The sequence below is a fragment of the Psittacula echo genome (genome assembly GCF_963264785.1).
Source record: "Psittacula echo genome assembly, chromosome: 22".
Classification (NCBI taxonomy): Eukaryota; Metazoa; Chordata; class Aves; order Psittaciformes; family Psittacidae; genus Psittacula; species Psittacula echo.
Genome location: NC_137758.1, coordinates 2,762,147 through 2,831,674, shown reverse-complemented (window position 1 = coordinate 2,831,674; position 69,528 = coordinate 2,762,147). Strand labels below are relative to the sequence as shown.

General features: G+C 49.7%; 4 protein-coding genes across 4 annotated transcripts in view; 1 reads left to right on the top strand and 3 right to left on the bottom strand.

Moving 5' to 3' along the window:
- The window catches only part of LOC308229100 (11-beta-hydroxysteroid dehydrogenase 1-like), a gene marked incomplete at both ends in the record, with an annotated part of 4,543 nt that extends 2,827 nt beyond the window's left edge, over nt 1-1,716 (bottom strand). The window contains 3 exon segments of the mRNA XM_080632912.1: nt 276-387; nt 931-1,061; nt 1,629-1,716. Of these exon segments, the coding sequence (XP_080489038.1) occupies nt 276-387; nt 931-1,061; nt 1,629-1,716 (331 nt within the window).
- Nucleotides 1,717-8,645: 6,929 nt separating this feature from the next.
- On the bottom strand, nt 8,646-9,500 carry G0S2 (G0/G1 switch 2). Its single transcript, XM_080632958.1, has 2 exons — nt 9,408-9,500; nt 8,646-9,150 (listed from the first exon to the last, which is right to left on the bottom strand). Exon 2 carries the CDS (start codon nt 9,112-9,114, stop codon nt 8,815-8,817), a length of 300 nt encoding a protein of 99 aa, XP_080489084.1. The 5' UTR covers nt 9,115-9,150; nt 9,408-9,500; the 3' UTR covers nt 8,646-8,814.
- An 8,618-nt stretch (nt 9,501-18,118) lies between these two features.
- On the top strand, nt 18,119-41,755 carry LAMB3 (laminin subunit beta 3; the record flags this gene model as incomplete). The annotated part of the gene is made up of 22 exons (XM_080632948.1): nt 18,119-18,167; nt 18,645-18,799; nt 27,105-27,219; nt 27,403-27,476; nt 27,877-28,059; nt 28,632-28,695; nt 28,964-29,139; nt 29,503-29,623; nt 30,288-30,476; nt 30,559-30,714; nt 31,275-31,471; nt 32,286-32,397; nt 32,983-33,355; nt 33,684-33,844; nt 35,047-35,255; nt 36,601-36,801; nt 37,471-37,615; nt 38,838-39,045; nt 40,002-40,143; nt 40,616-40,792; nt 41,225-41,378; nt 41,619-41,755. The coding sequence occupies 22 exons, from the start codon at nt 18,119-18,121 to the stop codon at nt 41,753-41,755; spliced, it is 3,498 nt and encodes a 1,165-aa protein (XP_080489074.1).
- Nucleotides 41,756-44,153: 2,398 nt separating this feature from the next.
- On the bottom strand, nt 44,154-53,821 carry CAMK1G (calcium/calmodulin dependent protein kinase IG; the record flags this gene model as incomplete). Its single annotated transcript, XM_080632882.1, has 11 exons — nt 44,154-44,247; nt 44,703-45,136; nt 46,228-46,315; nt 46,739-46,817; nt 47,760-47,872; nt 48,409-48,484; nt 49,015-49,138; nt 49,266-49,404; nt 50,140-50,214; nt 50,682-50,810; nt 53,730-53,821. 11 exons carry the CDS (start codon nt 53,819-53,821, stop codon nt 44,154-44,156), a joined length of 1,443 nt encoding a protein of 480 aa, XP_080489008.1.
- Between the last annotated feature and the right edge of the window lie 15,707 nt (nt 53,822-69,528).

Genomic DNA, 69,528 nt, shown 5'->3' with positions numbered 1-69,528 from the left:
GCTGCTGTGGGCCTGATGGTTTCAGAACCCAGTGGCTGGGGGTGATGAAATCCAGGGCTGTGGTACTGGAACAGGATGTCACAAGGGCACCGAGCTGAAATTGAGAGCGCAGTTCAGTTGGAGTGATGAAGCCAGGTCTGAAAGGGGCAGAATTAGGGGGAAAAACTCCCTCCTGTCTCACCCCATCTCCATCACGCCCGCTTCTTTTAGCAGGCACATGGCAGAAAGGCACATGTCCAAGGCGAGATGCAGTGTTCCACTGTCACTGAACGTACCCAGTGAGGTCTGTGCCTCCTTCACCACGTGCTCGGCGAAGGCCATGTCCTCCATGGTGCCGCTGATGTACTGTGCTGATGCTGCTCCCAGCTCACGGCACCGCTCCACAACCTGTCACACCAACAGCGTGCATCAGAAACGGCTGCCCTGCCCCAGGGAACCTGGTGTGGTAGCAAAAGAGTCTGTGTTCCCTGGGATGTGATTTGGAGTGTTGGGAGCTTCAAAGGGAGCCTGAAAACAGATTCCTTTGGTGAATGCGTTACCCAAGGCAGTCTGGCTCTATGGGTGGTGGAGTTGCATGTGTGTAGGGTGAGCGGGAGCTTGTATATCACTGCCATGGAATGAGGGTGTGTGTGTGCTGTGGGAGCCTATTTGTATGGGCCTATGTGTACATAACTAAGCAAGTTCAAATATCATAGTATGTGCTATGCAGAGTGCATGTATCTGCAGAAGAGGGACTTCTGTGCAGGCAGGAGCCCCAGGCAGCATCAGGATGTGTAGCCATGAACGTGACTGTGCCTATCTGGCATTTGTGCCATGGCGAGTACATGTGTGTATGTTCATGCGTGTACCTGTGATGCGAGATTGGCCTTCACATGTTAGTGTGTGCACTGCCATGAGCATGCATGTGTGAGTGCTCAGCTTGCCATTTACTTTCTGTAGCTTGGTCTCTGTCCGTGCTGTGATCAGAATGTGGGATCCCATCCGTGCCAGGTGATACGCCATCTCCTCTCCAATTCCAGTGCTCGCTCCAGTGACAATCACCCGCTTCCCTTTCAGCATCTCTGGGGACCAAGGCACAGGGATTTAACTTATCCAAATGCTACTTAGAAAAGATATGCATTAAAACCTCCCCTAACACCTTTCAGAGTAAGCAAACTGGAAGCTCAGTGAGCCTGCGAGTGCAAAGGGTCCAGCACCAGGGCATCTCTTCCATCTGCTGGAAGAAGCAGCTCCTCACTGCCTGCAGTGACATGGGGACAGCGCCTTTTTCCACAAGTCAGGACACAGCTTATCACCACCCTGACTATTTTGTAGGGTGATCACCTTCAGAACTCAAAAGCCAACATTTAAAAGTCATGGTTGTAAATTCTTCTGTTACACAATGGAAAATCGAGTGTTCAGAGCCCTCTTCTCACGCTTGCTGCCTCACCTGCTCCCTCAGGCAGCATTTCTGCATATTCCTTGCTCATCTTGATTTAATATCTCTGTTAAAACAACTTGCCAGTATCAGCCACCACACAAAGGCTCAGACGTGCTTTGGTCCGAGCTCTGTTACAGTTTCTATGCAAAACACTCAAATGTGGCTTTAAACAGTTTTCCTTAAAGACAGATTCACTTTTAATACTTACCCGGTTTGAAAGTCTCCCTTGCAGAATAAAACCAGAAGGCCAAAACCAGTCCCAAAAAGGGAATGAGAATCTTTTGCAACCGACCCATCCCACTGTGGAGCCAGGAAATAAAGCATGAAGAGAAAAGGGAGGGAAAAGTCCCTCTGCTGAGCTGCTGCAGCAGGAAGCAGCGATGCCAATCCTTTAAAACCTGTTAGTGAAGGAACTGCAGCTTCCAAAGCACTGGAAAAACCACGGCTGGCGGGCTGAGTGAAGCAAACCCTTGGGTTTAGGTGGCAGAGCCTCGGCCTACCCGGCGGTGCCGGTTGGGTTCTGCCCCGCTCTTTTCATATTTCCTGTCCTCCGTTAAAATGCCGAATTTTGCACAACACCCTGAAGAGGTGTGTCTTTGCCGAGCAGCATCAAGTTTCACTTGGAGAACATCAGAGGCAGCCCCGGTGCAGGTGGTTAAACAGCGCCTTTTATTCCCGCTGGCATCTCAGCTGGCTGCATGGGAGATGCGGGTCAGGTACTGGGGGCTGCTGTGCTGCGGGGGGACAGCCAGCACCATCTGCAAGGAAGGTCCTGTGCTGTGATCACAGCTTGGTTTGGGTTGGAAAGGTCCTTAACTCATCCAGCTCCAACCCCTGCCACAGGCAGGGACCCCTTCCACTAGAGCGGGGTGCTCGAAGCCCCTGTGTCCAACCTGGCCTTGAACACTGCCAGGGATGGGGCAGCCACAGCTTCTCTGGGCACCCTGTGCCAGCGCCTCAGCACCCTCACAGGGAAGAGCTTCTTTATATCCGACCTAAATCTCCTCTGTTTAAGTTTAAACCCATTCCCCATTATCCTATCACTGCAGTCCCTGATGAAGAGTCCCTTTCCAGCATCCTTGTAGCCCACTTCAGACACTGGAAGCTGCTCTGAGATCTCCACTCACCTTCTCTTCTCCAGGCTGAACAGCCCCAGTGTTCTCATCCCATCTTCATACAGGGGGTGCTCCAGCCCTTGATCATCCTTGTGGCCTCTGGACTTGCTCCAACAGCTCCATGTCGTTATGTTGGAGACACCAGAACAGCATTGCTGTTCTGCACCCTGAAACAGCTGCCTGACACCACGATGCTGAGGAGCAGGGGCCCAGCAGTGTGTACCATTGCCAAACAGCTCCAAAACCACTTTGCTGAGACAGATGAGGGCGAAGGGGCTGAGCTGAGCGCATCACCGGGGATGCAGCCACCCAGGCTCTAAAGGGGCCATTGAGGCACAGGGAGGTTTGGAGTGAAACCCTGGCTACTGATTTCTGCACAGAAATAAGGGTCTTTGCTGCTGTGGTTCCTGCTTTGAGTTTTGTAAGAACTTTGTTCTTGCTTCTAAGTGAATATATTCTGAGGAAACACCACGTAACATCCGTTTGCTCCCTGAGTCTTGGCAGCAGCTCGTTCAGTGCCGTTGATCTTATGCAATAGGTGCACACAGTGTGCAAGCTTTGGTCTGGCACTGGGATCTTCATCCCAGAGTACCAGTACCTGCGATGTGCATGGAATGGGGATGCTGCAGGAGATTTGTGTGTTCCCAGAGCTGTCTTGTGAGAGCCTCTGCTTTCTTGGTTAGGGAAAAGCGTGTTTGTTGGGACCAGAGCCTCATCTGCAGTGTAGGGGCTGTGCTGTGGTCTGATTTATGTAGGCACAATGCTGTGGTTGTCCCTCCTGGACCCCTCTGCCTTAACCAGCCAGGAGGAATTATTTAAAGATATCTTTTTCCCCTACTGCAGCTTTCAAAGCAAGATGAGTTAAATTAGTAGCTTACCTGGTAGGGCAGTGGGGCTCTCTGGCATTGCTTCTGCTTTATAGATTATGATTTCCTTTTCTGCCTTTCAACTTCATTCTCAACTGAGAAGCCCTCATCCCAGCTTGGGCAAATACCACCAGTATGGTCACTCTGCTGCTTCCTGCCTCCCTTTGCTTTGAATTTGGGTTGTGATCATGGGGCAACCATTTCATTCCTTGCCTTGAACAGAAGAATGCACTTAACCTCAGCTGTGATCTTGTCTGCGTTGCCGGCAGGGAGGGAGACTCCTTCCAGGTATTGTTGTTTATTACTGGAGTTGGGATACTGCAGTAAAGCAATAACTGACAACCTTTGTGCACTGTCTGCAAGCGTGTGGGGAAGGTATCATGCTCCTTGCTCTGCATCAGCACGGGGAGATGTGGGCCTGGAGGCAGTCTGCTAGGTACAGAGCCAAATGCTTCTCTTGCCTTGCTGCTGTGTTGCTTAATGAGACTTGTGGGTTTGGGTTTGGTTTTCGTGCAAGACCAAATAGCTGGTAATGACTGAAATACTGAATGTTTTGGACACACACTTTTCATAGCACCAGCTTTGTGTGTGCCATTTAGGGTGTCCCGTGTGGAAATGAAGCGTGGGGATGCTGGTATGGTCCCCATTGGGGCTGGGGGCCGTGCTGCAGGCTCCGGCCGCACTTGGCTGCTGCGTGGGTTTGCTCTTGGCCGCTGTCACCCTTGCAGGGTGCTGCTGCTCCTCACTCCCACTCGCAGCTTTTTCTGGGTTTGTTTTGCTTTCTGCAATGTAAGAGCCTGTTTTTAACTGGTTTTAACCTCCTCCTGGGGGTGGGGAGCGTCGGGAGGGAGAGCGGGGCAGGAAGAGGAGACTATGGAGAAGTGTTTTCCCATCTCAGCTGGTGCTGGCCGTGTGCTGCCAAACCTTAGTGCCTTGGCAGAGAGAGCCCAGTGGCATGTCCGGCTCCAGCCCTGTGAGAGGAGCACTGGGAGCAAGGGGGAGATGCCTTTTGCTTCTGAAACTGCCTTACTCAGGTTATTAAGGATGCATCCCCCCCACTGGAAGTCATTTCTGCATTGCTCGTCTGTTTGAAGCGTGTTTCTCAAGGGGGCGATGCTCGGCTTTGCTCCAACCGCTTTGCACAGGGGAGGTTCTTCATTTAGTGCTGCCTGGAGGAAACGCAGAGATGAAGGGAACCTGTTCTGACAACAAGCTGGCAGAGCACAGGAGGGAGCTGCGGGAGAGCCCCCGCTGTGCCCACAGCCCTGCGCTGCCTGGAGGGAGCACGTTCCAGGGCAGGGCTGCGGCTCCAACAGGCTTCTGCAGGCAGCTCGGGGACTTGGAGCCCTTGGCAGGGGTTGGGACACCACTTCTGTCGTTCTCTTTTGAGTGATACTTGTTTCTTTCAACTCAGTATCAAATCCTTGTTAATGCAGAGGATTCCCCCTCCTCCGCTTGCCTTTAGCATGTAGACATTTAAACATTATTTTGCTTAGCCAGCTCTCCCAGCATACCTTACCATGAACACCATAATCCCTTTCTTTGCTGCGTGGAGACCTCAGAGCAGCCTTCTATCTGAAGGGGGCCCACAAGGGTGCCAGAGAGGGGCTCTTCATCAGGGACTGTAGCGATAGGACAGGAGGGAATGGGTTCAAACTTTAGCAAGAAAGATTTAGGTTGGAGATAAGGCAGAAGTTCTTCCCTGTGAGGGTGCTGAGGCACTGGCACAGGGTGCCCAGAGAAGCTGTGGCTGCCCCATCCCTGGCAGTGTTCAAGGCCAGGTTGGACACAGGGGCTTGGAGCAAGCTGCTCCAGTGGAAGGTGTCCCTGCCCGTGGCAGGGGTTGGAACTGGATGAGCTTTAAGGTCCCTTCAACCCAAACCAGGCTGTGATTCTTTACAGGTAGGAATATCACCGTTATCAAGCGCTGCCCTCGGTTTGACTCACATTAGGCTGATGTGCATGTCAACATAATGCTGTTGAGCCGTGACAGATGTGTGTGTGTTTTGGCACAGCCACGTGCTGCTGTGTCCCTCAGGCGATGCTGACATCCTGCAAGCACCATCGCTGTCACGACTGTGCCGCTCCTGGAAGACACACTCTCAGGTCCTAGGGGTTGATGCTTCTGTGACTGGGTTTGGGTTGACATGACACCGCTTCTTACTGCTGGGGTAGATAAAGTACTGTCATGTTCAAGTCGTTTCTAAGCACTAAATCACTGGGGTTTTCCCACCCAGTATGACCAAATCAGGAACTGCTGCCTTGATGTTTGATTGTTGGTACTGTGGCTGCTTTGGGTCTTGGCCGCTGTCCATGTTTCCCGTCCCCTTGGTGTTGGGTGACAGAGACTGATATACTTATCTGGGCCCCTAAATTTAGCCTGGCACCTCTTGAAATACCCAGGGTGCAAACTGCAAATAGCAGGTGAGAGCTCTCTAAAGATATTTGGCTTATGCCTTTAGAGCAGTTGGCCTGTGGGGGAGGGCTCTCAGGGTGTTGGTTGGCCTTCAGCTTCAGGTGATGAAAGCCAGCCTGGACAGCAGTTCCAAGCTGAAACAGGATCTTTGAAGAGGTGTTGCAGGATGCGTACAAGTACTCAACAGGTTTCGCACCAGCTGCAGTTTCCCTGAGGATTTAATGCACCAGGAAAAGTCACATTTGCAGGATAAACCGGATTCAGACAAGTCTTAAAGAGAACAAACAGAAATCAACCTCATGCAAGCTCAGCAATGAAACTCACACTTTGGGCAACATGGGGCTCTCCTCAAGAGCTAATCCTTCAGGACTTTGGTTTAACTTAGCCTTAAATGCTCCTAATGCTCTATGTAGCTTGCCTGAGGCGTCCTTACTAGTACTGACTGTTCACCTTACTCCATCTGGTTGCTCTCTGGTATATCCCAGTCCTTAAAATCTGTCTTTGTAATTCACACAGGGACTTTTGGAATGACTTTGCCGTGCTCTGTTGTGTGTGGATGCCGTTTGCTGGCTGCATTTGTGCCAGTTGTACTGACCAGGATTTGGTGGGGGAATAGAGCTGTGAGGGAGGGTTTGAGCTGGGAACAGGCTGGTTTGGAAAGCTGTGCCATGGTTTAAAGGCAGGGAAGTTTGCTGAAGCCTTTTAATCTAACCCATCTGGCAGGTCTGTCATTCATCACGGCTGAAGCGGTGTTGAATGGATTACTAAGCCTCCATGCACACTGAATTTATCGTTGCGGCCGAAAGATGCTCATTGTGGTAAAATCAGCCATGAATACATGTCTAAATCACCACTCTGCAGAGAGCCAGACCTGTCTTACATTAACACAGTCCTCTGTGGAAATGGTAACGCATAGGCTTGACCCCTTGGGCTCCCCTTTCAGGGTAATATGTGGGCAGTAACAACCTCTGAACTCGTAGTACGTCAGGAGGCAGGAGATCGTCTTCTGCAGGACACGACTTCACCAAGGTGGCTCCAGAACTGCCGGTGCGGTGCGGTGATTTAGCTGTCTAATCCCATTAGCTGTCTTAGGAGGAGCTATTTTGATTGCTCCACAAACCTCTTTGCTTTAAGCTCCTAAACCCTGCGACTGGATCGCTGTGAAGGGGGAGTGTGGGCAGCAGGGCACAAGTGTGATGAGAGGAGGCCATGTGTGTGCTGGGAAGCTTCATAGAATCACCACCTGGTTTGGGCTGGAAGGGACCTGAAAGCTCCTCCAGCTCCAACCCCCTGCCACGGGCAGGGGCACCTTCCACTGGAGCAGCTTGCTCCAAGCCCCATCTGACCTTGCCATGAACACTGCCAGGGATGGGGCAGCCACAGCTTCCCTGCTCCATCTCCTCATCATTTAAATTTCCCTATCCCATAAGGCAGGATGAGACACCTGGAACTGGTACAGAAGTGCTAATCTTGGGAACCAATGTGTGATGAACAGAGTCTGCAGCTACCTTAGGCAAAGATGTGATTCTCATCTCTGTTTAATCCATTTGTGAGCCATTTAGTTCAAGTGTGCCGCTGGGAATTGCAGGTCAGCCTTCCCTGTCCCTGAGGCTGTGCCGCAAACATATAACATGTGGAATTGTGGGGGGAGGATGGTGGAGCCTCGTCAGTTTATGGCTTTCTTCAGGCCTGAGTTCTTCAATGTCCTCCCATGAAATTTCCATTGGTATCAATGAGGCATTGGATTGTTCAGCCTTGCCAGAGACCTAAGGCTTGCTTATGGACTGAAAAGTACTTCTCAAAGGCCATTTTTAAGTGGACTCTGCTCTTTTTCGCATGAAGAAAAGGTGCTTTACACTTGATTGAAGGCTTGAACAGGGTTTTTGTGCACACTCGGTGGGATTCCTCCTCCAGTCTTCTGTCCCACTGGCCACTGAGCACATAAAGAGGGATTTTCTGTCACAGCTATGATTGGCAGGGCTGTTTCCCTTCCTTCTGTAGCACAGTCAGACTCTTTCAGCTCTGGCTCTCTGGGCTAACATTCCATAGTCCCCAATGCCACAGATTCCTATTAAGCCCAGGAAAGGGTTTTAAATAGTTGCAAGTGCTCTCATGAGGCTGGCAGTGCCCTCAAGCTTGGATCTCTGTTTCCACAGCCTCCAGCCTGGCTCTGCCATTGTGTCTCTCCATGCTTCAGTTTTTCCATCTGTGACACCTCTCTAACAGTGGAAGCTAATATTCCTCTGCACAGTGAGGTGGCTGTGGTGGCTTTGTGAGGGATCCTGGGGATGAATGTTAGATGGATTTTAAGGTTTTAAGCTGTGCGGCAGCCGTAGCCTGTTAGTGGATTGCTGGGGGACGGACAGGGGTGGGTTCAAACAGTTCTGGGCCATGGCAGAGACAAATGTGTGCCATTCAACCCACATAACCCCATGAAGTACAAGCTTGCCTCCAACTTGGGGCATGTCTATCTCCTAAGGCAAAGGCCACCCTCTCCCAGCCCCTGAGTTGGACTTTTGGAAGGGGAGCAGCTGCTGGAGGTACAGAAATGCTACCCCATCAGCCCCAGCACAGACTCAGGAGTGGGATTTATTGTGAGGGTGCAGTCACCACCCTCAGCTACCCCAGGAGAAGAGCCAGAGGTGCCAGTGACACCTATTTGCACATCAGAGATGGCTTTGAGAATAAACACAGCTCGAGAGCATTGGTACCGTATAAAATATTTATTGATCTTGCAAAATGTTGTAAAATGCATCTGTAATAAAAATAAGAAACCATGCTGTGCATCTTGCACATGTTTATACCAACAAAAGGTATTGTTTCCCCACTGCTGCACAGCAGCAAATATAACCATTCACTTCTTCCAAGTCTTGCACTTGCGGTCTCCTCCTTCAGCCAACACTTCTCTCTTCTTGCTGGAACCATCACCAGGTACAACGGGACAGCAGAGTCTCTTGTGCTTGGTTGCTCAGCGGGCACCCCTCCGGTGCAGGGCTCTTAGGAGGCGTGCTGCCTGGTCACCAGGGCCCTCTGCATCTCTCCCGGCTTCTTGCTCTTTCCCAAGATCACATCCTCCTGTTTGTGGGGAAGCGTTTGCTCTCGCCTCGGGGCAGGTCTCTTCTCCTCCTCTAGCCTCCCTTCAGAGGTGAAAGGACTGCACACCATCTCCACCAGACCAATGACCACCCCAAAGAAAGCCAACACACTGCCCAGCATGTACAGCTTGACCATCTTCCTGTTGGGCTTCTGGCTGAGCATTTCTTTGGCAAAGGGAATCAGCTCATGCATGGTTTCCATTTTTCTTTATTGCAGTGGATCTGGAAGATGTCAGGTCTACAAAAGAAGAGAGGGACATCAGTTAAATCCAGCTGCTTTTTCCCTGTAGTGCTCAGAGCCCTCCCAGCAATGCAAGCTTTCCCCAGCTCTGTTTTAAGTTCGAATTTGGGGTTTTTCCTAGAGGCTCACTCCAGGAAAACACATCCACCCACGGCCCCCATGCTGGGCACACCCTTCCCATCCAGCCAGAACCCCTCGGTTCTTCGCACAGCATCCCCTGGTACCCCACATCTCATCCCACCGCATCTCCTTACCCAGCGGCGGCAGCTGCGGGGCGGGGAAGGCTGCGGACTGGCGGGGCGGGGCTCGGCTCGGCCCCGCTCGGCTCCGCTCGGCTCCGCTTCGCTTCGCTCGGCTCGGCCCGGCTCGGCTCGGCAGCTGCTGCCTGCCGCTCGCCGGCGCTGCCTTATATCGCCGCCGGGGCGGGCGGGACCAAGGCGGGGCCCCGGAGGGGGTGGGAGGCGGGGGTGCCCCGAGCACGCGGCGTGCACGAGCCGCTTCCCGCCCCCCATCGACTTGTCAGCTCCTGCCCTTAATCCCGCCAGGCTAAAAAAACCTCTTCTGTCTTTTTTTTCCTTTAAATTTTCCGTTTTACAAAGCTCCCTGGTGCTCTTCCCCCCCCCCCCCCAAGTGTCTGATTCCAGAGCCGGGGATCTTATGGACGCTTTTCCACGCTGCTCCTGTAAGAAACGCTTAATGTATGATCGGAGCTTGCAAAGCTGGTACTCAGGGGTGAGAGTCTGTGACCACAGCATGTAAAATATGCGAGTGCCTGGGTCTAGGGCTTGGATTTGCTCATGGTCTGGTTTAAGGTTTGGGTTTGTGCACAGTCTGCCCCAGCACAGCAAGGGAGTAAAAACGTGCCCTAGTGAAGCATAACAGAGGTATTGCCCAGTGAAGTACCCGAGTGATTACCCTAGAGAAGGCATGAACAGAGGCATTGCCCGGGACAAGGTGCAAAGACGTTTGTCAAAGGTTTCTATGGGTTCATGGCAAGGGGAACCGTTAGAAATGGGTAGGCACCATGTGTGATAGCACCTTGATGTCTCAGAAATAAGAGAGTAGCTGGGAATTCATAGAAGCATAGACTGGTTTGTGTTGGAAGGGGCCTTAAAGCTCACCCAGTTCCAACCCCCTGCCATGGGCAGGGACACCTTCCACTAGAGCAGCTTGCTCCAAGCCCCATCCAGCCTGGCCTTGCGCACTGCCAGGGATGGGACATCCAATTCCTAAGCTAGTGAAAGTTACAGGCAATCTATTAAAAGCCCACTTTTCACTTTTCCTGCATTTGATGGGGAAACTCTGTAACCCCCCGCTGTGTCACTCCTTGTGATTCATCTAAAGGATGGAGTATTTCCATTTTGGGGAAAAACCAAAGGCTGCACTATCACATTTCTTCCCTGGCATGCTGCCGGAGATCATTGCATCACGAACACACTGCAGGTTGCATCATCTGCTCCCACCCATGGCTCCATCCATGCACATACACTGCTCTGGCTGGAAGAACCAGAATGCATATGGAAGTTGCTAAAGCCACAAAGAAGTTGCTGAGATTTACAGCTTCTGTTTTTGCAGGGCAGATGATGGCATCTGGAAAGATTTCTTATCTGATCTGTGTGGTTGAGGTGATGGGAATTACTCTGCCAGGGCACTATAGAGTATATAGTGTTGAGCTGGTGCAGTATCAGCACTTTAAAGAGTGGTGGGTATATAACAGAATCATGGAGTGGTTTGTGTTTGAAGGGACCTTAAAGCTCATCCAGTTCCAACCCCCTGCCACGGGCAGGGACACCTTCCACCAGAGCAGCTTGATCCGAGCCCCATCCAACCTGGCTCTGTGTGGAAAGAGGTGAAGCTCAGTGGGAGCCTTCCCACTGTAAGGGAGGCTGCTGGTGGCTCCTCAGGCTGGATCTCCTGGAGGGGCATCCAGGGGTGTTTGTAACCCCTGATGTGGCGCAGCCTGAAGTAAGCTGGAACTGAAGGGAAAGGAGCAGAAGAGGGCTCTGAGGAACTGCCACATCCCTTTTTTCTTGTGCTGGAGGATCTGCACACTTTTCCTTTCTGAAGAACTGCCCTGCGGGGTTGATCCTACCCAAGTTCTGCCCTAAAACACTCAGAAGGGTTGAACTAGATGATCTTTAAGGCCCCTTCCAACCCACAATGTTCTCTGTAATTAAGCGATTGTGGGATGAGTCACCCCTCACTCCTCACATCCCGCACGTCTGTCCCTCTTCCCCTCCTGCAGCGCGTGTGCTGGGCGGGAGATCATTGCAGAGCAGGCAGAGAGAGGCTGCTGCTGAAAACTCGGGCTTCTGAATGTGCTTAGGAAACTGATTGCAAGAGTGGCTGTAAAAGTTGCTAAAGACTCGTCTGTCCCTCCTCAGCGTCTGGGTTTGGGGTTTTTCTACTTTAAATGAAAGGTCCTTATCTTCTCTGCCAACTTGGCAGCAGAGGTTGCAGCTGATTCCTGCATTCAAACTGTGTTTTCTCTTCTGCAACGCTCTGAAGCGACCATTGCAGAACAGCTAGCTGGAGCAGACAGCAATTAGGCAGGGGGAGTTCAGGGTCACCATCCCTGCAGGCAGGGCTGGCTGCATGGCCAGGCTACCAGCAATTTGTGGTGTTAAGATGGGCTGTCTCCTCGCAGCGATGAGCGGTGCTGAGCTGTTGGGGCCCTGCACAAACAGCAGAGAGCAGAGCACAGCCCCAGAAACAAAGGTCAGTGGGAAGTGTTGGAATCGTGACGTTTTGCCTAAAAAAAGGTTGTTGATGGTGGTTTTTCTGGGTTGTTTTTTTGGGGTTTTGTCTTGCCTTTTATAACCCTCCTAAACCTTATATTTGGAAGTCTTTTTTCCAACCTGAAGTTGCTCATTAAGTACCAATGGAGATGCCCATGCAAACCCCAAGTGCAAAGAGGTGGAGCCATGGGATGAGCACAGAGATGATGCTGAGGGTCAGCCAAGTGGCTGATAATCATCTATGGCAAACACCTCTTACAGCAGCACTCAGATTGTGGCGATTTAATTAAATAACGTTTAATTTTGTTTCAAATTCGAGTAACAAAGTCTGTGCAAGTTCCTTGTGTGGACATTTAAATTGGATTAAGAGTGGATAAAAGGATTAATGATTAACACTAAATTAGACTAATTTTAGCTGTTCCTAATCTTATTTAGGGGAGTCTGCACAAGGAGGTTGTCAGGTTTAATTGCAACTTTGATTAAACCCGGCTTTATAGCTGGGAGAGCTGCTGCAGTTGAACGTCATCTGGAAGAAGAGCTCTGCCTGAATTTGCCAAGCAGCTTAAGCACCTCGGGCTTAACCTAAATATCACGGGCCTGGGGAAGGCCGGGATGCGTGTCTGCTTGGAGCGGCTCAGGGAGATGATGCTCTGCATCCCGACTCCGGCTTCACATGTTGCTTTGGAGGCTGCAGGTGAAGCCAGGCTGCAGCTCTGCCCATAGGAACCCACATTTAACTCTCCTGCTGGGGTAGATCATCTTGCACAGGGATAACCTTGGAATGGGAGCACCGGGAGCTCTGCCCTTTGCAGAGAGCGTTTCCAGTGCTGCAGAAGGGCTGGGCTCTGATTTCAGCTGTGTCCCTTGGCAGGGGCATAGCTGTGCGATGGCAGATGCCTGTCCTGGGCAGGCGCTGGGCACGCGGCGGGTGCATGATGGAAGCTCCAGGGGAGAGCTGATGGGAGGCAGCCATGGTGTGAGGATGACACTTGAGTAGGCCCCACTTGGAGCGCTGTGTGCAGTTCTGGTGTCCCAGCATAAGAACATGGAGCTGTTGGAGCAAGTCCAGAGGAGGCCACAGGGGTGATCAGGGGCTGGAGCACCTCCCATACAAAGACAGGCTGAGGACACTGGGGCTGTTCAGGCTGGAGAAGAGAAGCTGAGCGGAGACCTCATGGATCTGTAAGGCTTTTGTACAGAGTTGTGAGTCTGGGGGCCCATCCTACCCTAGCTGGGAGGCTGCTGCATGCCAAGTGGCAGCTTGGCCTCGGTGGCCGTTGGAGATCCCGTTCCATTAGCCCAGGCTGTGGCTTTGGGTTTTGCAGGGTTGTGGAGAGGAGCTTGAGCCAAAAGACTGAGCTGACCTCTGCCTCTTGGTGACAGCTCCCAAAATGTGGCACAGCATCACCTCGGTGCTCAGGTGTAAAGATGTGTTGCCTCATCTTCCACACCCGTGTGTGGACAAGGGTCAGGGCCTCCTGGACTTTGTCCGTGACAAGCATGAGCTCTGTGATGTGGTCTGGGATGAGGGGCTGTGCTCCCTGCTCCGGCCTGGGGACGGGAGCCAAGATGGGGCAAACCACTTGTACTTTGCCCCGGCAGGATCAAACCACATGCGCTGCCAGCCCTGTGTTTTAATTCTAGCAGGTAGGCAGAGGAGCAGCCTGCATCCAGGAGCAGAAAGCAGTGTGACTTCCATTGCACTTGTGGTGTTAAGGAGGATACGTGGCTTAAAGGAAGCTCCTAAGTACCCAGGAGGACAAATAATGCAGGTCCTGTGCTGGGGAGGGCCAGTCACCCCTGGGGCCTCTGTGTGTAGGGTTTTCAGGATGAGAGCTGGAATTTCATTTGGAATTCCTGAAATGGCAATTAGCAAACCCAGTATTTTAAGTCATGGGCTGGAGGGGGGAGGTGGTTTTGCTGGTCAGGTTTTATTTAAAATGGGAAATTAAAAGATTGGGTGGAAGGAACCATGGTTTCATTCCTGAAATCTGAAATGAAAGTTACAACATGGGACAGCACGTCTTACCACTGACTTCCTCCCATGCAGCTGAAGTGCTTCCAGCTCCAGGTCTTGTACCACCTTTCTGGTTTTTGCCCCTTACGTTTCTATGACAAGGTGCACATAGGCTGTCCCTGGCCTAAGGATGGAGAGCGTTGGGGTGTCATCCCAGCTATACAATTGTACTCATTTAGCATCCTTTTTCCTTAATGGAGGTTTTGTGTTTCAGGAGATTAAGTGTTCTTGCACTCAGTGCTCAGCCCCTGATTTCCACTTCGCTTTGTGTTCCTCTGAGCTCTGGAGTGAGAAGTTAAAAGCTGATTGAACAGGATCACTGCAGCCTGGTCAGTGCTGATTAACTGGTGTCACACCTCAACAGCTACATGGAAAGCTGCTGCATGAGGAAGGTGTCCTTGGAAAGGGGTAAAGTGCTCCTGAGCCTTTAATCCAAACAGAAAGCAAATGTCAGATCAGAGGGAGTAAAACAAAGCCACTCACACAGGAGTCACATCCTGTTCAACTCTGGCTGCTCTCACTGGAGCAGGGTTGTTTCCCAGTTCATGTCCCAGTTCCCACTGGGAGCTGGCCGAGGCTGATGGACTCTTGGTGCTTCCTCCACCACATGCATCCCGCTCCATCAGAAACCCAGAGCCTAGGAAGAGTGCAGGGAACCTGACCTCACGTGGCAGCAGGACTCCAGCAGCCTTCCTGGAGAAGGAGCCTGGTTATAAAAGCAGAGGCTTGGCAGGTATTAGTGTTGCAGAGTGTGAGCTTGTGACACACGTGCCCCAGCTGGCAGGGATGCTCTGTGCCCTCCCTTGTTTTTAGGGAGAGATAAGCTTTTAAACAACTTGAACTCTTCTGATGCCAGCCCATTGCTCTGGGTCCAGGAACTCATGATGTGGAGCTTTTCTGCCTCTGAAGAGCACCTCTGGGACAGAGAAGCTGCTGAGCAGATCCCTTGCATGCACCACAGAGCATGAGCTCAAATGATGCTGCCCACATGAACGTCACTGGGTGTGAGGATGCGGTGGTGTAGCGTAGAGCAGGAGCAGGTTGTGCATCTCATCCTGGAGAAGGTGCTTCCAGCAGAGTCCTGTCCCCTAACACATTGCTAGGGCAGGGTCTGTCCCAGGACTCAGAGCACCATTTCCTGCAGGAGCTGGTTTGATTTGTTTTCCAAGGAATGTCTTACCCAGGGCTCTGCCCCAGCTCAGCACAAGTTGGTGTAGTTTAGCTTCTGGCTAAACTGGAAAGGCACTGGAAGTCCTGAGAGCATCTTCCTCGTCCCTGACCCTGATCACAGGAGGTTGCTCCAGCAGTTTTTGTAGTGCTTTTTTACCAGTCTGTCAGCTCTGTATGTAGCCAGCCCTGCTGCCTCGATGTGCCTCCATCTGTAACACAGCCTCGCTCCCTGGAGCCCAGGACCACACTGTACATGGTGAAACGGGTGGAGTACAGCCCGGAGCAGCATCTGAGCTACCCCATCCTATTGGGACACAGAACTGTGCCTGGGATCCCCTGTCCCTCAGCACCCAGCTGATCACAGATGCTTTTTGCCTTCACGCTGTGTTGATTTGCAGTAGATACTCTGTAAATGTGACTGTTCCTTGCTTTGGTCTTGTTTGAACTTGCAGAGCCTGAAATCCCGGGTGATGTTTTACCTGCTTTGGCAGGTCCCAGGGGCCAGGCTGGAGGAGGAAAGGATGAATTGAGTTATTTTGGATAATTCACTGGAGCAGCTTGTGTTTGAGGGAGGATTTTCCGGTCCTGTTTGTGTGACAGAGTTGCTTTACAGTAATTCAGGGTGGAGCATCACTGTTTCAGAGCATTAATGCTCAGCATTGCTGGCTCTGGCAGGAGCTGGTTGTGCATCAATAGGTGGCATTTACAGTCTTTCCAAGAGGACATTCAACCTATTGGTTTGACTACCAGTGTTTTAGGGCCGCTCACCACCAGCCTGCAGGAATGGTGTTGGCCCCCCACAGCCCACCTTATGTCACCATTTCTCTGTAAAACGTCCCAGTGTTTCTCCCTGCTTCTTTTCCTGCTGCCAGCTAAGACGGGGAGGAGACGTCCTGGCTGCAGCAGGAATGTGGCGTTACCGCATTGCTGAGCAGTAACGGGTGAGGGCAGGCGCACCCGGCGCTGGGGCACACCTCGGTGGAAGCCAAGCCCATGTTTCATGTCCTGTAGCCTGAGGGACTGTTTCTCCCCCTGCTCTGTGCGTATCCTTTCCCTGAGCTCCTCATCCTCAGCGTGTGTCGCTCAATGTGAGGACGGGCAGGTAGGTAACACACACCAGCAAGGCAACAGGAGCAAAGATCCGGAGTCACCTGATGTGATTTTTGGGGTCATTTCAGTAAAGTGAACGGAACGGGCTTGTTCTGAAGAGAAAAAGCTGTTTTCTAGCTGAAACAGAGCCATGAGCAGTGCCTGGGAGTGCTGGGAGAGGGGGAACACTCCATGTATGAGCTGCAGAGCTGCACTGACTGAGCAGTCATCAGTTTGAACAGTCTTGTTAAAGTTTTACCTTGATGGCACTGTAAAAGCAAGTAAACTGATGATACTGTTTCTATTAATACTCACGTAAAGCAACAGTGAGCACTGAAATGTGTCAAGTGGACAAGAGCTCTGAATTAGGTCCAAACTAGGGGGTATGGGCTCCTCTTCAGCGAGGTGCCCAAACAAGAGCTGTGTTTATTAATAAATGTGACTTTTTAACTCTTTTCGCAGCAGGTGAGGTCACAGGATTGTGCTTTGTAGGTAACGCTCAAGCTCATCTTGAGTCATTTTGTGTCTTGAGAAGTTCCAGCGCTGCAGACAGGACAGGAGCTGCGTGGCAGGGTCCATGCCTGAGGTCGCCTTCAGGCTGAAGTCTGTGCGAATAGACAGTGAGATTATAACTCACATGGACATCCCAAGTGAGGCTTTAAATGCTCAAATTGAGATGCTGATGGCAGCACTGCTGTTGCCATCGTGATGCTGAGCACGACATGAAAACCTGTCTGAAAGGGTGGGTGCACGTTTGGGTGCATCACTCAGTGCCAAGCTGTGCAGCAGCTCTGGAGGGAGCTGTTCTCAAGCTGACTTGGTGATGTCCCAGTGGTGGGAGATCACACGAGCCCCGGGTGGCTTGGCTACAGATGGGCTTTCACTTGCTGGTTGCCTGCTGCCGTCATCCTCATGCACAGTGATTTATGTCTGCGGCCGTGCGCCCTGTCTGGGAGCTGTCAGGAGTTATACGGTAACTGGGTGTGTGTGTCTGAGGAGCCCTGAATCACTCCCTTTATCATCACTGCGCCCACAGGCACCTTCTCTCCCAGGTGAGGCAGCTGCTGATTAAAAGCCAGCAGAGGAGCCAGTGCTCAGAGGGCTGCTGTGGTTGCAAGAAGGGGAGAGAGCCCTCGCCGTTAGCCAAGGACACCGTGGGGACCGGCACTGGTGCTGCTGCTCACGCAGGGAGGAGGGCAGGTGAGGTTTCTGGCTCCAGGGGTGTGCTGGAGCTGTTCCTCCTCCGGGCTCTCCTGCAGGAGACACTTTGCAATGGTTTTTATGGGTTTCTTCTTTCTGTACAACGAGCCTTTGGGCCATGGCGTGCGCTGGCAGGTTTTGATCTGGAATCGATTCTCTGGAAGTGAATAGATTCTGGAAGCGCAGAGCAAAGAGTGGGATCAGAGAACAGAAAATGTGGTGTGCCTGGGAAGAAGGGGTTATATGGGAGGGGGATGTGTATGCTGGTGTGTGCATGCTCCTTAGGGCACCATTTCTAGCCATACATTGAGACCTGGCACCAGCGCCGGCTCCCTGCCCATGCGGATCGTGGTGCTGGGGTTGTGGCTTTTCGATGTCCCTGGGGAGCTGGGCAGTCAGCAATTACAGCTCTGTTGAGAGCTGGTACCTGTGGTTCACCTCAGCAATAACATAAAGATCCAAAGATAGTGTTTGGGGAAGAGGAAAATCTCTTCTAGACTTTAGGAGAATCTTGTGCATGGTTCCTGAGTCAGATGATAAGCTGGGATTCTTTGTGCATCAGAAGGTACAATCTGAGCATCTGATTTTCCTCTTTGTTGTTAATTTTTCACCCATGTTATTCTCTTGTGGATCAATTAATATTATTTCGCGGTAAACTGAGAAGGAACGTGAAGGACCTGGACTGAGATTGGCATTTTCTGCTCATTTTTGCTCATGTTGCACATTCTTCCCTAGGTGTGTCCTTTGTGGAATGGAATCTCGCTGCCAGCTTTGGCCATGGGCATTATTTGTCCTCCTGGGTAAGGCTTACCAGGTAGTGCTTCTAGAAGGATATGGGGAAAGCTGACTAAATAGAAACACTGCTAATGTAAGCTTTGTGTTAGTAGGAGTATTGTGGCAGCAGCTGGGAAACTGGTGTTTGCTAATAGTGCTGGTAAAAAGCTGCTTTCTGTCTATAGGGCTGGCTATATAGGGAAACAAGGGACACCAGCCAGGACTGTTCAATGTGATGGGCAGGGAACTGAGCATCCTGGCAACACTGGGGCATGGCAAAGAAGTGCTCAGAAGTAACTGTTAATATAAAGCACTTTAAAGAGTGCCTTTTTCATATTAAAAATAAAGGTAGTTCAGGGGCAAAATACCTTTGTCCTTTCTGCATTTTGTAGCTTTGTGCCAGGCATGACCTGGTGGTTGGTGTGTTGTAGAACCAGCGGACGTGCTGGTTGGTGTCTGTGCCGCCTTGACTCACCCTGTGTCCTGTTTTCCTGCTGCTGCAGCGGCCCCACTGGTGCTGGGAGCGCAGGGAGCCTGCTCCCATGGTGCCTGCTACCCCCCTGCCGGAGACCTCCTCCTGGGACGAGCCCACCTCCTGAGAGCATCCTCCACATGCGGCCTCTCCAAGCCTGAGACGTACTGCACACCCCATGGAGAGGTACGTTCACCTCCTCCCTCCACGCTCCTCAACCTCGCATGGGGATGCTAATGCCTTTACCCATCCTGTCCTTCCTACTCTTCTATAGAGGTGCATTTAACCCATTTCAGGTATTTATCCCCCTTCCAACTGTGTTGGGTCATTGCAGCACCTGCCCAGAGAAGCTGTGGCTGCCCCATCCCTGGCAGTGTTCAAGGCCAGGTTGAACACACAGGGGCTTGGAGCAAGCTGCTCTAGTGGAAGGTGTCCCTGCCCATGGCAGGAGATTGGGACTGGATGAGCTTTAAGGTTCCTTCCAACCCAAACCATTCTATGAACACAGTGGTAGGGAAAGGGCAGCAAAGCTCCAGTGTGAAGCATAGGAGTCAAAGTAGAGGCTCTTGCATCCAATATATTCCAAGCCTTCCTATCCCCAGACATTTTAGTTATAAACTAACCTCATATTTTGCTTGTTGAAAATGAGACCATTTCAGGTCTTTCACGAAGACTTGGAAAAGCTCCTGAACTGAGCAACTGTTTTCAGTTATTCTGGCTGTGCGGGGGCAGATCCTGCTCCGGAGGATAACGTTTCAGCCAGCTGCAGATTCCCAGGCTCCAAAGCTGCCACCAAATCACAGTAAGAGTTTAAGGATAAATCTGCCTGAGCAGAGAACTGAAAAGGTGCAGGAGTGATGTCCCCTATGGGAGCCCTTCCTAAAGCCTTTCTCTGTCGGTCTGGCAACGTTAACCCTGTAATTGCCATGGAAGGAGTTTGAAAGGGAGCAGGTTCAATGCAGGACAGGCAAAAAGGGTCTTTGGAGAGATGCTGGAGAGGTAAGGAGATGGCAGACCTCCGGGGAGGCTGTGTTTGCTACAGTGAAATCCAGCTCCAGTGAGTCAGCCACCTCCTGGTTTTAATTCCCCTTCAAGTTGAAGGCCAAGATGTGCCAGTAAGTGAATTTATTGTGAAGCTGGTGGTGTTCTGCTGGGCTGGAGAGATCTTCACTCCTCTGTGGGCTCAGGGATGGCTGGAGCTGGTGGTTGATGTGAAGCTGGGGCAGCTCCGTGGCCCTAAAGGGTGTGAGCATCACATCCTCCCACATGCTGGGCTGTCTGCAGCATCTGTCCTTTGTCAGGCCCTTTCCCAGGCTGACAGTTGCAGCCAGGCTTTTCCTGCAGTCAGGCTCCCATTTGCTTTCTTTGGAGCCACTTTGCTGCTCCAGGGAGCAGAGCTGTTTGCTTGCCTCCCCAGCAAATCCCTGCTGCTTCTCACGGGTGCTGCGGCCCACGGATAGGAAGAATAGCCAGCAATTATTTCTGCTTTGACTTCTTTTTCCTTCTCAATTTCTGTTTATACTTGAGGAGAACTGTACATAAATACAGCTCTGAAATCTTCACTTAGCATTGACTTTTGACAGTGACTTTTACTTGAAGAGGGGTTTATACTGTGGGAAGCAAATGTCTGCAAAAGCTTGATTAAGCTGGTTGTCCTAATGCCAGCTGGAGTGGACTAGTTATTCCCTTTGTCTGGTCTTGAGAGATCATTCAGAAGGGCCTTCAGTTGTGATAATCTGCATCATTTGTAATCTCTGCAGTGGAGACTGAGCATCTCTTTGATGGCTGTTCTATACTTTGAGCAGAAATGATCTGTTTGATGCAGAGTTGGTGAGTGGGGTCCTATGGTGGTACTGTGGAGGAAGCATCATTGCAGCAGTCGCTTCTAGTCTCTTTTCATATTCCTTATACCCTGCCTTACAAGTACCAGGGTTAAAAGAGATGTGGAACAATTAACACTGATAGTTTCAGCTGGATTCTCCAATCAAGCTTTGGCAATGGGGTCTTTGCTTCCTTACACATTCTTTCCTTTGCTAAAATGAGAGATGCATCATTACCGCTAGTAAAGTCCTCCAAGATCCTTGTTTCTGTTCTGCAGTTGTAAAGACTAATGGGAGTTTTGTGTAGAGCAGCTCCTTGCTTTGCAGGAGAAATCTTCATGCTCTGAGCATTTCCTGATTTTCCCCTCCCTCTTTCTACTTCCTAATTTAAGCAAAAAATTAATCCCCTGAACTCAATTCTCCCAGTCCCATCCCGTAAAAAGTAATCACATTTCATGTTTTAACTCTCATGTCTTCTTTTTCTTTTCCTGGTTACAAGGCTTGCTCTCATTTTGTTGCCAAATAGATACAAATTTAGAGTGGGTTTTGCCATCTCAGCAGAGGGCATGGGATGAGGGGTTGCTGTCCCCTGTGCCAGCTGGCACGTCCACACTGTCTGGCCCCACCACCAGCCCATGGGTCGTCTTTTGCAATTCTGGTGGGTCACTTGCTGTGGGCATCGATTTCAGCCTCTGCTCCATTGTCAGCTCTGGCTCCAAGTCCCTCTAACCTTTATACTTTGCACTGCTAATTGCTCCATTCCTTGGCTGTAGGCTCAGTTGAGTGAAATCCAGGAGGGACACAGCACTGCCATTTATAGCATGGGGGAATGCAGCAATGGAAAGAGAAGTGATGGGGGGTGGAAGCCAGGCAGGCCAATGGTCTGGGTTGGAAATCACTTAGTGCTTGGGAAATGGTGGCTTGAGTCAGCATAAAAGGTAAAAGCAAGAGGGGAAACTGAACATAAAATAGAAGAATAAAGTGAGCCTGGATTTGGAGCTGTAAAGGCACTGATGTGTGTGGAAAGAATCTCATTGACCGAGGTGTGATTCAAGGCCCTGTTAATTTGTCTCACTATTTAAATGCGAAGTCTGGTGCTTTGACAGGAATATGGAGCAGCTCACACTGCCCAGCTCCAGCCAGGGGAAGGCATGGTGTGGCTTCCATGTGGATTAGCAGGTCCCATTCCCCTCACTTGGCCTGGCCCTTCCAAACAACAGCATGAGGGCTGTGCAGCCTTTGCTTCACTGCTGCAGACAGCAGTACCCTGCTGTGGTGTGTTCGCCCCCAGCTAGATTGATGCTTCTCTGGAGAGAGATTGTTGCTTTCCTCCAGGATTGTGCAATGCTTTCAGCTTAAAGACATATCCAGAACTACAGACTTTTCCCATCGTTTGATTAATTTAGCAGAGTACCACAAACACCCTGCACATCGCTGAAACCTTTTGCTGAAGAAGGCGGTAGTGAAGCTGGGTGTGCTTCCGCTTCTGCTGCTCTGTTTCCTACATCCTATAATGTGCCAGTGCCTCAGCACCCTCATAGGGAAGAACTTCTATCTAAAACCTCATCTCGGTCTCCCTCGTGTCAGGTAAAAGCCATTCCCCCTTGTCCTGTCCCTACAGGTCCTTGTCCAGAGCCCTCTCCAGGTTTCTTGTCAGCGCCGTTAAGTATTGAAGGCTGATATCCCATTTTAATACTTCGGGTATTAAAACGTTGTTTGGATAAGGTCAAGAACCAGTATTTTTTTTTGCCTTCTCTCACCTGCTTTTCATGGGGGCTTGGTGAACAAAAGGTGGGAAGTTACCTTTATCACCCTTGTGCCATGATGGCATGGGGTCATCCAGGTAGAAGCTGAGGTGAGAGGTATCGAAGGACCCTGAAGGAGTCAGTGTGCAGGAGAGCAGAGCTCCTGGCTGGCAGAGCTTCCTCCTGCTGATGGCTGGTCACAGCTGCCTGGCAGGGGCTGGGCTGTAGATCTCTCCCTGCGGTGTTTCAGCACCGAGTCATCTTTGCTTCCAAAAATACAGGCCGATGACTGCAAAAGAGGCTATGGGCAAGAGCTATGCTTCTGTCTGCCTTATTGCTGCTGTCTGATGGGTACATCTGCTTGCCCACCTGCATGAGTCAGGGAGGGAGCTCAGGACTGATTCAACACATGCTGCCTGCAGGGTGCTCGGGCAGGCCCTTGGCATGTTGGAACAGGGGAGAGCACACTCGGAAGCCTCTGTGCCTCCCAGCCCCTTTGCATTGCGGTGTCACCAGTCAGGGGTTTCAACACAAATGCAGCCACAAAACAGCTGTAGTCAGTGGGACCACAGGAGGTCCAAGCCCCTGCTCAAAGCAGGGCTTCTAGTTTTGGGTATTGCTTCACCGTGTCAGGGGTTTGCAGTGAACAATTTATATCCCCAACCTGTTGAAGATAATACAGCAGCTACTTGGTGCTTACCTTATTCTGGCATTCAGACACACCCTGCTCTTTGCTGCAGGGATATGTCCCTACCTGCAACGAATGTGCGAAGGTAAAAACCCCTATTTCCCACTGGTTTTTCCTCCTCCTCCTTTCTCTGTATCCCTTTTTTTTTTGCCACACAACTGCAAATCAACACATATGCTGGGAGACATCACGTCATTCCCTTGCAGACAAGCTGCGGAGGCGACAGGACCCCGGCGATGCGTGCGGGGTGTGGGGATGAGCTGGTGCAATAGGGGGTTTGCAGACTGTCATCCTGGCAGATTCTAAATGAAGTTTTGCTGAGGGGAGATGGAAAGTGAGAACAGACTGGGTGAGGAAAACAAGCACCCACGTGCTTGCTTTTAAGCAAGAGAAATGAACTTCGTTTCCTTAAACCCCATCCCTAGGATGTTTGTTTCCAGCTTGTGTCTTCTCCCGCATCTCTGCTGTTGCCTCTGAAGTAGGGGGTCACAGGTAAAACCAAGCTGAGGGTCAGAGCCCCTCTATTTGTGTGTTGAGTGAAGCCTTGGGGCTCCTTTTCCAGTGTCATTTATGACCAGCCAAGCAAGGTTGTGACATTAGATATGAGCGCTGAGGGTGATATCTATGCTACAAAATCGAAGCACAGTCTGGTTTATCAAATACCAATTGCTCACTGAGATGTTTAACCAGGATAACATAACCATGGGTAACTTCTGCCTTTTCCTGCTCTGTCCGCTTGGCATGTCCTGCAGCTGTGTTATCAGGGAATGAAAATGGGCTGGAATAGAGAACGGCATAGCTTGGCTTTCCAGGTGCCTTTGTTCCCAAGGTAACTTATCCTTGCTGCCCACCCTATTTATTAATAACCCAGTCTCTCTGTGGATGAGTAAATTCCTGCTGCTTTTCAGATTGTCCCCAGATAAACTCGGAGCAGTAATTACTGTCCCTATAGAATATTAATTGTGCAAGACCAAGCAAGGCTCCTGTATGGGAGGCTGCGTGCCAGGAGCCCGACTGACACAGTGCCTCTCAACTACCATGCAGCTGGGTTAAACCGGGACCCCCGAGGTCCCTGCAGCTATGAAAGGTCTTCATTTCATGACTGGAGAGAAGCAGCTTCCCATTTTTGCTGATGAATAACTTCGGTTTATTTTGGGTTTGTGCTCCTGTGCCAGGAGGTTTTATTTCAAGGGCTCTCAACTCACATTAAAATGGCAGCTCGAGCTACTTAAAATACTTTGGTCAGAGTCCATCAGCTTAAAACAGTTTGAGGTTTTCTGTCCCGGCATGAGCAGGAGGCATGGGATGCTGCTCAGCCCTGGCTCACAAGGTCAGAGCAGGGGGAGAGCAGCAGAAACGGGCAGCAGAGGGGGCACAAGGGCACTTTGCACTGTGTCCCCGCACACAGAAGTGTTCAGGTACATGATGGAATGTATGGGCAGTTTTACAATAGCTGGTTCTTCTTCTGCATGGATATTTTGGTTTTCCCCTCCACAATTCCCAAGATGTGAATCTGTTTGTTAGAGGGAAATGCTCGCTTTCCCTGTAAAACAGCCATCTCCTGAATCGCCTTTCAAAAGGCTGGAATTAGTTTCCCCTAATCTCTGAACCTCCATAACCTGTATTTTCAGTGACTCTTACAAGTAGCTTGGAGGCACAGAGAGCAATTAGTGTTTCCCATGCAGACCTACAACTTCTTTTACCTCCATATAGGCTGTTTCAGCCCCACATCCCCTACCCACTTGTCACACACCACTTCTCCTTTGCTGATGTGCTGCAGAGCCAGGGCTGCCCCTGATCAGTGACCCAGCTTAGACTGTGACCTCTTCATCTCATTTGTCGCATAGTCCTGGTCTGTTCCTGGCAAGCCCAGCTCCAAGGGATCTACTGAGCCTTTTGCTGTGCTGGTAAAAAAGGAAGGGGAGATGTGGGGAAAGGTGTGCATGTTGTAAATCTCTGCTCAGCCTGGTGCAGGGCTGTCATTTTTGGTGATTGCCTCTGTCCCAAGGAACTTTGAGACACATAGTCACACAGTCACAGCCAGGAATAGCAAATCCTCCCTTGTGCAATGGCTTTCACAATTTGCTCCAAGGATGTGAAATGAATTTTGCTTCCAGGGCTAATCTAAACCTAAACTGGGGTGGGGAGCAGAAGATTCCAGGGCTACCTGAGGATGGTCCATCTCACAGGCTTCATTTTCACTTTCACATTTCATTTTAAGTGTAGTTGCAGCTTCAGTGCCAACGCGGGGTGGTTGCTACTAGAAGGTACTTGTGTCTCTGGCTGTGTGAATGGTCTAATAAGTATGCGTGAATCACTCCTAATGAATAATTCAGCTCAGATTAACCTTTCCCCCGAAAAAAGTCTTTGTGAAGTTTAATCATTGTTGGGAATTTTTCTTTCTGTGGCTTCCTGACAATGTGGTGCTAGTAGCCAGTATCCAAAATGACTTCTTCTGCCTGGACCTGATTACATTACTTCTGATTCTTACTGGCAGAGGCAGGAGGAGTTGGTAGAGCCAGGGAAATGGCATGATTATATATTTTGAATTCTCTGTTTGCTTGCTCTGCAATATTGTTATAAATATTGCAGTTAGCCAACTCCTGTTCTGCAGTATTTATAGACAGAGAACATAAAGACTCTGGAAAGTATTATGGAAACAGATCAGTATAAAGGGAGGATTTCTCCTCTATATCGGTCCAACTGCAAAAGGTTCCCAGGTCTGGGACTGAGTAGAATCAGGCCTGGGCTTTGTTAGGAACCAAAACCAGCCCATGGTCTGAGCTCACATCTCGTTGCTGCCCGATCGCCTTTCTGGTCAAGGCCAACCTACTCCTTGTGTGGTTTTGTGTGAGACTGAGCAAAAAGGTAGCTCTGGACAAAATTCTCCATGATTTTTTGTTTTTCTATTAAAAAAAAGGTAGTTTTGGTGAAGCCAAGTCCATTTTTGTAGAAATGAGACTTGCTTCGTTTAGGTGAGCCTGTATCAGGAGTAAGGCAATATGTGTAACCCGTAATTCATCTTTTACAGGGGAAACCAAAGATCTTTGTGCCACTGTGGATCTCTGGCCAAGCGGCCTCTCCCAAGGACATTTCCTCCTACCCCAGCATGTGTGTGTGGTTGTGTTTAGGGTTTGGGTTGGAATTGGCTCTTTTGTTCTAAGTATCAAATGGGGAGATTTTAGCACGGAGCGGGGTATAAAGTGCTTTTTGTCACCGGATGTCTCTGCTTGGCCACTGAAAGCTGATCTCGTCACTGGGGTCTCAAACGTGTCCTGTTCCTCTGGTGTCTCCTTATGCCACCACAGCAGTTGGGGGTGTCTCTTTGCCTTCCCAGTATCAGATGTGCCTTGTACCAGATGCACGTCTCTCCTCCAAACCCACTTTCCTCCCAGGACAACTTTCGGAGCCATCCTGCTCCTCTGGCAGACACTATTCCTGATCATTCCCAATTTCTCAGGCTTTGGGACGTGTTGATGTGAAGCTCATGTACCACTGCTCCTTGTCTCTTGCTCAATCTCCTTCCTGTTGCTTTCTAAACATCTCTGAGCCTGCCCATGTGCCGCACGCACCCGGCAGCCCCATGTTAGTGGCCGCACGGAGCGTTGCTTGGTTAGTAAAATGTGGGTATTTGTTTGCTCCTCAGGGACTCGGGCTTTTCTCCCATCCCCGTGCTGCATCTCTGTTTGCTCCTTGAATTACTTGCTCAAGTGAAGGGCTGAACTTTGAGCCACTCAACTTCCCACCCACTGACTTATCACCCACTGAGCTGTTTGCTCCCACTGTGCTCCCCGGGGAGAGCGCAGGAGGCTGAGCATCACCCTGAGAGTGGCCTTTTCAGTTCACCCAGACAGGCCCCTTGGCTGTGTGGAAAAGGCAAACTGGCCCTGGAAAGCTGCAAAGAGCTTTCTATCAAGTGGTGTCATCGTGGAAAATGGGGTTTGCTTAAAAAAACCCTCGTTTTAGTGGTTTGCCACAAATGGGTTTTAGTTGAAAGCATTTTGGTTTTAGTTGTTAGACCATCAAACCAGGATTTGTTTTCTAACAGGGCTTGCTTGGGACCACTTGAGTTCTGGGTATCATTAGTCTGACTGATTGCGGTTCTTCAGCTTTAGGGATGCTGTTTGTTCCTCAGGAGCCCAAGCTGCACTTGGGCCCCTCACCCCCGAGGACAGCAGCAGGGTCTCTCCCTTTGGCCACACCAGGATGGTCGCTTCCACTCTTCCTTTCTCTTCCAGTGGAGCATGAGGTGCTGCCGGTGCGACTCGCGGCTACCGCACGCCTACAATGGCCACCGTGTGGAGAATGTCCTGTCCTCGGCCGGGCACTCGCGCTGGTGGCAGTCCCAGAATGGTGAGTACCACAGGACAGCACAGCTCCAAGGCCCCAGTGATAAATGGCATGAGGGGAGGAGGTGCTGGATTCAGTAGATGGGAAGGAAAGAAGGAAGTAAGTGGTTTGGCTCAGGCAGTGAAGCGGTTTCTGTTCCTCAAGTCCACAGTCTGCACCTCTGAAGCTGCCTCTCTGTGCCCGCAGGCATCGAGCGTGTCTCGTTGCAGCTGGACCTGGAGCAGACATTCCAGCTCGGCAGCATCCTGCTTCACTTCAGGGTTTGTGGCTCTCTGCGAGATGTGGGGATCTCCATGCACAGCTCCCTTTGGGCTCCTGATAGGAAGCACAGCAGGGTCCCCATCCCTCCTTTTTCCTGTCCATTCCTCTGGGTGTTTGGGAGCAGCAGAGTGGGGTGGTGGGTCCCCATCTCTTGAATGTCTGCCAAAAGACTGCTTTGGGGCTGATGTGTACTTTGTGGGTGCAGCAGGGCTGGCCAAGGGGAGCGGGGGGAACCCAGAAGTTGTGGGGAACCTGCAGGGGAGGGGATTGCTCCAGCAGCCTGCAGAGACATGAGCCTGGAGAGAGGAGAAGGAAGAGCAGAGGCATCCCCAGGCCCCATGGTGGGAGCCGGCTGGGGTGTTGCCACATTACAGATGTGCTGCTTCCCTCTCTCCGCAGTCACCTCTGCCCACTGCGATGCTGATCGAGCGCTCCACTGACTTTGGCCGGACCTGGGACGTGTACCAGTACCTGGCCTCCGACTGTGCCACCGCCTTCCCCCATGTCCCCCGGGGCTCCCCTGAGAGGTGGCAGGACACTCGGTGCCAGGTGCTGCAGAGGCACCCTGTGCACGGGGGCAAGGTAGGATCCGTGGGGGCTTGGGCAGGGACTCCCACCCGCGCCTGTTCCCACCGCTGTGACACTGGGTTTGGGGTGGGTGGCCTTGTGCAGCGCTGCTGAAACACGTGGTGTTACACGTGTTACACCTAGTGAGGGATGGAGCCTGTGGACATCCAGCAGTGCTGAGGGGAGTCCTCCGGAGGATTCCTGATCCTCTGGGAGGGCTTTGGGACAAGTGAGGTGTTATCTTGGTTTTCCTGCAAAATCATAGAATTATAGAATAGTTTGGGTGGGAAGGGACCTTAAAGCTCCTCCAGCTCCAACCCCTGCCACGGGCAGCGACACCTTCCACTAGATCAGCTTGCTCCAAGCCCCTGTGTCCAACCTGGCCTTGAACACTGCCAGGGATGGGGCAGCCACAGCTTCTCTGGGCACCTTGTGCCAGTGTCCAGCAAAATTCTCTGCAACTCTTGAGGCTTTTCCCTGTGTAGGTGATGTTCTGCAGGTGCAGATCCAGAGCGCACACTTCCCAGAGCATGAGAAGAAAGCCCCTTGTGTTTCCTGCTTTTTAAATATACTTTTTCCCCCCTAAGGTGAAATTCAGTGTCCAAGACCTGGCATCTACCATCACTACCTCTAACAGCCAGACCATCGAGAGTAAGTGACCAGCCTTTTTCATGTCTGAGAAAGGGAGGGGAGGATGATGCACCTCATGGTTCTTCCTACACGTGATGGAGAGCACAGAGCCAGGGTAACCCCATGGAGGAGCAGGTCCTGTGCAAGCAAGGCCTTGAGTGGTGCCTCCAAGGTCTTTGCTGATGCCTCCATCTCTTGCTCTGCATCCTCTGTGTGAATTGCAGCCCACTTCTGCTGCTGGTGCCTGGGTGTCTGCTGCCCCCTCACACCTCTCCTTGGTCTCCAACAGAGCTGGGGCAGTTCACAAACCTGCGCATCAACCTCACCGGGCTTCCCCACATCCCACGCCAGGGCTACCACTCGCCCAGCACCTTCTATGCCTTGACTGAGGTGCAGGTGCTGGGGAGCTGCTTCTGCCATGGACACGCCGACCGCTGTGCCCCTCCAGGAGACCCACACACCACGGTGAGCACTGGGCTCAGAAGCTGTGGGGGTCATTCTCGGGGGGACATGCAGAAGGCTTCAGGAGGCTCCTTCATGCCCAGGAGGATTTGCCAGTGCAGGCTGTTAGCTGTTGTAGGATTTTCTTGTCCCTAATTTATGCTCGTCCACTTTGCCTTGAGCGTAGTTGTCCTTGGATAGGTGGTAGAGGTGGTGGGACCTGCCCAGCCTGTCCCTGGTGCTGCAGCAGCCCTGTTTGGGGACTGGAGCTTCATTGCTCCCATGCAGGGAATGGGGCCAGGCACATGCTGGAAGGGCATCGGGAGGATGAAACTCTAAACCCAGCCGCCACCAGGCAGGAGGGGTAATGTGTTGTCTTTGCAGCAGGTCCACGGGCACTGTGTGTGTCAGCACAACACTGATGGTCCCAGCTGTGATCGCTGCGCTGCGCTCTACAATGACCGGCCGTGGGCACCCGCTGAGGACAATGATCCCCATGAGTGCCAAAGTATGGCGAGAACCTTTCTCTCTCCTCTTCTCCCTTATAACAGCTTTTCAATCCTTAGAGCAGCTCCCAGTGCTTAAAGGGGCTGCAAGAAACCGGGAAAGGGGCTTTGGACAAGGGTCTGTAGGGACAGGCGAAGGGGAATGGCTTTAACCTGCCAGAGGGGAGACTGAGATGAGCTCTTAGGCAGAAGCTCTTCCCTGTGAGGGTGCTGAGGCGCTGGCCCAGGGTGCCCAGAGAAGCTGTGGCTGCCCCATCCCTGGCAGTGTTCAAGGCCAGGTTGGACACAGGGGCTTGGAGCAAGCTGCTCTAGTGGAAGGTGTCGCTGCCCGTGGCAGGGGTTGGAGCTGGAGGAGCTTTAAGGTCCCTTCCAACCCAAACCATTCTGTGATTCTTCCTCAGGCCTTTCCTAAACCCTCCCCAGCCATGAGTGACAGGAGTGAGCCCTGAGACCTTCTGCTGGGACACTTTGTGGGGTGAATGTTAACACCCGACTCATTTGTGCACTGGCTTTGCCCATGGCCACACTGTCAGATGGGTGCCAGTGTCACCCTGGGCTGTCAGCGGGAGTCCCCGAGTCACGCAGGGCCTTGGGCACCCTCTAGTGCCGGAGCTGCCGCTGCCGGGGGTTGCAGCACTGCAGGGACCGTTTTGGTTGGATTTTTAGGGTGCAACTGCAATGGGCACTCGACTTCGTGCCACTTCGACCCCGAGCTGTACCGCGCCAGCGGCGGGGCGAGCGGCGGCGTCTGTGACAGCTGCCAGCACAACACTGAGGGCAACAACTGTGAGCGCTGCACACCCCACTATTTCCGCAACCAGCGGCAGGATCTCGCCCATCCTGAAGCCTGTCTGCGTGAGTGCCTGGAGCCCCCCCTAGCACCTTCCCTGGGCCCCTCGTCCTCCCCTCAGCACTGCTATTTCCTGTGTGTTTCCAGCCTGCGAGTGCGACCCGGATGGCACCGTGCCGGGCTCCGTCTGCGACCCGCTCACAGGGCACTGTGTCTGCAAGGAGAACGTGCAGGGCGACCGCTGCCACCTCTGCAAGCCAGGGTTCTCTCAGCTGTCCAATGCCAACCCCATGGGGTGCCGCAGTGAGTACAACCCCTGAGACATCCCCAGCTCTGTGCTCAGCATCCACGGTTGTTCTGAAGGGGACCTGTTTTCCAGCTTTGATTTGGGGGTTCCAAGCTAAAGGCCTGATTTGCAGAAGCTTATAAATGCTTCCCCAGGTTGTGGCCTGTCTCAGGTATATACTTGTCAAAAAGCCCAAGGAAAGCGGAGTCTGGGACATGTGTAGGGCTGTATCTCCTTCCCAGGAAGCCACAGGGGATGCAGGAGGTGATGCCTTGCAGGCCAGCAGGGCTGTGCATGGGAGAGGGCAGCTGTGGATGGGTTCAGCATTGTGCATGTGGCTGGGCTGGAGGGATGCTGAGGCCCCTTGAGCTGCTGAGTCCTTCTGCATGGCTGGAGGAGGCAGTGTAGTGTTAGGGCAGGGGTGTGGGTCCCTTGCGCCGAGCTCAAGTGTGAAGGCGAGAGCCAAGAGAGCTCACCTTTGGGTGGCTGCAAGGTCATCCTGTGGACCTGGCTCTGTGGGAAGCTAGGCTGGTGCTCGGCACCCATTTTTAACATGACAAACCCCTCCCTGTTTCAGGATGCACCTGCAATGTGCTGGGAACACGGCAGGACATGCCCTGCGATGACGAGACGGGGAGGTGCTTCTGCCTGCCCAACGTGGTGGGGAGCGACTGTGACCAGTGTGCGGGCGAGCACTGGGACATGGGCAGTGGCCACGGCTGCCAGCCCTGTGACTGCCACCCGCACGGCTCCCGCAGCCCCCGCTGCAACCAGGTACCACCAGCCCGCCCCAGGCATCCTCAGGGCACATGCAGCATATCCCAGCAGTGTTTCATTTCATTTCCCTGCCTTCTTTCGTGCACACACCTGCAAACTTGCTCTTCTTTTTCCTTTGCTGGGGATCACTCAGAGCATCAAAGGCATCTCTTGGGTGGCTCCATTGTCCCATCCCATCTGTAGGAGCCTCCACAAAAAGGGCTGTGCATTCCCTAGCATGTTTTGTTCTTATTTTCCTTTTCCCATGTCCTAGAAAACACCGTGACAGACTACCCAGGAAAATAGAAGAAGGTGGTAATTATCGAGGCAGGATTAAGCCATTTGAAAAGGCCTGGTATTTAGTAAGGAAGTCCTAATAAGAGATCTTCATACAGGCGAGGCAAGCTAATTATCCTCATTTGTCAATGAAAAACGTGTGTGTCACTTCAGGCCTAAGAGACAACTGGGAAAATTAAAGTTAGATGTAACAAATAAAAAACTATGACAAATTCAAAGAGCCAAAGATAGGTCCCAAACGGCCTCAGCGCAGGGAGGAGACCTGAGATCACAAAGCAGCTGCTTGTGGGCGATCGCTTTGTCTTTGAAATAAAGCTGAAAACTCTGCTGTGGCATGCATGGGCTCTTTGGAGACTGTTTGCTTCCCCATGGTTGAGCCTGCAGCCTGACACAGCAGCATGGACATGTTCTGGGGGCAGGCTGAGCAGGGAAGATTGTCCATGTGCTGGTTTTAGTGCTCAAGAGCAGCTGAGGAAGGGCTTTCCTAGGAAAGAGCCCAGAGCTGGGTCTCCCTGATGGGTTTCTCTTTCCTCAGTTCACAGGACAGTGTCCGTGCAGGGAAGGCTTCACAGGACGGACATGCTCTGCTGTGCAGGAACAGGTGTGCCCTGACAGGCACTACGGAGACATCCGGATGGGGTGCACAGGTAGGGAGCATCCCTTTCATTGTGGCTTGGTGTTTCTTAGCACTGTGAAATCACGGGTTACCTGGGGAAGAGCACTTGGCCCGTGTCTTGACATCAATATTTCTTGTGCTGTTTTGTAAGAGAAATTTTCTCGCTGCAGCAGCTTCCCAGTTCATCCCCATCTCCAGGTATCCCCCAGTCCCCTTCCAGCAGCCCTGGGTGAGCCCCATGCAGTCTGGCCCTGCTGAGTCAGGGGCTGGGCAAGCAGCTGGGCCTGGGGGCTCTTCCCGTTCCTCTGCCCAGAGAAGCTGTGGCTGCCCCATCCCTGCAGTGTTCAAGGCCAGGTTGGACACAGGGGCTTGGAGCAAGCTGCTCTAGTGAAAGGTGTCCCTGCCAGTGACAGGGGGTTGGAACTGGGTGAGCTTTAAGGTCCCTTCCAACCTAAACCATTCCATGACTCTGTGATTTCCTGGATTGTGCAGGGGTTGGATTTCAGGTTGTGTTGGCATCCCATTAACAGGGTCTGATTATATACAGATACAAATCTATATTTTCCCCATTTCTGTGGGCTTCACCTCTATATCTCTCTCCCTTTCCATCACCCAGAGTGCAACTGCGACTTCCAAGGCACAGAGGACATGGGCTGCGACAAGACCACAGGCCAATGCCTGTGCCGCCCGGGTGTCACGGGCTCCCGCTGCGACCAGTGCCAGCGCGGCCACTGCAGCACCTACCCTGGGTGCGAGCTGTGCCACCCTTGCTTCCACACCTACGATGGGGACATCCAGCGCCTGCGCCTGCGCCAGGCCGGCTTCAGCAACAGCACCTCACGGCTGCCACCTGGGAGTGGGGGGTCCCACCTGGGCCCCCGCCTCTCAGAGGCAGAGGACAACGTGCAGCAGGCTCAGGGCATCCTCAGCCGCTCTGCTGCGACAGAGCAGGGCCTGGCCCAGGTGGGCAACGCGCTCACTGCCATCAGGTGAGGGACGGGTGCTGCTATGGGGCACATCCCTTAGATGGGGGATGTTGCAAAGGCAGGAGGATACAATCATAGAATGGTTTGGGTTGGAAGGGAACTTAAAGCTCATCCAGTTCCAAATGGATGCCTGGGTGTGGGAGAGCTGCAGCCCAGCCCTAGTCCTTGCTGCCTCCACAAACCTGTGCGGGGCATGGTGTGTTTCTGGTCTCAGCTCTCCAGGTTCAGAAGTGCCTCCTCACTGGCTGCTGTCAGTGTCAGAGCCCTGCGCTCTGTCTACAGGTGCTTTGCTTTCTCCTTGAATTCATATTTTCTGCCTTTTCTCTCCCAGAGAGCAGGTCCAAGGCATAAATCCTGACCTTCATTTTCTGGATGACACTGTCTCTCTATCGAGGGACCTTGAAGCACTGAACAGCAGCTTGCTTATCGCCAACACCCAGTATCAGAGCAAGAAGACCCAGTTTGAAACCAGCCGCAGCAGGGATTTGTCAGGTACAGTGCTACTGCTGTAATCTCTCTTAATTTGCAGCTGTTAATTTACCTCAATGTGCCTGTGCCTGGTTATTTCCCACTGGTTGGGTGGATGAGATGGAGCTTTTAACCTGCTCTCAGTTTAGGAACAGCAAATAGATTTTCCCTCCTCAGCAAGAGGGATGCTTTATACCAGCCTCTGGTCCATGGCAGGATTCACACTCTTGGGTTATTTGCTCCTGTGTTTTGGGGCTGGGCAGCTCGCTCCACGGGCACCACATTCCTGTCCCCAGCACAAGCCCCACTGCAGGGGAGCAGTGGGAAGGGGACAGACCTGCTATGAACACGTCACCAAAGCTGGAAGGAAGCTGAGGTAATGAAGGTTGTGCACAGATGGAAGGGATGGAGAGGTGGGGAAGAGAGCCAGGCGGCTGTCAGGCACTGAGAAGAGCTAATTAAGCCCTGTGATGATGCTGGTGGTAGGCTGCCATTATATCCCTAATTCTCTCCAAGTGTCTCGGTGCTGCCTCCCCCTCTCTTCTGTAGCACAGGGCTCAGCTGGCTGGGGACGTAAAAGCTGCAGCAAGTGGCTGCTGCCTGGGCAGGTTGGCTCTGCACCTCACCATCTGAGCAGGGCTTAGAGGTGCGTGTCCTGACCGCTCTCCTTCCACGCTGTGCTGCAAGGGAATGGTGGGACCTGCTTGGGAACAAGGGAGAGGGCTCCAAAGGCCCTGTCCTGCTCTGCCAAAGCCATTCTGGGCTGCACAGAGCAAAGTCCAGGATCAGCATGTGCGTGTCACAGAATCATAGGCTAATTTGGGTTGGAAGGGACCTTAAAGCTCCTCTAGTTCTAGCATTCTGCCACAGGCAGGTACATCTTCCAGTAGAGCAGGTTGCTCCAAGCCCTGTCCAACCTGGCTTTGAACACATCCAGAAGTGTTCAAATTGTCTTGCTTTAGTTTTCTTTCAATCTTTTAACCCCAACCCCCGCGTTCAGGCCTTCAGGAGAGCTCTGTAGCTCACTGGAGGAATGGCTGAAAGGCATTTGGTAATAAGAGGAGATTTTTTTGTTATGCCATAGTGACTAATCCCTGTGGCTGTGCCCTGCTCCTCTCTGTGCACACATCCATCGCAGGGTATAGTCGATGCCTTCATTTGTGTAGCTATGCTGCATTTATGAGTCACGGAGGTATTTGTGTCACTTATGGGTTTTATTCCTGCAGGAGCCTTCAAGACGATCAGATCTGCTTACCAGACATCCACCAATGCCAGCAGCCTCGTCGCTGGTGTCTCTGGGCTGCTGGCTGAGTCCCGGGAGAGCCGCCGGAGCGCTGCGGGGCTGGAGGGGGGCCTGGCAGAGACCACCGCCAAGCTGCTGAGCCTGAAGGGCGAGATAGCCTCATCTCCCAACCTGACCCCTGTCATAAACAAGGTGAACACACAGAGTGGTTTGCTGACTTCCCTGCTGCATGTATCTTGTTTTCAAGGGGGCTCTGTAGTGCTCAGGAGGCAGAATGCTCATCCTGCAGTCATGCATCTTGCCCCAGACAGTCCAGCAAGGCAGGACAAAGTCTCTGTCCAGAGACTCATAAATGACATCCGAGCAACTTGCTGTTTTGGGACATCAATGGAGAATTTAGGGAAGATTTAAAGGGGATTGAGATGAGCTCTTAGGCAGAAGCTCTTCCCTGTGAGGGTGCTGAGGCGCTGGCCCAGGGTGCCCAGAGAAGCTGTGGCTGCCCCATCCCTGGCAGTGTTCAAGGCCAGGTTGGACACAGGGGCTTGGAGCAAGCTGCTCTAGTGGAAGGTGTCCCTGCCTGTGGCAGGGGTTGGAGCTGGAGGAGCTTTAAGGTCCCTTCCAACCCAAACCAGTCTGGGAATCTATAAGTTGTCTGAGCATCCCTTGGTTGGGGATCACTGATACCAAAGCGTTGCCCACCACCCCATCCCAGGCACGCACTGCTTCCTCCAAGGACTCTCTCACGTGTCAGTTCTTGCATCTCAAAGTCCCGCTTAATTTCTGGATGAGATTTCTTTTATTTCTTCTTCGCTGCTTTGTTATTGCCATGGAGATCCATTTTGGTGTCTCCTAATGCACGGTTGCTGTGGAGACCACCAACCTCCCCTCTCTGCTTTTCAGGGCACCAACACGTTCCCAAGCGACCAGCCTGTACTAGTGCTTGCACTGGCTTGGGGTTTGCATGTGCCCCTTCTGCAGTGCACCCTTTGGTGGGTGGTAGCTTTAGAAGATGCTGTGCAATTAAAACCACTGATGTCCAGGCAGGAGGACAAGGTTGTCTCATCCCATTGTCTCTCCCAAAGCAAACTGCACAGGTTGGATGGGGCTTTCCTACCATGAGGGGAAGAGTTGCTCTCCTGCAGTAAATGTTTGTTCCATGTTGATGTGCTCTTACTCTTCATGAGCCACTGGGGTTCAGCTCCTGCTTTATGCTCCAGCTTGGGGTGATGAGGAGATGCTGATCTTGGTGGGCATTCGGCACTGCTGTACATGTGCATAGCTGTGGCTGCCCTTCTCTGACACAGTCATAGGTTCCGTTCATTTGGGCTGTGCCTGTTTGGGATAGCCATGACCCCACTGGGAAGGGCTGGCTCCATCCTTGTTCCCATGCAGAGCTCCTGCAGCCCAAGCACAGCAAGCTCCCCAGCTCCCATGGGGAGGGGATGCTGTGACGTGCTGGTTTGCCTCCCTGTGGGTCCCAAGGTCTCCCCAGCGAGGTGAATGTCCTCACTTGCCCCATCGCTCTCTTCCTCTGCAGATCTGTGGTGGCTTCCGAGTGGAGACCTGCACTCCCGCCCGGTGTGAGGGGCTGCTGTGCCCGCGGGACAACAGCAGTGCCTGCGGGGCCGGCCCCTGCCATGGCATCTTCCCACTGTCCAGGGGGGCCCTGGCCACCGCTGGGGAAGCTGCCAGGGAATTCCGCAGCGTGAGCGCCCGGCTCCGGGAAACGGCACAGTTGGTGAGTGTGAGCCCATGGCCAAGCCCCGCGATCCATCCCTTGGTGCCAAAGCAGAGGCTGGGGGAGCAGTGGAGGATGAGCTGTGATCCATTCCCCATCTCAGTCTCTGTTTGAGACTTGGGTGTTTGGGCAGCTTCAGAAATTCAGGAATTTCTGAGTGGGAGCCTCCCTGCTGTGTGCGTGGATCCTGCCTCCTTCTCCCAGCACAGGAGCCATGGAGTTAAAGGCATGTGAGCGGCTCTGGATATGTCACCAGGAAGCCTGTTCTCCTGCTTCGGGATTCATATGGCAGAAGGGCTGGAGATATGGAAACCTCTCTGTTTCCTCAGGTGTATCAGCACTAACATTTGATGCAGGATGCTAAAGTACGTGTGTTAGTGCTGTCGCAGAGTCTTTTTATGGCCTCTTGGGTGCTTGCAAAGATAAAGTGAGTTTTCAGAGTAATTCAAAATCCATTTCAAATGTGTTTTACCGTCCCTCTTTGAGAGCTTCCTTTGCAAATCCAACCCTCAGTCTTCACCATTTACAATCCTTTAAAGCAGTGGCATATTAAGAACGAGCAATAGCATCATTCCAAAGTGCCTTGTCCTGCTCACTCAGAGTTGAAGTAGGGCTACTGGGATTCCAGATCAAGAAGAAATGGCTCCATCAGGATATTGTTGTTTGCAGATTAAAACGACAGAGACATCTGCAAAGCAGATTCAAAGCAACACTCGGAGGCTCGTGGACCAGATGAGTGTAACACGGACTCAGATCGAAGGAGACGTGCGGCGCATCCAGCAGTTCATCCAGCAAGTTCGAAACTTCTTGTCAGGTAGCACTGTGCAAGCTGTGAAGGATGTGCATGCAGGTCTGTGCAGGGAAAACTCTACTTACAGCTCACCCCAGTTAAGCTGTCTGATATCCACTTCATCTGCACTTGGGTATATACATAGCGAAGGCAATGCGCATCCTCTGAGGGCAAGGGAGGGCAGGAAAACAGAGGAGGAATTTCAGCAGTACCCAAGTCTGTTTGTCACTGGTTGCAGTGTGCCCAGCTGACTTGCACAGGTTTAACCGAGCTGTCCAGGTTGACCCAAATGAATCCCGGCTGTTCCAGCTGTGTCAAATTCCCTGGGATGTCACCAGGACAAACATCCTTGCAGACACTTGGAGGCCATCTGTGAGGGATGTCAGCAGGAGGTAGCACACGGCCTTGACTTGCTGCATGTGGAGCTTCAGGGAGGGTCTCCAACGTTCCCCAAGGAACTGCTCTTGAATGCAACTCAATCAACAGAAGTGGAAAGCTGTGCAGGAAGCAGTCTTTTGTCTTAGCATGGACACCAGCTTGCTCGATGTCCTGCTCTTGGCTGCAGCACCTTGTGCCATCCCTGGGGGCTTGAAGACAAACCCATCCCCATGGCTGGTTGTCTCTGTGGATCTGCAGTTGGCATTGACCCCATGCAGACCATTGACCCAGTGTTTTCTGGCCACACTCACTGACCAGAGATAAACAGAAGCTTTTCTCTGGAGCAGACTATTAATCAGTCTTGTAATCCAAGGGGATGACTTATTGTTCACAGACAGATTGTAATAACATAATGAGCCTCATGAGCATTACCCAAATAAGAAAATCAGGTCATTTGGTGCTGCCTGGTGTTAATGATGAGAGAAGATGTTTCTGAGCTAATCGCTGGGCTAATGTCCCTTGGGCTCTGCCTGCTTCTGATTCCTCAGATTTATTAACTGCTGTTTGTGAGATCAAAAAAGGTTTGTCTTGAAACACAACCTCATCTGCTCAGTGAGGTCCGTGCTGGGCTTAGCCGTAGTGTTCTTATTGCCAAATTAAAGGTATCATTTCAGTCCTTTCCTGAAAGTTTTGCTGATGTGAATGGGAGGTGCACTGGAGAGATCAAGGAAATTAATTCAGGAGGATCCTGGGAACTGTCTGAAATGAAGAGACTGTGTGCATGAGAGCACGCGTGACTGATCCTCCCTTGCATCTGCACTCCCACCTTTCCCCTCTCCCATTCCTGACGCTGTCCGTTGCTCTGCAGACAGGGACACGGACCCTGCCACTGTCCAGGAAATCAGTGAGTCTGTGCTCTCCCTGCGTCTCCCCACGGATGCTGCCGCAGTCCTGAGGAAAATGACTGAGATCCAAAAGCTGGCGACTGAGCTGCAGTGCCCAGAGAGCATCCTCGCCGAGACAGCTGGGGACATCGCAAGGGCCAAGCAGCTTCAGCAGGAGGCAGAACAAGCCAGGTCGGTTGGGGTTCAACGGCTTTTTGGCAGCCGAGGTCACTCAGCTGGAGTGAACGTGGTGGTTCTGAGTTGGGTTGAAACTCAGCTCAGCTGGAGCTGAGGCCAGGATCTTCCATGTCCATACAGTACCTAAGAGAATGAATCTGCAATCTCTACAAACACCCAATGCAAACAAAAACTCTGCCTGCCAAGAATAGATCCTATTATAGATATAGAACAAGAAGATCTTTACCAAAAACAGTGGAGGCTTTTCTCTATCTCTTGAGTCCCTGTGACGGGAGATGACAGGGTTGCCCTGGTATTACTTGATATTGGTGACCTACATCCTAATTGCTCAAGAGAGCATGAGGAGATTAAATGGGCTATTTGTTTTCTGGGTGAAAGTTGGGAGGATTATCCTGTGCTCCCTTAAAAAGTAATTACAGCGTGTCCTTGTAAATTTGGAGCATCTACTTTGTCACATGTTGACTTGCAGCAATATCCCAGCGAGAAGGTTAGTGAGATAAGTATGTAAGCTCCTTGATAGTGTCAGACACCTGCTTAACCTGCAGGAAGTGATGAGACAAGCTCCATCACCTGGCCTGAATAGTCCCACTGCAAGCAGGAAAGTATTCACTGGAACTGGTTCAGTGGTTATTGCTTTCCCTTGGATACTTTTTCCTGCACCACTTACAAAATAAAGCTTTCTAACTCATTTGAAGGAAGGTGTTTTGCTCCCCTTCTCAGTTTGTCTCCTCTTCTTTTGAGGGCATGAAATGGAACTAGCACTTCTCTCCAGACAGAGTGCAGTGTCCCCAGATGTGTGGGTTTGTGGCTCTTGGGGTAGGGAGGATGCAGTCTTCTCGGTAACAATCCTGTCTTGCTTCTCAAGCTCTCTCATTTTGCCTCTGCAACCTTGACTTCCAGTCCATGCAATTGTCTGCACTCACTCCTGGCTGTTTCCCACATTTCCCCAGGAACCGGGCGAATGCCGTGGAGGGCAACGTGGAAGAGGTGGTTGGGAATCTGCAGCGAGCAAACACGGTGCTTCTGGAGGCCCAGGGTGCTATCAGGGGCTCTGGCTCTTCCCTTCAGTTCATCCAGGAGCGTGTTAATGAGGTAAGTGATGCACGGTGCTTCCCAGTAAGGATATTGTGCCCTGCTCACTGCTCCATTGAAACTTCCCTGCTTGGTAGAGTCCTGCAGCAGCGCAGCTGGGAAGTGGGATCTGGTGAAGGTTTTGCTGTAAAAGTCTCTTCTTTCTGATGTGTCTCACTTGTGTGCTGCTCCAGGTTCCAGTCATGGTCCCTGCTGAGATGAGCCCTGTGCTCAGCTGCACAGGGAGCAGTCCCCACTCTGCCAAAACCCCACTTAGAACAGTAGAAACCCAGACTGGTTTGGGTTGGAAGGGACTTTAAAGCTCACCCAGTTCCAACCCCTTGCCATGGGCAGGATCACCCTCCACTAGAACATGTTGCTTAACTTCTGTGATGCATCCGTTGGGAAGCGTAGCTGCACAGAGGGGGAAAAGACATCAGGAGTGGGTTTTTGGATGCGATTTCCTTCCTGATGTGGAGCTCTCTGCTTTTAGATCAAGGCTGTTCTGGGTCCAGCCGAGAAGCACGTGAAGGCGGTGGCGGGGCAGCTGGATGGGCTGATGCAGAGGCTGTCACAGCTGCAGAGCGGCGCGGACCAGAACCGCCTGAGGGCCACGGATGCGCGGCACACGGCCACGGAGGCGGGCGAGCAGGCCAGGACCGCGCAGCAGGTACCGTGCTCAAGCAGGGTGGGCACAGATGCGCTCCTATCCCCCCGCTGTCATCAGACAGCAAAGCCAGCTGTGTCCTGGCAGGTTGTTAGATAAGGCGAAGGCTTCCCTGTTCAAGCCGTGGCTTGCATGTTGTTGTGTCACTTCGAATGAATCTGATGCAGTATCCCACTGCTGCACGTGTCCAGGACCTTTCTCAATCCTAATGGCCTTTGCTGGAAACTTATTCCTGCTGTATCTCCTGCCTGAGGCAGAGTAGCCTAGTCAGCATCTTTGCGAGGGCGTCACAAACTTATGCATTTGCATATGGTAATGACAAAGCTGTAGCACAGCATCCATTTAATATTTAAAATGGATTCAGCATTAGAAAATCCCCTTCCCCCAAGGCTATTTGCTTGATCCTACCTGTGCTGCTTATTTCCTTTTCCACAGGCTTTTGAACAAGTGAAACAAATGTACACTGAGCTGAAGGGAAGGATGGAGCAGAGCCCAGCTCTGGGAGAGCAGGGCAGCAGGGTGCAAAGCATAGACCTGGAGGCGCAGGCTCTGTTTGAGGAAACGATGGCCATGATGCTCAGGATGGAAAGTAAGACTCTTTATGAGCTCTGTATACCAATCTCATGCACTGGGGAAGGGCTTTTGACTGATGAATGTTTGGAGCAGTCATGTTGGTCTGGGGAGCAAGGGGAAGGCAGGATGTTCGTTTTTCTCACCCCACCAGAGCTATGCAGGAGGGAGGAGGAGGCTCAACCCAGCCTGACGTGAAGGGCAATGGCCGTGGTGCCTTCCTCCTGTCCATCACCACCTTCCTGCCCTCTCTCTGCAGCTTTAGAGATGGAAATTCAGGAAAGCAACAAGGCTTTGATGTCCAAGTCGGCCAGGCTGTCGGGCCTGGAGGAGCGGGTCGGAAGGATCCGGGATGCCATCAACAAGCGAGTTGCCTACTATGAGAGCTGCTCCTGAGTGAGCTGCCTCCCTCCTCTGCAGACACTGACTGGTGTATTTATTCCCATTTTCCAGCTGGAGTTCTCATGTTCTCCCAGCATCTCTATTTTTAGCAAACTGAGTTTCTGGACCCTTGGAAAATAGCTGCACTGAGCCAAAGGAGCAACCCCATGAAGAGGGTTAACCTTGGCTGGACTGGCTGGAGCTGCCTGGTGGTTGGAGGAGAAGGGGGAAAGGCATTGATCTTCTGTGGCAAATAAAACATCCCCAAAGTTGTTATTTCCAGGGGGGTTTATAAACCAAGAAGTTCTTGTTGCTGTTTCTTGTTTTAGCCAATTCAAACTCTTTCAGCTGAACTCAATTGCTCCAATTAAAACCCTCATGTGGGGTCTTTGGAAACTTCTCCTCTATGCTGCAGTTAATCCCTAAATCTTGCGGTTGCTTCAGTACTTCCTTCCTAGGTCTTCCTTCAAATAATTCCATCACAGAAATGGGGCATTTTATCTCCAGCATAATTACAACATACCTGTATGTATACAGGTAAGAGAAAAGCAATCTCCTTCTCAAATGTGAAGGCAAATGTCTTGTTTGACTTTCTGCCACAATCTGCTTAGTTGCCACATAATGCTGTGCCAGAAAAGTACCAGAGGGAGCAGGTCTGCAGATGCACAGGGAATGCTTTAGAAGGGACTTAATCGACCGTTGCCACATCAAATTCCTATGAATAACCAAGAGGCACTTTACAAAACAAAACTCAGCTTTATTAAGCAAGTATTTATTGTGCAATTACAGACTTGGAAGCAGGGAACTTAAACCTTTCTGTGATTATTATCAGACATATGGAGATTGCTAGCAGGTTGTAGCTCTCCTTTTGTAGCTGAAGTGGGAACTGTGCAGCCCGGGCAGCTGGTGGATGCCGAGCTTCTGAGTGCCAAAGCCTGGGGCTATCCAAAATCCAAGACGTGGATAGGGTGAAGATTGTAAAAATGACCTGCCACTGAGTGAAACTCTGCATGGCTTCAGTTTATAGGATTTACATTGTGCGGGGCACTTATTATGCATTGGACAACTAAACAGTATACCGAAACCAAAAGCTTATAGCACTGAGCAATGTTGTATGGATAATGTACACTGAATATGCTAGCAGTAGCCTCAGACTTTCCCTTGCCTTCTCCCAGCTTTAATGATCCATAAACACCCCGAGGTCACTGCACTGATGGATTCCTGGGACTAATGTGCTGCTTGTCACCAGTCGGTCGCTGCTCTGAGATGCTGCTTCCTGGTGGGACACAGCCTCCTTTCTTGCTTGCACTGTTGATGTCTGGCTTTGAAGTGCAGAAAAGAGTAAAACAGCCCTTCTGTTTCTGCAAGAGAGAGGATTTCAGTTGAGGATTGCGCTTTGTTTCACTAGGCTGCTGCCTTCAAAATGTGCTCTGTTAATAAGCAGTAGCATGGGGGCTAGGAACAGCTTAGATCCCTTTGTGTGCCTTAGTTATAAAGGGGAATTAGATGACTGATCTTAGGAATGGACCTTTCTGGAGCCTGTAGTAGATCTTCCTTGCATTTGTCTCTTCTATTAATCCTTTGTATATTACAGTCCTGTTCATACAATCTCATCAGCAGAGAGTGTTATAAAAGATGACAGGAGGTAGCTCACTTTATGTAGCTTTGCAGAGCACTATGCTAGCGTATGCTCCCCTTTGAGGAACATTCTTTATTGCAGGATCTAACAGCAGTACTTCTTACTGCTCATATACAATGTGGTACCAGTCATAACAATTTAGCTAGCCCAGAATTAAGCCAAGTTGTGGTCAAACAGGATGACATTTTCATGGTTGTACTCAGCTACAAAAAACATCTCCATGCTCCGCTCTCTGGTAACAAAGCAACTTAAACTGACCTGCCTGGACCAAACTGGGAAAGGGAATGGCCCTTCAGGCTGCAGGAATGCCCTGCCTATGCCCAGCCATGGATCAGCAGCCTGTTGTCAGCCCTTTGCTCATGGTCACAACTGAGACCCAGCTGAAAAGCCTTTATCTGAGCTGATGAAGCTGTTTAGTTCCAGTGTGATTCCCACTGAGTAGCTTTGTGTAATTGTAGTGTTTGATATGACAGGTCTATGCCTGGCTTCTTTGCACATGTTCCTTGGGCAACCCTGTTGTGACGTAAAAGTTGCATTCAGAGTCACTGGATTGGCCTTAAAGGAAGCTGAAAGATGATTTCTTCCATGAAAGATGGTTTGGTTAAGGCTTTTCTGTTGCAAAACCCCTTCGAGTCGATGTATTTAATGTACACTCACTTGGCTATTTGTGCCTTTCCCTTTTCTACGCCATAATGGGATTAATGAAAGCAGAAGGTGGTTGGATGCTGTGCACTTACCGCTGGTGATATGGGGAGCTCGGTGCCTGCCTCCTCATCACATGATCAGACAAACTCCAGTTTGCCCAGTGCCACAGTGAGAAGAGTGTTTACTGGTTTTCATTGGAACGAGGACTTCTGATCTGAAATGACTGGTTGGGAATGGAAGAGTTGGAAGAGAAAGAAGGAAAAAACAGAAACAGCAATATTTAAGATCATTCTGCAGGTGAACGGAAATTGTGGCTTTAATGTAAGGACATCAGCTGCTGGAAGCCAAGCCTGTCACTCAGCACCAGCTGAGTAATTGGCATCAGCAGCTTTATGCACAGGCAATCCTCATTTCTGGAAAGCAAATGTGCTCCAGCCAGTGGAGTGTGGAGCAGAGCCCTGGTGCCTCAGCTCATTGCAGGCCCTGGCACTTCCTACAAGCACATAAACACTTGGCTGGGTACTGCTATGCAGCCATCGAAGCGTGTGCTTCTGTCCCTATTTCTCCCTCCTTTCTGTCTCCACCTGGGCTGGCAACTTATATGCCAGGCAACTGCTTCCAGAGATGGTTATTCCTGTGTACTTTGTTGGAAGTTATGGCCAGTGCCTTGATACCTACTGGGATTTTGCAGACTTTTTGAGCAGCACTGTCTCGGAGCAGAAAGAGGTCTTCGTTTTCTCGTGCCCCATGCAGGCGGGACCGCAGCCACAAGAAGTTCTGCTCGGTGGGCTGTGGTTATCGGGCAGGGCCAGGCTGCTGCCAGTGGGCTGGATGGCGGGTCCCTTCTCCGAGGGGCTTTGGGGCTTCTCCTCTCTCATTCTTGTATCTTGCTCCAGCTGAGTGGGAGGGTTTGGACAACCCTGAGTGGGGACCGGAGGCACTGACGTGTCCTTGTCTTCATCTGGTGTTGCTGGCCGGGTGGCTGCCATGGGTGTGCTGGGTCTGGAGGCCTCTGAGGCTTGTGAATTGGGAAGGGGGCTTTCGGCCGCGGCGTGAACGTTCATGTGGAGCTTCCTCATGTGGTGCACAACGGCTGCGGCGTTGAAGGCTTGCTGGGGGAGAAGACAGAACCCCATGGTGAGCACCTGGTGAGAGGGGTGGCCATGAGGGGACATCTTGAGGGGGGGATGAGGGGTGGCCGTGAGGGGTAAGGGTGGCAGCTATATAGTGTGGGGCTGTGACTGGAGATCATTGGGAGCAGCCATGAGGGGAGATCAGTTTGCCCTTAGTGGCATGGTTTAGTGGTGGGCTTGACAGATGAGTAATGGTTGGGCTCGATGATCTTAAAGGGCTTTTCCAACCTGGTTGATTCTATGATTCCATGCCAGGCTGGGTGAGTGCTGCAGGACAAAGGGAACGTCCCCCTGAGATGACTGCACAGTGCATGGAAAGTGGGAAGTGCTCGTTCCTGCCATAAACACTGTGGTTTCCACTGAGTGTAAACTGCTGATGTTGCTGGTGATGACAACCACTTCTACATGAGGAAATCATGGAGAAAAATAGAGAGTTCATGTAGAAATCATGTAGGAAATTGGCAGTGTTCAAGGCCAGGTTGGATGGAGCTTGGAGGAAGCTGCTCTAGTGGAAGGTGTCCCTGCCCATGGCAGAGGCTTGGAACTGGAACTGGGTGAGCTTAAGGTCCTTTCCGACCCAAATCATTCTATGAAATCAGGGGTAAATTAACCACACTATGAACCAGAGGCTGGCACTGAATTCTGAATGCACTTAAAATGCTGTCACACACATGGTTCCTTTGGCATTCCTTTCTCCACCTAAAGTCTTAACTAAATCTTGATATAAATGAAGCACCAATTTATCTTCAAGGCTGAAAGGAGGAAAAGCTGAATTAAGCTCCCCAAAAGATCTGCTGATGGAGCACCCGTTTCACTCCCTTTCCCCCTTGCCTGTGAGGCCACTGTAGTGCAGTGTTTGTGGTGAACCTACCAGTGCACATTGCAGGAGGGAATCTCAGTCCCAACATACTATAAACAGTGGGTGCATCCAGTTTTCAGGCAGCCTTTGCAGGATCTCAGCTTTTGGGTGCTTCCCCACACAGCTGAAGCCCGGCTTGTTGCTAGATGGCAGCAACTGGCATTTATTTGTTGGTGAAATGGCTCTAGGCTTCCACCAGTGAATGACTTACCCTCCATTTGCTCTTTGCAAAGTTTTTCTGGATCTGAGCACTGACAGATGGGTATATGTCACGGTGGAGGGCTGTATTTCCATTAATCCTGCAGATGGGGAGAGAAGAAAATGGGCTCGTAGGCAGATGGCATTTGTAAGGCATTCCACATTCTGGAGGCAACTAACTGCTTTGTACGTTCAATCAGCAATAATTAAACCCCAAGGAAAAACAGCAACAAAATGTAACGCAAACACACACTTCAAAGCTTGGGAAAGCTCAGGGTGGGATTTCTTCGTTGCCTCTGTTTATGGAGGCAAATATGCACAAATTGCATCTTTAATTATTCATCACTTTCTTTCTAAGCACACAAGAAAGAAACACCCAGGGCCATGCGGAGGCAGGCGGTGACGTTAATAACGGGGGCTGAGGAGACACCCCTGTTCCCAGCTAGCACTGAGCACGTGGAGCCAGAGGCAGAGGCTGGTAAATCCCTGTGCACCAGCTACTGCCGGGGCCCTGGTGCTCTCACCATGGGTGCCGCAGGGCTTCCTCACAGGTAAACCTCGTGCTTGGGTTCTTCTCCAGTAAATGTCTGATGAAGTCCTTGGCTGGGTGGGAGGGGAGGAGAAAGAAGCACAGAGAAAAAGGTTATTTTCTGCTTGTTCCAAGATACGAGCCTAACAGGGCATGGCCAAGGCTAGTGGGTAAACATCACAAAGGTCAGCCTCAAGAAGGTGGTGTACTGCTTCATTATGCCAAGAAAGGGAGACATTTGTACTGAAAGGCTCCAGATGAAAAAATGTTAACTGGGGATGTACCAAACTTCACACTTCTCTACATTAATCTGAGTTGAATTATTCACCTAAAAAATAACTCGAAAAACCATAAGAAAGTGCAAACTGAGCAGATTTAGAAGTTGCCTTACAGAGCCCTTACATCCCTCCCTTATTTTTATTCCCTTATTTTGCGGAGAGGATTGCAGTGGTTGTTATTAAGTCCTGACAAACCTCCTGCTACTTTTGTTGTATATATCAAAGATTGATGTTGAAACCACGCTGCTAAAATGCTGGTTTCAGTAAACTCTGTGCAGGTGAGTTACATGAGCAGGTTCGTCTGGTGGAAGGGTGCAGCAGTGGCTGACGTGGCTCACTGCGTTGCTGTAAGGAAGTGTGACTTGATGGGCTGAAAAGGAAAGGGGAAAAGAAGAGAAAACCCAAACAAACAGAAAAACAAGGTGAAAAACCTGAGTTCCCTTATTTCCAAGGGAAACCTAAGCCCACTGTGAGCTCACTAGCCATCTGTGAAAATCAGGGCTACATTAACAGAGGCTTTAGCCTCTGCATTGCAGGAAGGATTCAAAGCATCCCAAACTCTGCCAGTGCAGCCTGGCTTTGCTGTCATCACTCCTCTACTGTGGTGGTAGGAGCCTCTGCAATCGCTTCCCGCATCTGGGGGTTTGCTGCTGTGTGAGTGAATCAGTTCAAAGCTTCATCCTTTCCTATCCCTGCTGGGGAAGTCAAAGATCACAGGGCTCTGGATTGCAGCTTTACCTGATGCGGAGATATCATCCCAAAACGGAGACTCAAACTCATAGTAGCCTTCCTTAATCTTTTCAAACAGTTTGGATTCAGTCTCTTCATAGAAAGGAGGATACCCACAGAGCCTGGAACAGAGCAGAAAGCCAGTGGTCCTTCAGTGCTGGCATCCACAGCAGCCCGGCAGACAACACAAGTGAGTAACAGAGGAGGCTGCTCTATCCATCCATCTGTCCCTCACATCTAACTGCATTGGTAAAGCTGCAGAAAAGAGTTAAAAACTTAACTGCAGCAGCAAAAGGACAAGGCCACAGCTGGTACATAGCTGCATGGTGTGGGAGGAAATGAAACAAAAAGTACCAGGGAAGATTGAATGATATTTGTAGGCAACTGGAAAAAAAAAAAAACCCAACAAAGCATGAGGCACATAATAGAGGAAATGTGATTCCTTTCATCTCCACTGCAGTACTTGATTCCCCACATCCCTTTAATTTCTATGCTCTAGTGAATCTGTGCAAAGGAAGAACACGATGCTGCTGAATTCCCGCAGCAAAATGGGAGGTCCAGTATCGCCTCCGCTGGCACTGCTGCTCTGCAGAGGTGTCTGAAGCGATGGAGGAGTGGGGAAACAAGTGGGAAACAAGAGCTGTTTGCTCTTACTCACAGGATATAGGTAATGACTCCGATGGACCAGCAGTCTACGGCTTTGCTGTATGGCTTCTGGGCAAGGACTTCAGGGGCTGCAGAACAGCAAAACCAAATGACAATTCTAAGCAATAATAAATTATCCAATACAGGGAAAATCTTGTTTCTTGTACACTTGGCCTCTGAGGTACCAGAGAATGGGCCGGGAACAGCCCCATTCCCCAGCTGGATTTTGTCATTGAATAGAAGAACCACAGGCAATTTCTGCCTGCATCCTGAGGTTTCAGCCAGTAAGCCGTGGACCCAATCTGGTGGACACTACACAAAATCCCGTCGTGTTAAAATGATTTTTGTATTTTTGCACTAAATACATGATTCATGCTGAAATGCATTGCTCTGAAAATTATCCTTCTCTTTGCACTTTTGAACAATTTGAGCTTTTTTCAGTCTCTACACTCATTTGTAACCCAGTCTTTACGTGGTCCACGCACTGCATCTGTGAATAACACGCTGTTGTTAATAATTACATGGTTTTTTCCTTTCTGCTAGGCAATGCACTGCACATGCACAACGCTTTCTTCCAGACCGTCCACCAGCACAAGCCCATTCCTGATCCCTGGCTTACCAACGTATCCCGGAGTCCCACAGGCAGTGGACATGATGCCGTTCTGTTCCATTTTAGACAAGCCAAAGTCTGTGATCATGATTTTGGAGTTCTCTTCGGGAGTAAGGTAAAGAAGGTTTTCAGGCTGTGAACACAGAGTGGTTAGAGGTTGAAATGTGTGGTAGAAAATGGGAAAGCAAGGAGCAGAAGTAGTGCAGCTCCAGTGACGTCAGCTCCCTGGGGTGCTGCTGTTGCTGAGGGACAGGTCTCACCTTCAGGTCCCGGTGAACTATCCCGTTTTCATGGAGGTACTTCACGGCTGTCAGGACCTGGTGGATCACCACACTTGCATCTTTCTCGGTGTAAACTCCTCGCTCCAAAATGCGGTCAAACAGCTCTCCCCCAGATACCCTGTGGGAGTGGGAGTTCAGAAAGAAAAAGACAGAAAAGATAATAAAACGGAGCTAATCATGCTTTTGTGTTGGGCAAGCCAACTTTCTGGTCCTTTTACAACTCTACCTACAGCAGAACCAGTCCTTGAGCAGCAGTTTTTTGTGAGGCTGACGGATGCTCTTGAATGCAGTTTCAGGGTACCAGTAAGCATTAGTGGGAAGCCCAGGGAATTTGGGTGATTTACAAGGCAAATCCCAGCAGGTCTGAGCTGCAGGCATTCAGCAGAGTCTCCAGGCTCTGCTACACAAGGAGAGATGTGGGGCTTTTTTGTGTGATTGCTTCCTTTAGCTATATTTGCAAGTTAGCATAGCAGCCTGGTGCTTGGAGCTGATGCCCACAGCGAGCTGCTTTCTCTGCAGCTGACATGTTGCCCATTTTCATTTCTAGAAACCCTGCATGGCACAGCTTTAATTAGAAATGCTTCTGTCTCTGCCCTGCTAAACTGTGCTGAATTAATTTGCATAAATAGATCCTAATCTTGGTTTAGAAACTTGCTGCTAAAACCAGCATGGGCTGAGGTCCTGGTTAGTTCAACCCATGCGGCTCCCGCCTCCTCAGTGAGGGGTGTTTGGGCATGCAGCTTTTACATGGGAGGGACTCCAGTGTGTAGGTGGTGAAACAGGGTACATCATCCTCGTCCTACCACTCTTCTTCCTCTGTGGCCCTCAAAGAAATGGCTCTGCTGATACTTACAGCTGCATGACCAGGTAGAAGTGGGTTGTGCTTTCATAAATATCTTCTAAAGTCACGATGTTTTCATGCTTTATTCTGCAAAGATAAATCACAGAATCACAGAACAGTTTGGGTTGGAAGGGACCTTAAAGCTCATCCAGCTCCAACCCCTACCATGGGCAGGGACCCCTTCCACTGGAGCAGCTTGCTCCAAGCCCCTGTGTCCAACCTGGCCTTGAACACTGCCAGGGATGGAGCAGCCACAGCTTCTCTGGGCACCCTGGGCCAGCGCCTCAGCACCCTCACAGGGAAGAGCTTCTGCCTAAGAGCTCATCTCAGTCTCCCCTCTTTCAGGTTAAAGCCATTCCCCTTGTTCTGTCCCTATGGGGACGTATGGCTCTGTTGGGGTTACCCAGCCAAGGAATGAAAGCAGAAACTTTGGTAATCTGCTAATTCACAGTAACATTTGTACACCCTTTAAAAAGATCTATTATTACTGTAGAGCCAAACACCTTAGGAAAGGATATTTGTCCCACTTTACATTACAATGTCTATATACTCACTTTTTCAGCACTGCTATTTCATTCTCCAGGCTGCTGTCCCTTGTGAGAGGAGACTTCTTGATGCATTTCAGAGCAAAAAGCTTGCCAGTGCTTCTTTTCTTCACTAGGAAAACTTCTGAAAAGGCACCTCTGCAGAGGGGAAAAGAAGCTGGGTTTCAGCAGCGGCTGCAGCTGTGAACTGGGAGAATACTCACAGAGAGAAAGAGGAAACAGGAAGAAAAAACAATATGGTTGTGTTTTAACTCTAAGTGGATGCTGACCATAGACTTAGAACTACATTCAAGGTCAGGTTGGATGGGGCTTGGAGCAAGCTGCTCTTAGTGGAAGGTCTCCCTGCCCATGGCAGGGGGTTGGAACTGGATGAACTTTAAGGTCCCTTCCAACGCAAACTATTCTGTGATTCTGTGATCTCCAGCAGCCCCAAACTTTAGGATATTCAATGCAAGATTATGCAATATTTAGACAACCCCTTTTCCCCCAATTTTCTCTGTTCATAGAGAAAAGCTTTATTTTACATTGTCCATCGCAAAGCTGTATTGAGGTACCGGACAAAAAGGACCCCTGCAATGAAATGAAGTCACATTCTTCAGCTCCATCTGTGAAGACAGTCAAGTGAGTGTGCCAGGCTGTGTGTGAACTTCAGCTGTGCTGGGGCTGGAGCACACCTCTGGGGAAGCAGAGGGCAAACGGGGTTTGAGCCCACGCCTTGAGTGGGTGCAGGGGGAGGCACCATCCATGGTCTCTTATTTACTGCCTTTCAGGGCACTGCTGCTCTTCAGCCTGTTGGGACTGGGGGAATTTTCCCAGGCCAAGTGAGGGGCTGTATCAGTAACCACATCACTAACGGGTGTCTGCAGCTTGGATGCTTGTTGGGGTAAACATCCCCCATGGAAAGATCCCAACAGCCTCCACTCTAACTGAAATTCCTGCTTAATACAAACTATATTTCCTCCAAGCCACCATGGTCTTAAAGCAGTCCTTCCCTTTCCTTGGTCAGCATTGTCCCAAGGGCTGAGGTAGCTGGATTGCATGAGAGAGCCCAGTCAGGTTGCAATTTGGGTATATCAACCAATGTTCTGTGTATCTAAAGTGCAAAATAACCAGGTAACATCAGTTAATATTTTCATTCAGCATTCTTATTTCTGCTGATACCTGTGTCCCCTTAGTGACAATGTGACAATGAGTGTCTGGTATGTTCCTGATAAAGGTGCTGCCCAGTGAGCAATGAGCAGGTATTTATAACATGCCTAAAGCTCATAATCCTGTTAAAGCTTTGTCTTAGGCAGCTGAACACACGTGTCAGGACAGTGACAATGCATACTTTGCCAGGTCGGTCCTCAGTAATCCTCATCAAATGAGCAACAGATTAATTGATGGCAGTTAAATGGAACTTGCCACTGAGTCTGCAAAGCCAGGCAGGGAGCTGGAGGGCAGAGTAAGGAAGGTGAGTGCAGCGAAAGCACCTTCTTGGATGGGTTGGGCTGCTATTGCGGCAAACCCGGCAAACAAGGGCAGTACCTCCTGTAATCTACCAAGCAAAGTACCCAGTGTGCTGTGCAGACAGGCTGGAACATGGAGCTGTTCCCATCTGGAACACGGTGCTTTGCTCATGTGTCTTTGTTAGCGAGTGGCAGCCGGTGATGCTGCTGGTGATGGGGAACAGGAGCCTAAGGCAGCTCCTCACTTGGCTCTGCTTTCCTCCTCCTCCTCCTCCAGTGGGGCCCTAGGTGCTGCCGAAATGATGTGCAAGACCATTGGGGTTGTGAGGAATTGGCTGTGGCAGAACTGGTTCCTAGCAAGGAAAAAACCAACCGAACTCCCAAAATCCAAACCCAAACACCCCAAAACTCATAGATTTTCTGATGAATTTAAACCTTTGCTTCACTCAGTCAATGATATGGAATAGTATTCTCTCTTCTGACCCAAAGTGTTGAGACCTTTTCCTTGTTTCTCCTTTTAAACTCTGAAGGCTGTTTTATGGAAATGCCTTTCAAGTTCCTCAGGGCTCGCAGGGAATAGGCAAGGTCGCTAATCCAGCAGTGGTGGATGCTGGGGGAAGCTGATAGCAAGTTTCCAGGTAGTTTTAGGTCCTGGATCTTCATTTATATTCTTCAGCCAGCTCAAGTGGTACATGTGGGAAAAAAATCCCAATTTCTAATGCTGAATTTTCCTGTTAATGTAATAGTAGGAAATGAACAACCTACAAATCAGATGCTGGGGCATCTGTTCTATATATCTGTCCCAAACAGTTTATAATAATTATGCCCCTTATTAAAAAATGATGAATCAACCAGTTGGCTGGGAGAGAACAAAGATTTTTTCCAACCTCATTCCTTTGGGGAAAGCTGCTGGATAATTTAACTGATTTCTGAGGCTGACCAGGGCCATCATGATTTAAAATGGCACCGAGCTCTGGAGTAGCTGGTTTTGGGGAGCTTTGCTGTGGGTTCTCAAGTCACAGAAAACCGTGACAGAGCTCACTGGTGGAGGTAATTCAATTCCACCTCCGCCACCTTGGGAATGTTTTTGTGTCTCATTCACATGAATAGGCAAATTAAGCTGTTAACTCACACAGAAGTAGCGTACAACTTGAACATCCTTGTTCTTGTTTCATCCCCCAACTGAGTCAGGGTTTGAGCTAAATAGATGATGTATTATTAGGATACCTCTCTCAGAGCCATCCCTTGACCTTGCTTGACCTTGCAGCCGCAGTGGACCAGTGTGCTCAGCAGGAAAAGAGCAAAACTGAACTAAGCTGCCACTCAGGCTTAGAGGGCCAGGAGGAAAGGGCAGAGCTGGCTTGGAGCCATGCTGCGGGGCTGGGTGGGAAGGAGCTGCTTTGGTGCTGCTTGGCAAGTGTGAGCCATGAATCAGAGCAGCAGCAGAACTGTGCAGCAGCGACGGGCACCAGCCCTTCACCTCGAGACTGGGGCTTGGCTCAGAGGGAGTCGGGTTCTTGTGACATTGGCCCAGGAGGGAGGCGCTGCCTCGGGCTGGGCAGCCAGTATCTAGCAGTGGCCCTGTCTGCAGAGCAGCTCTGGTACTTACGATCCCAAGGCCTCCATGAAAATGAATGTTTTTCGGATGTTGCTTGTCTGTTTCTTCCAGGAGCTGCTGTCATCCTCTTCCTTGCGACCCATCTCCTCCAGAGTGGAAGCAGGGGACGCTGTGAGGAAGAGGAGAAGGAGAGGTGACTGGTGTGGAGGGTGCTCACATGAACAAGCTACGTGGATTCGGCATGCTGTGAGTGGTGTTGGCTTGGTAAGAGCAGTCAGACTTTTCAAGCATCAGAAATTCTGTGCTGGTTTTGCTACTCACAACTGCTTGTGCTGGCCATGTCCCTGCTGTTATGTCCTGCTCCGGCCATCAGTGCAGCCTAATACCAGCTTAGCTGGGTAGGAACTGGTGACCATATGGTAATACTCTCTTGTCAGTATACTCATTTAGCACGTGTTGGCAATTACAAATGTTTATGTTATGCTTTGTATTTAGTGGTTAAAAAAGCCCTGCTGAATGGTTGCTAATTGTAACTAAAGCATCTATGACTTAATGGCTTACATGTTAGGTACAACCAGCAATGGAGATGGATTACAGTTTAGCTGCTTTATTGCTCAAATAATAAATAGTTTAAAAGAGCTCGTGACTGCAGGGAGGGGAATTGATACAAAACATTCTGTTGCTGTGTCTTGTGCAGTTTGCGCTGCTGTCACCTTTTATGTCTGTTAACTGACAGATTGCTTCTGCTCTGAGTCACAACCTTCCCCCTGCCTTTTGCTTGCAGGGAACTGATGTGATACCAGGCTGCTGGGAGACTGCTGAGAAGGCAAAGAGATGCCCAGCTTTGTGCCCTGTCTGCTCACGGGACGCTTGACCTTGGTCAAGTCCCAGTTCCCCACCGCTAAGCTCTTTAGAGTGCAGGCTGGGCAGCAGGGCTCTAATACAGAAAGTAACAGTGTCTGCCTGCAGGGAGCTCACCGGAGCAGTGGGGGACTTAGTTAGGTCTTACACAAGGTCTGGGAGGTGTGAAATGTTATACAAGCATCTAAGAACTCTTAATAAGATCAGGTCTAACATTACAGATCTGAAAGTACGCTGGAAGGTGAGAACGAAGCCCCCAGGCTAGACAAGAATGTATAAAAGTAGTGGCTTGTCCATGCTATTGGGGTATAAAAGAAATGCATGGAAAATATCCCCAGGCGGGGGGATGCTGGGTGGTGACAGCAGCGCCCTTGGCATGGGGAGCATCCCCTTGGAATGTGGAGCACCACACTTCCTGAGAGCAGCAACAGCTGCACCAAAGCCTGTGAGATGCAGCTGAGCCTTTGAAAGGCAAAGCACAGTCTTAGGTGGAAAAATAAGTGTTTCAGGAAAGGCAGAAGTATTAAAGCAGCAAAAAAGCTGGAAGAGCTTGTTTCAGGACAGGCAGGTGAGATACTGAGTTCCTCCTGTACCTAGTTTGTCTCCTGAATTAGCATGGGCTCAGGGTTTCCAACTCCTTGACCCAATTTTTTAAAGGTTAATTTGACATTTTTGAAACCAAAATTGACTCAGTTGTAAACAGTTGAAGGTTTCAGTCCATAAAGTCACCAAAGGCCAGTGTGCACTTGACCTTTATTTACCTTCTAGATTGTGATGCATGTGTAACTCCTAGAAATGCAACCCAGCCATGTCTTGCTGTTTAGAATCAGTGCAGATCAAAAGTTCTTCACAAAAAACCTTTCTGCCAACACCTTGAGCCCCCAAATGAAGTTTTCTTTTGCAGCCGTTTGCCCATCCCAGATCTCGACAGATCTGGACGGTCACATCAGGAGGGTTTTCAGCAGAGGCATTCAGCTGCTGGTGGAAGGTGAGTTTTATCCACTTGAAGCCATTATCAAATGCATGACGCCAGTGTGGTGTTGAGTGATGGGTAAGATTCAGATGCCCTCTCCATGTCCCAGCTGACTGTCAAACAAAGAATGGGAAGTATAAAATAAACCAAACCCAAGTAGGTCAGCCTGGCCCCAGGGACAAACAGTATTTTAGTCTCTGTTCCTGTGCAGCCCTTGCACTGAAGCACAGCCCAGTTGTCACAGGGGCAGCCCGGTAGCAGCACAGTGCAGAGGAATCCCTCCTGGGATTAAACATTCTCATGTTAAATTCCTTGTGAATTGAACAAGTTTCTTTTTAAAAGGGATTTTGCTTCCAAAGGAAGGTAGTACCGTGTTTTCTTCAGTCTCCTGTGAATCATCTGCTCATCTTATAGTTCCTCCTTCTGTCACTCTCTGTGTACGGCATTTGGTTTTGCTGGTATCTGGAGGAAAGGCTGGATGAACAGCTCTGACTCCCTACACGTGTATTTGATTTCCTGCTTTCTCAGTTTTTCTGTGCCATCATGAGCAAGTCATTTCCTGCCTCCCCTCGCCTTTCTGCGAGGAAGGGGAGTAAAGTGCTGCTATTTTGGGAGCACAATAATGAAATGTTTGAGTTGCTTAAAATGTAAAGCTGCAGACGTGCCCTGTTGATGAATACTTGCTCACCTTCCTCCTTCCCATCTTGGATCACATTCTTCTCAATACCTATTCCTCTTTTGATGCACAGGAGAGTGTATGCAAAGGGGCTTGGTGCAGGACAGAGGCCTCTCAGTCTGGTTGTGACTGTAGGATTATGAGACCTGGTTGAGCCACTTGTTGCACTTTGCAGCAGTTTGTGAGACTGCAGTGTCTGATGTATTTGTTGTCTGGGGTTTGTTATTTATTCAGGCTCTGGACTAAAAATGTCCTGGCCTTTCTCAGCACTAGTACACAGTGTATGGATAAATGGGGTTTAATCTACTTTTATCTATTTAGTTGAAGAAACTTTATGGAGTAGAAAACACCATAATGGAAGTTGGGCAAACAGACTTTGTGCTTGGACTGGCAGGGTTTCCTGCCAGATGATGTATCCATCCGTGTGCCTCCATCACACTCCTGCCATCCCTTGTTTGTCAGATCCACCCTGGCACCCTGTGCATCCCCCCAGCTTGGTGGGCATGACTTCCAGGCACAGCAGTGGGATGCACGGACACAGCACACCCAATATGCACTTGGAAAATAATGCATTATTTTAAACACCTAACGCAGAGAAGGGTCCCTGTTTGCTCTTTCCTCCATTCACCTTCTGACAGTGCAAGAAGAGTGTTAAGATTGCATAATAAAGTGGAACTAGTCATTAATTAGACCTGAGGTAAAGACCTTTGGAGATGAAAGTGAGGTACTTAACATTGCTTTAATCTATTTAGTTTCCCTCTTCCCCATCACAACAAACCAAGCAACATGCAGGACTTCAGTCTGATAAGTATATACTGAAAGTAGGAAACAGTTCCAATATTAATATCTATCTTTTGGGCTCTTCTACAGACTAAGTCAATAAATGTGGCTGCTGCTACACTCCGTCTGATCCAGCAAATGACACATCATTGCTTAGAATGTAATGAATGTTATTATGACCTTGCTTAAATATTTCCTGAAGGAATTTGTTCCACTTTCCTATCTCTCAGTAACAAATCCATCTGCAGACAGACACTCTGCTTCTGAATGGATTATACTGCATTAGCAAAATTATTGTGAGACATGATTAATAGTCTTGTGACAAAGTTCCATGTGGAGGGGGAAGACACATGCTGCTTTCATGATTTTGCCTTTAGAATGGGCAAGAAGTTGACAGAGAATGTAAAATCAAAGAGCTTTGCTTTTAAAAATACACCCAAACAAGCAATCTGCATGTGAATGAATGAACTGCCAGGCCAGCCTCTGTGCTCAGGGACAAAAGAAATGGAAACCATGAGCTCGCCATTAAAAACAAATCCACGTTAAACATCTTGTATTCATCCCACCGCTCCATCGGTCCAAAAGCAGTGCATTGACTTGAACACTTGCAAAAATCACCATTTTCATTGTAACCGTTTCAGATTCCTTTAAATAGTTTGGAAGTAAAAGGTGAGAAGGCAGCTTTCTATGAAATTGCTAAATATGAGAGGTGTAGGATACGAGACTGACAGCCTGTGCAGAGAAGTCCCCCAGCATTTTCCTGTTACTAGATAAAATCCATTTTAAACCCCCCAGGTTAACCGGAATCCCACCTGCTTCCCTGCACAGCACAGGCAGGAAAAGCAAATGGCTATTAAGGAAACGCTATTTTGCTTACCCAAGTCAGCCAAACAAGGGAACTTCTGCCTGCTGCTGCTCCTGCTCGGCTCCCGCGGTCTGGAGGGATTAGAGCTCGCCTGGGTGCTCACGGGCAGTGGGGAGGAGGAGATGCTCCGCTGTGATGGTAACCAGGGAGCTCTTCCAGAGGAGTAAATTGCCAGGAGCACGAGCTGCCTGTGGGTGTGCGTGCACGTTGCTGTGGATAACGGCAGCGGTACCTGGCAGCGCGGACACGGGAGCACGAGAGCTTCACCGGGGGAGACTGAGCTGCTGCTGGGAGAAGTGAGCACAGTGAGCAGCAGCGGCTGCTCCTCACATGTACCCAGCTGGTACTGAAATGTTCCTGGGTGGGATGCAAAAATCATTCGCCTTAACCAGAGAAATGACTTCTTGGTATTAACAAAAACCACGGAATCCCAGGCTGGTTTGGGAAGGGACCTTAAAGCTCGTCCAGCTCCAACCCCTGCCATGGGCAGGGACACCTTCCACTAGAGCAGCTTGCTCCAAGCCCCTCTGTCCAACCTGGCCTTGAACACTGCCAGGGATGGGGCAGCCACAGCTTCTCTGGGCACCCTGTGTCAGCGCCTCAGCACCCTCACAGGGAAGAGCTTCTGCCTAAGAGCTCATCTCAATCTGCCCTCTGGTGGGTTGAAGCCATTCCCCCTTGTGCTATTGCTACATGCCGTTGTGCACCATTTCCTTTTGTTGGGAGTTCTGTGGGGCCACACAAGATGGACCAGGATGGGGTTTCCCACCAGGATGCTCTGGCAGCCCAACCCGCTCACCTCCAGCACTGGGAAGATGATGCTCTCCACCATTTTTACACGGCACGTTAAACCGTGGAGAAAAAGCACTGCAGCAGGTATCAGTCTCCATCACCAGAGTTCTCACTGTTTTAAACCATACAATAGCTCTGTTTTGACTTTCAAAACCCCTGTGTGTGTGTGCCTTCCCAAGAAGCACAGCACATATGAATATAGGAAATAATAATTCTTTGAATCTTTTCTATAGTGGAGGATTTTTTGGTGGCAATAACAACTTTACTGACGGCACTCCGTTGATTTACACTGCCATCTAGAATAATGCGTGAAAGAAGTACCCATCATTGTGTAGTTTAGTTTTATATCAGGAATAAATCAACTCTGAGGCAATACTAGAAAATCACGTTATTTTTCTTAATACTTTTGTCTTCAGTAGCTTCATTCCCTGGCGATGGCTGTTTGGTTTTCTTCATTTGTTTGCTGCTGGGCTGCAGCCCTGTAACTCTGTCATGTTAGGGACTGTGGTCAGAATTTCTGGATGTGGATTTGAATGCGAAGGTTTTCTTTAGTGCCAGGTTTTGGTGGAATCTGCATTGATCTGATAGCTTGAAACCTTTGTGCCTGTGGTGCCTGGTGCCCTCCTGTGCCCGGCTGTGGGCTGCTCTGCTGCTGTGCCTGAGGAAGGTGCTGGCCACTTCTGCCTCTTGCTTTCATTCCCATCTATAGATTCCACTTTTAAAACATAAAAACAACTGGATGCTTTCAGTGTTATCGTCTCTATCGTGCTCAGTTCTCAGCTTATTTCTTGTTTTATAAGATCTGGTTTACGATCCCAGGGTTTTGTTTGCTTTGCGTAGAGGAGAGGAGCGCTCATGGCCCAAGCACCAAGTTACCTGCAGGGTGCTTAAGGGGAAATGAAATGAAATGCGACATGATCCAGCCTAAACCATTCAATGATTCTTTGGTGATAATGCAATTGAGAACAAAAGGGAAGCGTTCACTGCGCTCCAGTCCTTGGAGTTCTTGGAGGCACCAGATACAAGTAGGAAGAAACTTGCCTGAAAAACAGCAAAGCAGGGCTCTGCAGTCCATGAGAGCTGCAGCATTCCCCACATCCACAGTGCTCAGAGTTTGGCCTTCAGAAACACACTGAGAAAAACACCAACAACCTAGTGGGAGCAAGAAGGAAAAGGTCCCTTGTGTGCTTTGCTGTGGGAAGAATCAATCGAGTTGGCAGCTCTTGACCTTGTCTGATAGAAATCCGGGACAACAGGCAATTCAGTTCAGGGACTTTTCCTGAGCTCTCAATGGGCTCGAGTTAAAATAGCAGTTATTAACCAAAGCCATGCAGAGCAAGCAACAATCTAGTTTTTAATGGCATGAATCAGACATGAGGAGGTGTGATGGAAACAGGCAGCGCAACATGCAAATCACAGCAGCCGTTTTGCAGAGGTGTTTGAAAGGCACCGTTAGCCCCAAACCTGCTCTTCTGCTGAGAAGGGACCTGGGTGCTTCTGTGACAAGTGACAAAAGGAAGAATCTCCTGAATACTCTCAGTGGCAGCAGGGCTGTTTGTGCAGGAGGCACATGCACAGGGGTTTTCAAGTGGAGAGGTTTTGAGATGTGATGCTCTGAGTGTAAATACAAACTCGGAAAGCAAATCCAAAGAATCAGTGTTGGCAACCTCAGGGTTTTCCAGGAACTGGACTCATGGGTTGTAAATCTGTGGGCCTGGCAGCACCAGAATGGACGCAATCCCAGATGGCTGTGCCAGCCTTGTCCCTGCCTTTGCTCTGCTGTAGCATCTCTGGAAGTCCCCGGCTGGTGCCTGCAGAGAGCACTGCAGCACAGCCAATGAAACCAGCACGGACTTTGGAGCAAAGTAAATACATAAGGACTTTAGTGAGCAATGCAATGGGGATTTCCTAGAGGTTGGCCAGGGTAAGGTGTTATTCTAGATGAGCTCCTTGAAATAACAGGTAATTCAATGGCATATTCCTCTCAAGTGGAATCTGTAAGCATTATTTGTTTTCCTTTGTTGCCTTAAAACACACACTGACTTTAAAGCAAGGAGGTTCTTCATTTATAGCATGACTGCCATATAGTGCATTTCCCATGTTGGTAGTTCATACTCAGAGTTGACTAGTAGGAAGTAGCAGCCAATTAGGAGCCTAAAAGGGCCTTTCATTAGCTTTCTGAAAAATTAAGTACTAGTGATGTAGGTTTGAATAGATGTTTGCTCAGGGGGTTAGTAACGCATCCATAAAAACCAAAACTTCATTCTGTTTATCCGGGGAGGGGAGGCTCAGGAAATCACAGCAGCTGCTGGCCAGTGATGCATGAGGAGCCTGGAAAAGTTCATCCTTGCCAACTGCTGCTGTGACCACTCGTTTCTCTGGAGAGCTGTGGAGGGAGCAGCCGTATTTCACTGGACAGACATAGGAAACTGCAAAGCACAGCCAAGGGCAGCCTGGGACAGTGGTGGGGAGTGCTCCAAGAATCAGCAGTGAAGTGCCTGTTCTAAAGGGAACACTGGACACCATGATGTCTGGAGAGCATGCTGAAGTATCAGAAAGAAAATTGGCATTCGGAAATTGAATGGGTAGATTCAGATTAGACATTAGGCAGAAGTTCTTCCCTGGGGATTGGAACTGGATGAGCGTTAAGGTCCCTTCCAACACAAACCAGTCTGGGATTCTATGGTTCTGTGATGAAAATTACCCACTTAGAAGGTGCGGCTCAGGCAGACATGCAGGTCACCTGAGCGTCAGAGCCATTATCTGCCATGTACAATGTCACATTTCATAAGAAGGAGGTGAGAAGGTTCCTCTGACAAGGAATGGTTTTGATTTAGTGCTGCTATAATGAACTGCATGGAGTGTCTCAAGATGACAGAGTACCTGGAAGGTAGTCTATTCACGCGTAAGGAGAACTGCCATCTCTTTAAACAGAACAGAGAAAAGATTACTGCAATAGGTTTGGATATATTCCCTGTGCCAGAGCAGACATGTTAGCTGCCAGAAATCATCCCACAGCTATTTTCAAATGGTCAGAAAACAGATACACTCAATAATTACATCCAGCAGGATCCGGGCAGATTAAAACATCTCCAATGGTCCAGTATGAGTAATAGCACCTCAGGAAATTCTGCTAAACCATGGTTCTGGTCATCTCACGTGTAGGTGAGTAAAGTGAACGCTTCCAAGTGCCGATGTTCAGCCAGGTCTTGTGGGAAACATGAGGACCACGTTGCAGAGCTCCAGTCAAGGCTACCAAGGTGCTGTTTGCAATTTCAGGCAAAGCCAGCTTTTATCAGTACTCCCACGTGCCAAGAGATGGACTCCGTGACTGCGTATGAAATGTTTTGTCATTTCGCTTCCACTTTTCAGCAAGCTGATGAAAAAAAGGCAGAAATCCCTCAGACGTGTTGTCTTCCCAACTCCTGATATGTGTTGGCTACTTACAGAGAGTAAGAGAAGTCTTTGGAGCAGATGTGAAATTCAGATCTTGTTTGCTCACTTGTCATCACTCCCAAAGCAAAACAAACACTCCTGCTTCTGCAGAAATTAGCCCTTGCTGCTCTGCCTCACCACGTGCTTGCCCGATCATCCCCATGAAACATAGAAACAACCAGGTTGGAAAAGACCTTTAGGATCAAGTCCAACCATTACCCCAGGACTGCCAAGGCCACCACTAAAATGATGGTTCCTTTCGGTCCATAGACTGGTTCCACGTTCTTAAAGAACCAGTCATTTCCACTAGCATTTTCTTTTCTGAATGTGCTTACTAATACAACCTTTTAGTTTACTTTTTAGTAGTTTGGTTCCAAATGTTGTGGGGAAAAACATCTTTTCCAACCTAAAATTTCTAAAATTTGGGTTTGTGAAATGGCTGAAGTCTTTATTTTAATGCCAGCAATAAAGCCACTGTGAAGCACCAGAGAAGCAGCACTAGTGAGCTCAGCAAACTGTAAATCAGTCTATGTGGCCATTAGGCTGAAGAGATCACTCATCTAAAAACTATCTAGAATGGCAACTTGCTGGACCTGAGTGTGAGAGGTAATCCAGAGACAGTCATGAAAAGTGATTCCATGAACAACCTGAACAGTGAGCTCTACACCATTTATCAGTACTTTCCCTGTGTGAGTTCCTATGCCTCCAGAGGAGTATTTGACAAGTACACAGAGCCACCTGCAAACTCCAGATAGCACAGAAGCAACCAGGATATCGGTTTGTTACAAATCATAGACTGGTTTGGGTTGGAAGGGACCTTAAAGCTCATCCCCTCTGTCAGTTTATAGCCATTTCCCCTTGTCCTATCTCTACCTGCCCTTGTAAAAAGTCCCTCTCCAGATTTCTCGTTGTCCTTTTAGGTGCTGAAAGGCTGCTATAAGGTGACATAGTCCTTTTACTAAAAGCAAAGCGGAAGTTTTCTAAGCACATTAGAGAATAAGGCTGGAATAGCTGAGTGAAAAAGGGATAAATCCCACAAATAGGTGCTGAATGTCCCTGGGATCTTGCATGCTGGGAAGGAGCGGTGCTGGCTGTCAGCAGACAGACGAGCACACCCCCGGCTTCTCAGCCTTTATTTAGCAAACCCCTTTTCACAGTTGTTTCAGGCAGGGGAGGTTTCCAAACACATGCTCTCAGCTCCTCACACAACTGCAAAAGCACAGTGCCTGTGGCAGGGTGGCCTCTCTCCGGCACCCCGTGGGTCCCCTCGTCCCGCACGGACATCATGGATTGCACGACAGTGATGAAAGAGGTGTTTAGATATCAGTGTGGTGGAAATGATTATTACTAAAGTCTAAAAGCATGCCAAGCTACCCATGTGGACAAGTGGAAGAAGGTGATTTTTAGGTTTATTTTCCCCACTCCCAACTATCTGGTTTTTTAAATGAAACTGGCAGCAAGAGAGTTGTCCCCCAATGAATGACAATGGTTTAGGGCACAGTGATGACTGTGAACCCCAAATTCAGAGTGGTGTAGGTATGTTCCTTAGCCCAGCCCCTTTGCCAGAGGTTTTTCATATGAGACCAGAATTATGACAACCATTAAAAGCATCGTGAAAGTGTAATAGCTTCTAACATTGGAGATTTATATTGATGGGTTTTGTACCAGTGCCACCTCCCTTCTCATAAAGCTGCACATCAGTTTCGAGATGCCAGACAGGAGACCACCTGCCTTTCTCCTGATTTATTACCAGAGTCATCTGGTGCCATTTGATTCCTCCCAGTATGAAACCGTTCATTATTTATATTGCAAAGAACTAGAAATAGCTGTTGGGTGTCCTTCTTCAGGTTGGCACTGGCAGAGAGGAATGCAGAGTATTCTGAGCATCTCTATCATAGTGCAAGATTTAAAAGAGAAACTACCCCGAGGATGCCTTAGAAAGAGCAAAATGAGGAATGAAAGTGTTATTTCCATGTAGATACCACTTGGACCCTGTGCCGTGGGGAGATCCTGCTTACAACCCCCTAAATGTTCACAAACAGCTCTAGACAGCATGGAGAGGACTTAGTCCTTCTTTCTGCTTAAACCAGTCTGTTTTGAGCTCCACTGATTTTGGTCTGTGAAGTTCTCCTGAGTTTAAACAGCTGTTCTGGTTTTGCTTGTTAAGTAGGTTTCTTGGCTGTGAATCTTACTGTTTTGCATCTTAAAGTTTCATTTCAAGCTTCTGGTTCATAATAGGGCCAGATTCTCACAGCTCAAATCACAACCAAAGCTCTGAGCATCTCTCCCAAGGATACAGAGGGAAATCACAAATAGAGTTGAAGTATGAGATGGTGATAGCACACCATCCATGAGAGCTGCCACCACACAAGATGAAGATGTGCTTAATGTGAGAACTTTGTGGTTACAGCATCAAGTTCTTTATTTCTTGGGTGATTTGATCAGTGCTGCATCCTCTTGACTTAGTGTAAAACCAGATTTGGAGAAAAAGAAAGGTGAAAGGACAGACAGGATGGGAGCTGGAAGGGGGCATGGGATTCAGAGCCAGGAAAATCAGGGTTCTTAGGAAAAGGTGGTCCTCCTGGAAGAGAAAGGCCTTTAGATGCAAATGCGGCCTGGAAATCCTTCTCACATGGTGTTTCACTGAATTAAAATGTTAGTATTTTCTGCAGATAAATAGAGAAGCAGATGAAGAGCAGAGACCACTCCAGATACTTCTAGCAAAGCATTTTGTTACTGTTATTTTCTGTTGCCTTCCTACTCTGCTTAAAACAATATATCCAATCACATATGATGTATTAGTGCAGATCGCTGCCAGGATAAGGAGCCAAAGAGTGAGTATCCAGGAGGATGCGGATGCCAGCTCCTTGGGGGACAAGAGGGACACTTGCCAAAAGGAAGATAGTTTCCAGAACTTACTAATGAATTTACAGAGATTTCCCAAAATGATACATCCAGGCGTCTCACTAGTATGAAAACCAGTTGTTCCTAATGGAAGTGTTCAGGGCCAGATTGGATGGGTCTTGGAGCAAGCTGCTCTAGTGGAAGGTGTCCCTGCCAGTGGCAGGGGTTTGGAACTGGATGAGCTTTGAGGCCCCTTCCCAACCAAACCATTCTAGGATTCTGTGTTTCTATAATGTCTTTATATTGTGCTCATTCAGCACAAACCACTTTGATTTATTAATCCCAAATGAGCAGATGCTGTTGACTTGCAAAATATTTACTCCTTGAGCAAAGGTTTTGCCAAATGGCTTTTGCTGTTGGGAGAGAGCAGAATATGGGATACTTTCCCTGGATGCTATGGGAATGGGATTTGAACACGCTGTTTGCATATGGCTCGCTGGGGGCAGGCACAGCCTGGCAGGCTGGGCTGGCACTGTGGTCACATCACACCCCTCCTGTGCTTCACATTCTGCCAATGAAATCATGTTTATCAGCAAAAGTTCATTTGAACTTTATTCATCTTTGAGGCTCTCTCTTTGTTTCCCTCCCCATCCTGCAGAAACCTACATTCACTTTTCTCCCTCAGGGAAAACGAATTCAAACAACTTTTTGTGGAAGAGAAGGAAGAGAAAATCAGACCATTTTCCTGAGGCCACAGAATTCCTCAGATATCCATTTCAAGGTGTTTATTACAGCCTTTCATGCCGTCCCCTGACTGTTGAGACCAAATTCCCTGCCTGGCAACAGATGGGATGCCAATGTATTTTTAGCAGTTTGTTTGCTTTGATTGAACCCTTAAACAGCATCCTGCTTTTAAGTCCTTGAATTACCTTGGGGCTAACAAGCTCAGCTGAACTTCTCCACGCAAGGATGTTCAGGAGTTACATTCCTAACTGGGACGAGGAACTATCCTGGCTGCAGAAAACTAGGGTTTTACTCTTTCTTGAGGGGACCTGGAGTAAGTCATAACTATTAACTGGCACGCTGGGCAGTGAGTTCTTGATTTGATTTTACAGCAAGGAAAACAGCAGAGATTGATATCACCTCAGTAAGGGCTGGATGAGGGTGTAAGGTCATCTTCAGTCTTAGTTCTCGCTGCATCTGACAAAAGACGTAGAAATGCACCAAATGCCCTTAAGACAGGGATGTCACCCCTTTCTGCATGATCTTGTGCACACAATTGTTTCTGGGAAAGCAACAGTTATGTACAGATTGTCTCATTTCTTTTGTCTGCATGAGGAGAGCATCAAGAACTTCCTTGACATTTAAAAGGAATATAAGGGAAGATAAATTCATCCTTTCTCTGAGCTTTTCAGACTTTTGAACCTTTCAGTGCCATTATTTGTAGGAGACATTAGGTTTGTTGGCAGTGGACTGGCTTCTTGGCCTTGTTAATCTAATAAACCCTTTGGATTAAAATTGCTCCTGCAACCAGTAGCTGACTGGAGCCCAGCCATGAATCCATTCCAGTGCCCAGGGGTTATCCCAAGTGGAGCTCCTTCCTGTGGAGGTGGAGGAAGGCGATGGGAGAGACAGAGCCACTGGAGCACAGGGATACTGACAGAATTTTTGCATCAAAATTAGAGCATTGTTCTGTGCCAGAGTGTATTACGTGTTTGGAAGGGTTTATTCTTGCTAATTCCTATACATAAAGTAAAATCGTCTTCTGCTGTAGAAAGCTGTGACAAGCCACAGCAGAGGGAGGAAAGAGGCACACTGCTGGGGCAAGGCTCTCCTCAGGTGGGGTGAAATGCACCTGGCATCTGCTCCCCTGCTCCTGGCTCTGCAGAGGTTACCCACCCCGAGCTGCACATACCAACTCATTGGGTTTTGGCTAAACAAACAAAGCCAAATCCCATTCCCACTCCTTACCACAAGCATTCAGCAGGAAGATTTGGGAGGTACACATATGGATGCACAAATCCATGTGAAAACTCTTTGGAGAACTTCTTAATGCTTTTTGTAATGAATATAACAGGGATCATTTCTTTTAATGGACCAACGTCTCTGCAAGCTGTCAGCCACTGCTGCAGAGAGAACAAAGCATCTCCCTTGCATTCCACTGCAAAGGTCTTCATGAAGCTCTGCCCATTTCTGGGAAGCCTAAAAGACTTTGTACTTGTTCCAGCATCGAGCTGGATACAGACCACCGGGGTTACCAAGTCTCTCTCTTGAGGCCTGGCTAGAAACTGAATTGCTTTTATGAAAAATATGTTACTTCTGGTCTTCTTTTACCCATGTGTTCAGTTCTTTGCTAAAATTATCCTTTGAGTCATAGAAAGCTCTTTTAGGCTCCTCCTTTTGTTTTGCCCCCTAAATGGCTTTTCATAATGAAGTGTAACAGAGAAGCTTTGATTGGATTCCTCACTCTGTTGGTTAATTAGGTATATCTAAATAAGTTACAAAATGCATTCCTTTGGACTCAATTCCTTTTCCTTTATCCAAACTGAAATACACCGTTCTCCAGAGAGTTCTTGTTTGAGAATTGACCGAAGGGAATTATCTCAGATAATTAAGATCACTAAGCAAAGTAATTTAATTTTCTTCCCTGCCTCTTCCTCCCTCCAAGAAATGTAAATGTCTGTGTAACACTTGATCAATAAAAAAACCTTTTCAAAGGTTAAGCTGGCCAGGCATGCTGTAAGTTAGGAAAGACCAGCATGAAGTGAAAGCCAGCAGGGATGGTTAGAAAAGTAATGAAATTTCCAATGAACTTATTTGAGATTCTGGGGGGACCGGAGTTTTGGTTGGTTTGGCTTTGGTTTTGTTGGTTTATTTGTTTTATTTGGGTTTCAATTCTGCACCTTTGCCAAGGGCGGAGCAGGGACAGTGGCTTCAAAGACATGAACCTCTATGGCCAACTTAGTTGTACTGAAGTCAGCTGTGCTGAGGCAGGGTTAACCTGGCTGAGACCCAGCAGGTGAAGGAGATGCAGAATGATGCAGAATGATGGGAGAAAGGTGAATTGCATGGAAATGATGAGACTCCATCAGTGACATGTGCAGCAAACCTACTTAGCAAGGACTGTAGAGGAAGAGCAAAAGAGAAATGGGGGTTTAGAAGACTGCAGAAGCTGGGCAAGAAAAGGTATTTGGGTTTTTTACTTTCTTTACCTTTTTTGTTGTCTTGTATTTTCATTATTTCTGAGTGTCTGGTTGCTACACAGCTTAGATATAATGTGTGGTTAGGGAAGTCTGGAAGAAGTTTGCTTTAGCTCTTTTGTCAGAGTAATCAGAGGACGAGAGGATTGTTTTTCTCTAAAGCACAACATTTTTCATCTTTACTAACTTTCTGTTTAAAGCTGGAGAAGGGATGAAGTTGGGAATGCCTTCCCTTTGTGCTTAGCCTTGGGGTGATGAAACAGGGACCTGTTTACCAAACTCCTTTTATGTAACCAAAGAAACTGCAAAGCAGTGAGGTTTCTCTCTTCAGTGAGATCCTGAGTCATTCCTGTTCCTGGTGCTTTAACTCACGATTTCTTTTGTCTCTTTGCAAGTGTTTCTTCTTGTCTCAGCTGTGTCCTATGCTGCTCATGCAGAGAGTTGTTGTTATTCCTATAGAAAATACCTTCTATAGTTCTCTTTCCCTGCAGCTGTGGTATCTCAAACTGCAAGTTCAGAAAGTCCTTAGTCTCTCATCAGTACTGGATACAGACAAGCAAAAAATAGCAGTACTAAGTCTTAAGCAGCTTTCAGGGTTTATTCAGTCCTGTAACCTGGGCTGTGCTTTGAGCTCAAACCTCATCTGTAGCTGGGTCAAACCTTCTTGACCTGGTTTAGTGTTGCCTAGATCTCAAAGCCTTGGGCTGTGTTGGGGGAGTTTAGCTCCAGGTTTGTGGGCAAAGAGGGTCGCTGATGGAGGAAAGGAGCTGGGGATCTTTGTTGGAGTGGAGAAATCTCCCAGTGCTGTAGAAGTTCACACTGGAATTGCTAAGAAATGAGCTGGACACCAAAACACTGGGGATGTGTCTGAGTGTCCAAAGCACTTCTAAAAATCACTTTAGCTTGAAGAAGACAGGCTCCCTGCTTGTGTGTTTGCCTTCAACTGTGTTGTTTTCTCTGCTCAGAGTCTATTAGAGGCTGTTGCTGCTTTTAAGATCATTTGTAAGATGATACATCCTTTGGAGAAGCAAAAGGTCTGGGGCATTTAAATGTGGCTTCACAGAAAGAACAGATCCTGGACAGAGTGTCCAGGTCTCTTAACAAATTCCTGGGGAGCCTTTGGGAACAGTGGCTACTTTCCTTAGCAGTGGGCTTCCCACCTGTTAATTTCCAAAGCCTGGCTCAGGTTTTTCCAGTCACTTTGTAATGAGTACATGTTTGTATTAAAGCTTCCTGTGGTGTGTTCATTATAGTTTCTGTTTTACAAGGGCCACTCACCGAAAAGCACAAACACTTCAGCAACCTGTCAGTGCTCAGCTTTGAAGCTGGCGTAGGGGTAAATACCAAAGATCTGCTATCTTAATAAGTACAGGAGGTTACAGAGATGTTAATACCTGATCTTGCAGAGCTGACAGGATTAAAGG

Excerpts from the sequence above, each read along its gene's own strand:
- G0S2 (XM_080632958.1), bottom strand. The coding sequence starts at position 9,114 with ATGGAAACCATGCATGAGCTGATTCCCTTTGCCAAAGAAATGCTCAGC.